Source organism: Dipodomys merriami, unplaced genomic scaffold (assembly GCF_024711535.1).
Source record: "Dipodomys merriami isolate MVZ:Mamm:240054 unplaced genomic scaffold, mDipMer1.0.p SCAF_4, whole genome shotgun sequence".
NCBI lineage: Eukaryota > Metazoa > Chordata > Mammalia > Rodentia > Heteromyidae > Dipodomys > Dipodomys merriami.
This window is the reverse complement of record NW_027205603.1, coordinates 61,659,904-61,731,774: the sequence shown is the minus strand read 5'-3', so window position 1 is coordinate 61,731,774 and position 71,871 is coordinate 61,659,904. Positions and strand designations below refer to the sequence as shown.

The following is a 71,871-nucleotide window of genomic DNA, read 5'->3' as shown; positions in this document are numbered from 1 at the left end:
AATTTTCCACACAATAGGAGGGCCTTTCCAAGATCAGGAGTGGTTTCCCTAGTAAGTGTCTTCAGGGACAAGATGGAACTTCGCAGGGAGGTGTGGCAATGAAACCACAACTGTAATGAGATGGCAATGCGGCCTCTGGCTAACTGGTATAATTAAGAAGTCCCTGTTGGGGTTGCTGGCTGGGGACTGTCAGCTTCTGTACTGTGAAGTCAGCCTCAATGGTGGGACAGGATGCTTGGCAAAAACTGTCCCTGGCTATTGTCAGGCACCTGTTCTTTTCATCTTTTGTGCAGTTATTTCATTTATCTCTACCACCCCCAGGAGGAGGTCCTCAAACAGCAAATCTACTAGTGCCTTGGACTAACCTGCCCCAGAACAATGAGAGCGGATGAGCATGCGTGAGGCAGAAGCACTCCATTTATAATATCTGATAGATCCACCAGGCTAAGATGGCATTGTTAGTCCTTTTGGCTGTGCTTTGAGCCTGAACCTGTTCATGAGCTGAATTCAAGTAGCGTGACCTTAGTGAGCCATGGATGGACACATGCACATCTTAAGCCCTGGCGTCCCCGTCCCCTCTTCATGGGAGGCAGCTATCTGACTTTCTCTCTCCTTCCTTGCCAGTGAGCACCAGCAATGAAGGTGCTGTGCTAGAGTGTCCTGAAGCCTCTCTGATGCGTGGGCTGGCAGGCTGGCAGGTAGAGATCTGCGTCTTTGGCAGGACCAGGTCCAAGGAAATTCTGTGACTACTGCCTTCTCCCCTGTGGTTCTTCTGCTCTTCCTAGAAACTTGAGCATGCTACCTGTCAACCATGGGAATGAAAATGTGGTGTGTGGGAGGGGGGGTGTGAGAGACAGAAAAAGAGAGACAGACAGACAGACACACAGACAGACAGACAGACAGAGACAGAAAGATTAGGGGGAGAGAGGGAGAGAGAGAGGAAATGTTGGGGCTACCTGGCATCCCACATACCTTAACTTAGGAGATAGGCTGGGCCTGTGTGGACATGGTTAGAAGGCTTTCAAGTCAGGTTGCCTGGGTTCAAGTCCCAGATCTGCTGCTAATCAGCAAGTCACTTAACCTCTCTGGACTCCTGCCCCCTCATCTATGAAAACTCGCATGTACGTTCTATTACACATTTCATAAGACAGCGCTGAAGAAGCAGGCTGGCATACAGAGTACTGCCCCTTATGAGTTCACAGAACTAAACATTCACCTTGACAGATCGCCAGTGCTGAAACAGACTTCTCCTCATGTATTTTCTTCATTTCGGTATGACCAGTGTAGTAGAAGAAAGCAAGAGGATGGGTTTTACCTGGAGACAAGCAGCTGGCCAGGAAGCATGCCCTGGAGGGCAGTATTAGGATAGCAGTCTGGTTCCTAACAAGTCAACATCAGACTTACCGGCTGGTCAGAGGAGGTGGAGACCTCTGCTCATTTCTGTTTCCCTAATAACCTGCCCTTTCAAGAGGTGGCACCTCTGAGTAGCTGAAGGGGTAAGAGGCAGGAAAAATAACATTTAGTCACATATTGACAACTACAGAGCAGAGCTTGGCCTCTGGGTGAATCTCACATGTCCATGTTATCCTCAGCCCCCATCAGCCTTTTCCTCCCTCACCTGACCACCAGCACCTAGTGATCAACAAAGCATTGCTTGTGTGTGAAGTTTTGAAGTTGGGGGTGGGGGAGTCCTAGATGCATCTGTTGGTAAAGAAAAACACATTATCTGACCCACATCTTTGCCTCTTGTTGTCAAGGGCAGATCGGTGGCTTCCAAAGTTTCTCCACCGCAGAAAGCTGAGCTTCCCAGTGTAGCCTTCCTTCTACGTCAGGTGAGACTGACCTCAGAGCTTTGTGTTTATCATTCGACTTTTGCCAAGCAAACTGGTTTAATGAAAAACATGGAATTGAGACCGAATTCACGGGGCCAAAACCTGAACAGTAACAAGAACAGAAACTTGGCTCTTGGGTCCTTTTTTTTTTTGTTGTTTCTGAAACTCATCTCTTGTCCTCTCCCTCCCATCTCCCTGGAGTGCTGAAACATCTGAATAAAGATTTCATTCAAAGGGAACTGATGGGCTCTCCCACAAGTGGGGCGGGAGATGCGTCAGAGAGTGTCAGCTGTGTGGCTGAAGGAGGGGAGGAGGTATTACTGGCACCGTTTTGGTTGGGAGATCAGCTTTCTCTTTTGGCTGGGAGTGTGTTGTTATTAGAGTTTGTTTTAAAACTGCAATCCTTAGAGTGCCTTTCTGAATAGCACCATCAGCATCTTTCTAAGCAGCAAAGATGTTTCTTTCCCTACCTCCAACCTGGCCTTAAAAAACCAGACCATGTCAGTTGGTTTGTTTCAATCTTCTACACAATCGAGTTGTCAGACTTTCTGAAGTCTTAGAAACTGTCCCATGGAAGATGAGAACTCTAAGAAAGAGACACGTTTTAAAGACAAAAGGTAAATGTTAGTAAAGCACAAAGTACAACTCTTTGTCAACCGTCATCCAGGCTAATGGGGATCTTACAACTGATTACTTAACATATAGAGAGAAAGCATAGAGGTTCCGGTAGTGCCATCAAATTCATGTCTAGCCAACACAACTTGGTTTCAATAATTTTGTGATGCTCTTCCTTGACAAGTGGTGATAGAACCAGGCCAAAGGTAGAAAGGTAAAAATCAACAGAGGATGATGAAGACAGAAAAAGTTGTAAGTTTTAGCACGTGGTGAGATGGTGATTTCTTCTCTCAGATATGAAGGAATAGGCATACAGATAGAAGATGAGGGTTGTGGGGCTGGGAAGGTGGCTCAGTGGTAGAGCACTTGCCTTGCATGCCTGAGGCCTTAGGTTCTATTCCTCAGCACCACATAAGCAAAAAAAAAAAAAAAGCCGGAAGTGACGTTGTGGCTCAAGTGGTAGAGCGCTAGCCTTGAGCTGAAGAGCTGAGGGACAGCGCCCAGACCCAGAGTTCAGGCCCTACAACTGGACCCAAAATAAATAAATAAATAAATAAATAAAATTTTAATAAAGAAGATGAGGGTTGTATATTGGGCCTGTGGAGCTTATGTGCCCAAATGACATCCTGCTATCATAAAGACCATAAAGACGAATAATGTCCTCTCATGTAATTTTGTATCTAGAACACTTACTATCCAATACATATCTGATAAGTGTATGGATAATGAATGAGTGGCTCCATGTGGAAATATCCACCATACAGGTGGGAAAGCCATCCTGGTGCTCCAGAGAAGGAAGACCAGGATGATAAGTTGGGCAGGTAACCAGAGAAATATCTTTAGAGCCCTGGTAGCAGATACTGGAGAGAATGTATGCTGAGTGAGAAGATGAAAGTTGTGAATAAACATGGAAGCTGCTCATGATTCTGAGTGTCAGCACCTGGGTATCTCCAAGTCTTCCAGAGCACGTGGATACCTCCTGGCTTGTCACTGGTCTGAGCAGAAGTCTGAGAATTAGCCAGAAATGAGAAGGCATTGTTACCTTTCACAAAGTACCTCTACTGAGAGGTCTGTGGAAAAGGCAAGTCTCAGAAAAATTGTGCCACTTATATTTAATAGCAGGTACAAGATAAGATATCCATCTATCTGGCTTTCCTTGCAAGGTTTGGTAATGTTCTAGTTCCCCAACAGTATTTTTTAAAATGTTCTCTCAAAACCAATGGAACGGTGCCCTAGTGTTCACATCAGCTTCTTTTCTTGGCATTAGCCTAGAAGTAAGGGCATTCAAAACCAAATGACAGGGCTGGGAATGTGGCTTAGCGGTAGAGTGCTTGCCTAGCATGCATGAAGCTGTGCGTTCGATTCCTCAATACCACATAAACAGAAAAAGCCATAAGTGGCTCTGTGACTCAAATGGTAGAGCACTAGCCTTGAGCACAGAGAGGCTCAGGGACAGTGCCCAAGCCCTGAGTTCAAGTCCCAGGATTGGCAACAAAACAAAACAAAGTAAAAAAAAAAAAAACACCAAATGACATCCCAATCCTGGGGAGCCATTGGTTTAAATTGACGATCTCATATTTTGTGGTGTCTTGGCATCTTGCAAAATTCCAAGGGCCTCACATGGCCTAACTGCAAGTTTTTCTCTCCTTTCAGCTCTATCTCATTCTAGTGGAGGAGATACCAGGTACAAAGAACCTGTGGCAAGAGTGACTTGGACTACACAAAGTATAAGAAAGAGGGCACATTCAGGGAGGGGAAGGGAGAAAACAAAATGTTTAAATAGGGATACAGGTTGACAATGAGATGTACAAGACACTATGTTGAAAACAAACTTTACAGCTTTGGCGGGGTGGGGGAGGAGGTAGTTGTAGAGGTGGAAGGGAAGGGATGGTAGGGGAAAACCAAAGGAGTCAACAATGCTCAATAGGAAATGTACTCATTACCTTGCTCATGTAACTGTAACCCTCTGTACAGTATTTTCACAATAAAAAATGTACAAGAAAAGAAAGGAAGGAAGGAAGGAAGGAAGGAAGGAAGGAAGGAAGGAAGGAAGACAGAAAGAAAGAAAGAAAGAAAGAAAGAAAGAAAGAAAGAAAGAAAGAAAGAAAGAAAGAAAGAAAGAAAGAAAGAAAGAAAGACCGCAATGAGTATGGAGATGACAGAACAGGTGAAATGAAGCCAGAAAGGTGAGGGAGAGAGATCATAAAGGACCCTATGAAGGATCAAATAGTGGCTGCCTCAAAATATATATCCAGGGGCTGGGAACGTGGCTCAGTGGTAGAGCGCTTGCCTCGTATGCATGAGGCCCTGGGTTTGATTCCTCAGCACCACATAAGCAGAAAAAAAGCCAGAACTGGTGCTGTGGCTCAAGTGGTAGGGCGCTAGCCTTGAGCTGAAGAGCTGAGGGACAGTGCCCAGAGTTCAGCCCTCACAACCATCACCACCACCACCACCACCACCAACAACAACAACAACAAATATATATATATATATATATATATGTATATATATATATATATATATATATATATCCATGCCCTAAGTCCTTTTGTTCCTTTATGTGAAATGTTCGTGGTGCAAATACTGTCTAGTTAAGGATCTTGAGAGGAGAGCCTGTTCTGCATTACCTGGGTGGGCTCTAAATGCAATCACATGTATTCTTGTAGGACAGACACCAGAGGACAAGATGATGGGCTGGTGTGCTCTGCTCTAAGGCACAATGCTTCTCTTTGGCCTCACGGTGGAGGAAGTAGTTGCTTGCTATTGTCCCCACTTAGGAAGGGATAAATCTTAGTGTTAGGGAGATGACACACTGACCAAAGTTATAGGCAGGTGAAGGGAAGACTTTAGATTTGAACCCAGTTCTGAAATCAATACCTACATTTGTTCTGTTGCCTCTCTCTCAAGAACTATATTTAAACAAATGGATGTTCAACTCATACAAAATCCTATCATCAATAAAGTAAATCAAAGTAAAAGGTAGACACATTTTTTCTAAGTCAGCTCTTCTACTCTCCTTGGTTTTTAAATTTATTTTTCCCTTCATTCCATGATATTTACAGAGAAGGTAGGATGGAAAGGACAGCCACTGAAATCAATTGTGCATATGAAGGCACGTATGCAAAGCACCTTGATTATCAGGCTAAGGCCATTGTGGTTTTCATATTAGTCACATCCAAAAGACATGTGGCTATAGGCCAAAGAGTAGCAGCAGATACCAGAAGCTGGAGGAAGTAGGAAACATACTTGCCTCTAGAAATTGCAAAAGGCTTATGGTCCTTTGGATACCTTGATTCCAGACTTTGTACCTCAGAACTATGAGAGAATAAATTTCTGTGCTTTTAAGCCCCCAACATTGTAGTAATTTGTTATTGGAACCCAAGGAAAGTACTACAGGCCTCAGGAATTTGACTTGTCTTCTGAATGACCTGAGGGACAGCTGAGAGCTTCAAGCTATAGATCAATATGATCTTACTTTCACTTTAAAAAATCACTTTGAACCAATTACTCTTTGAGTCTGCAATTCTAGCTACTCAGGAAGCTAGATTTGAGAATCTTGGTTTAAAGCCAGGCAAAAAAATTCTGAGAGATTTCATCTCCAAAACAATGAGCAAAAAGCCAGTCTGGAGGCATGGCTGGAAAAGCAACAGTAGTGAGCAATCAAGCTGAGCGGGAGTATAAAACTCTTGAATTTAAGCATACCAGTACCAACACACACACACACACACACACACACACACACACACACACACACACACACACACACACACACACACACACACACACACACACACACGGGTATTAGGCTGGGTTGAGGAGCACCAAGGACAGAAGCAGTGAACAAGTTTAGGAGATTATTTCAAGAGTTCAAGTGAAAACTTGGGTGGATGTGTAGCTTAGTGCTTGTCTGGCATGTATGAGGCCCTGAACTAGATTGCCAACACTGCACTCTCTCTCCCAAATAAGAGATGGTGGAGAGATGGTGATGGACAGTCACCATCATGGTGACTAGGACAAGTTTGCAGAAGAGAAGGTAGTGAGAAGAGGCTGGTTTCTGGACATCTTCTGAAGGTTAAAATCAAGAGGCTGTTTGCTAGCTCTGATGTGTGGAAGGGGAGAAGGAAGGAGTAGGGATGATAAAGACTTTTTTTGCCTGAGCCATTGGAACAGTAGAGCTGCCATTCCTCAGGTAGGGTAAAGGGCAGTAGAAACAACTGTGGGTAGGAAGCGGGGCATGGCCAGCTATGGGGTCATGCCCATTATGAGCTTCATTTGGGGCATGTTATATCTGAACAAGACATCCAAATAGATACAGATACAATGGTGCAAGGTCCATGTGAGAGACTTAAGCTGTAGATAGAAACTAGAGAGTCAACCACATGCAGGATTTATTTAGAGCTGAGGCAGGTTAGCTTTGAAACAAGTGGGCAAAAGGCCTTACTTTGTTTAATTTTGTTTTCATTGACATGCAGCATTGACGTGAACATGGTGGCCCTGGTTATTGAGTCAAAGGAGCACAAACATCTGCCTCATGGTACTTGTCTCCTTAAGTGTCCTTAATTGACTTTGAGCGCATGGATCTCCACCACCAAGATGATGACGTCCTCTGGCATTGGTACTGATTTCAGGCTTACAAGAATGCAAAAGATTTAAAAATCAGTGATTGTGCAAAAAAAAAAAAAAAAACAGTCCAAGCTTCCCTTCTCTTGCAAAATACTGCCAGTGTCCAAACAGACCTTCATGAACAGAGTTTGGGCAAGAACCCAGTGATGTGTTCTTCATACCCCAATGGATGCTTCCCAAACAACACAAATTCAAGGATAGACTAATATAGAGTCCATGAGATCCCATTTTAAAAGAAAATAAATTTAAACATGGCTATGGTTAAGTTGAAAGAGGTACAGAGCAAGCTCATGAATTTTGCTGCAAACAAATGTGACTAATATGAAAACCACAATGGCCTTAGCCTGATACTCAAGGTACTTTGCATATGTGCCTTCATATGCACAATTGGCTTCAATGGCATCTTAATCCTTTCTATCCTACCTTTTCTGTAAATATCATGGAGTGAAGGGAAAAATAAATTAAAAAACCAGGGAGAGTAGAAGAGATGACTTAGAAAAAATGTGTCTACCTTTTACTTTGATTTACCTTATTGATGATAGGCTTTTGTATGAGTTGAATGTCCATTTGTTTAAATATAGCTGGGCTTGAAAGAGAGGTAACAGGGTGCAAGAAGGAATGTAGATAATGATTTAAGAACTGGGTTCAAATCTAAAGTCTGCCCTTCACCTGCCTATAACTTTGAACAGTGTGTCATCTCCCTAACGTTAAGACTTGTTCCTTCCTAAGTAAGGACCATGGCAACTACTTTCTCCACGGTGAGACCAAAGAGAAGCATTGTACCTTAGACAGAGCAAAGCACTGCACCTGCACACTCAGTGGAAGTCAGTGGCTCTTTGCATGCACCTCTAATTTCCCTCAGAAGATAAGTGATAAGCTCCTCTTTGGTCCTATGTCCACCATAGGAGATGCTGGAGGTTGATGAATGAGTGAGATACAATCTGTGTTCTTGAAGACCCCACAATTCCTTGCACAATTCATCTATTCATGCATGCATTCATTCATTCATTCACTCTACAGGCATGCATTAAGTGCTTGCTGTAATGCGAAAACATATAGTAATCAGCTTTCTGTACCTGTGGGTTCTACACATGTGGCTTCAACCAACTGTGGATCAAAAATATTTATTTAACTGCAGCTACATCAAACACGTACAGATTCTTTTATGTCATTATTCCTTGAACAATACAGTAACACCTACTTACATGGCCCTTATTTAGCATAAAGGATTATGAGTGATCTAAGATGATGGAGAGCCTATGAGATGATGTGTTATATGCAGATACAATACCATTAGGACTCCTGTGTCCTCAGATTTGAGTATCCTATCTTGTAACCAGTGCACCTCTGATACTAGGGGATGACTCTACTTATTACTGTTCTTTTTCTTTTCTTAGTGGTCTAAAAGAGAACAGATTACGATCATCTAGTTGAGGAGTTTACCTTTCACTATAGGAGACAAAACCATCCTATGAATCAATAGATATTTCCAGCCAGATATGGAATGAGTACTATGAGAAGGTAGGGAGCTAGACGATGCAGGTGGGTTGTCTGGCATGGGTTAAATTTTCCATAAAAGCCTGCTATTTTTCTCAGAATATGTCTGATTAGGGATGGAATAGAACACTTGTCTAACTTGTGCAAGGAACCTGAGTTTGATCCCCAACACTGCCAATAAACACACACACACACACACACACACACACACACACACACACACACACACACACATCTTATTAAAGAGATAGAAATGACTAGTTAGCACTCCTGGAAGTTGGCCTAGTGTACCATGGAAGCCAGGGGAGAGGTTTTGAGCAGTAAAGTGATGTGGACTGCACCCACTTGGGTGACATCGAAGCGAATTTGGGAGAGGAGAAAGCACAGTAAATAATGGCAACAGTAAGCACAGCTTTTTCTTGCAAAGTGTTCAGAGATGAAGGTTAGAAAGAGCACAGGGGAGGTTTTAGGATAAGGATGTAGGCTGCCATCACGGCAGTGATATGCCTCACAGTGTAAACCAGTCCTTCCTGGTGAGGACAGAGGGTTGGCTATTTGATCTTAGAAAAGGGTTGGTAGAGAAAAGGAGTAAAGTTATTACCTTCCTTAGCTGGGCCCAAGATAGTGGCACAGACAAAACCATTGCTGAGATACTGCCTAGCATAGTCTTTGCCGAGACCCCTAGCCTTGGATACCATTGTACCCCTGGCTTTCCCATCATTCTATTTCTCTCATCACTGAGAGAAATCCATCACCCTCCACCATACTTCACTAAGCCTGGCATAGAAATACAAACACCGTAGTTACTTCTTGGTGCATACATTTGTTTATTTTTCCCCTAATCAAAAATTTGATTATAGCCAGACCTTGTGGCTCATAACTATAATCTTGATTATCTGAGAGGTGAAAATCTGGAGAATTGTAGTTTGAGGTCAGCCTGGACAAAAAAGATCATGAGGCCTTACCTCAATGAAAAAGCTGGGCCTTCTGACATGTAACGGTCATCTCAAGCTATTTGGAATGATTAAGTAGGAAGATCCCACTCCAATCTGGCTCATGTGAAAATGAATGTGATTCTACCTGAAAAATAACTGAAGCAAAAGGGACTAGGAGTGTGGCTCAGTGGTAGAGTATTTTCCAAGCAAGTGCCAAGCCCTGAATTCAAATTCTGGTATCTCAAAAATTGTATTTCTGGGTGTGGTGGTACAGACCTGTTGCCTTGGCACTTAGGAATTGAGGCAAGAAGATTGTGAGCCCGTGGTCAGTCTTGAATACACGATGAATCCAAGACTAGCCTGCATAACATGGTGAAACCCTGTCTCAAAAACATTAATCTTTCATTGAGGAGATGGTAGAAAGGTAATGCTACCCATCCCTTACCTTATGAAGACAGTGCCTGAATTCCGGAGCTGAAGAAATGATGGGATATGGAGGTTAATGTGGGAGATATGGGAAGACCTATCTGTGAAATCCACTGACAAGCTACTAAGCAAAGGTCATGCCATTGTTCCAACAGAACTTTCTAGAAGGGGAGAGGTAGCACCAGCAAGAAGATGAAGCAGCTAAACTCTTTGAGCAGGAGGTGAAAAATGTGTCCAAAGTATATAGACAAGGAGAATATTAGAGTCAGCAGAAGAGACCCAAAGAGCTATAACTGTTTAAATAAAATTGACATTTTATATTCACGAAGGGCCAGATTTTATTCCGGTATAGCTCTGCAGGAATTCTTTGGAAAGCTTCCTAACTCTAGAATTACTTGGTGAGAGTGAATTGGTTCCCTATGAAAATGATACCTGGTGATTTTATACAACTACTTTTTAACCAGTTAAATAGGACATCGAATTGCTTGTCTTCTGGTCCCACAACTGGCACAGACCTAGGCCAGGTAAAGAGGAACATTCAACAAATCCCATTTAGGCATGAGGTAGATAGCTTTTGTGGCAAAAACCACTAATAGCTTGTCTATTTGTCCAGCTATCTGGTGTATGTATTGAGTTCTACAGAAAATGTGTACTATGCAAAGTTGGCTCAGCCATATAAGCTTATAAGGTCCAGCACGTGCTCTCAGAATTATTCAACAAATGAGGAGAAGAATCCTAGCTGTGTTTATAATATCTACAGAATCAGATTGCTTCTACTGTCGCCTGTTACCTTGTTACCAGCAGCAAATACCAAAAAAGTTTACTCTGTTTCCTCCCACCATTCCCTCCCTCTGTCTCTATTGGAATTACATGCGTTCCTCTGGTATTTCAGTGTTCCTGCCATCTTGACCTTACATTAAGTTGACTACAAATTGTAGAAGTACTCCCTCTTCCCTATGTTTTAGTATCTCAAACTCACCATCTTTGACAAATCTCTCTCTGTCTCTCTGTCTCTGTCTCTCTTCCTTTTCCCTTTAGTAGTTGCAGACTCAGAAATGCAAAGATGAAGCTGGGTCCGGTGGCTCACACCTGTAATCCTAGCTACTCAGGAGGTGGAGATCTGAGGATCACAGGTCAAAGCCAGCCCAGGCAGGAAAGTCCATGAGACTTTTATCTCCAATAAACCACCAGAAAACTGGAAGTGGCACTGTGGCTCAAGTGGTAGACTGCTAACCTTGAGCTGAAGAGCTGAGGGACAGCACCCAGGCCCAGAGTTCAAGCACTACGACCGACAAAAAAAAAAAAAAAAAAAGATAAAAGAAAAGAAAGAAATACAAAGACGAATAAATTACAGTTTTTGTCCTCAAGAAAGTGGAAGGTGGAGGTAGAGGTATGGTAAACAGGAGATGGAAGCTCTGTCTAGGAGTCTAGCTGGTTTCCGGTGACCCATACCTGTAATCCTAGCTACTCAGGAGGCTGAGATCTAAGGATCCCAGTTCAAAGCCAGCTTAGGCAGGAAAGTCCATGAGACTCTTATCTCCAATTAGTTGCCAGCAAGCTGAGGAGTAAACCTGTGGGTCAAGTGGTAGAACACCATCCTCGAGTGAAAAAGCTAAGGGACAAGCACCCAGGGCCTTGAGTTCAAGTCCCAGTCCCAGAATCAATCAATCAATCAATCAATCAATCAATCCCAAGCAGGTGTCTATCAGCTGGGGGAGAAATCCAGGAAGGCTCCCCAAAGAGGTGGTGTCTAAATGAAGTCCAACATAGCTAGAGGTGGCTAGATGGAAGGGAATGCAGAGATCCCCAGGGCTCTGATAAAAGATAGGAGAAATTGGAAAGCAGTGCTGCGGAACACTGCTGGTGCTCCTGGGAGGACCTGAGTGACAAGGAGTGGCCGGGAGTTGGGAGCCAGCCACAGCTGGAGTCTCACCTTCTGTACTAGAACTTTGGGGAGTTCTGTGCCCAAAAGAGAGCTTGCTTCCTCAAGGTCATGGGTCCTAAACAATACATAGTCGTTGGAGGTATGAAAGAACAAACCTTCACGAAGCAGTCCCTTGTATTTTTGTTTATGGAATCCATCAATAACATAGGCAAGGGCTTGGGTTTTTCTGCAGATCGCTGTAGACTCACAACCCAATCGCTCGTTGATTTATTCATCTGTTATTACTGCTCTGCTTGGATAGTAGATGTTCAGCTAAAAGTCCATGTGCTGAAAGTTTGTTCCCCAGGATGTTAGTGGTGAGGTGCTGTGAGATTTTTTTTTAAATGGGAGTCTAGTGAGAGGTCATGGTCACTGGGGGTGTGTCCTTGAAATGGAGACACTTGTAGTACACTCTGGGGACTCATTGGCAGTTTTCATGAGAGAGTTCTTAGAAGGTGAGCAAGCCCTCCTCCACCCCCACCCTCTTGGTACTCTGCCATTTGGCTGTGTCTCTCATCAGAGCTAGGACTATATTGTCTCAGATCTCAGATCTAAGCCTTCTGAGTAGCTAGGATTACCGGTGTGGGCTGCCAGCACTCAGCTCTCAAAGAGTTGATTTTTTTTTTCTAGTCCTGGGGCTTGAACTCAGGGACTGGGCTCTGTCCCTGAACGTCTCTGTGCTCAATGCTAGCGTCAGAGAGCTGTTTTGAGGTTCACAAGAAACCACATGTATACTTGATGCATCACAAGATAAAACATTTCATTTCTGTAAATGTTCCATCATGTAACTTCTGATTAAGTCCTCGCCATTTCTTAATTATCAGCAATGAATCAGAAGAAATTTGAACCATGAAAGAACTTGCCACTCAGTGATACCATTTTTCCCATAATTACAACTATCACCTTGAATTTTGGATTCACGTAATGAGGAAAAAAATCTCAGCACCTAATAGTTAAATGCTTACCAACCATTAAAAGAATGAGAGTCATTAAATATAAAAGTTCAGCATGGGGTGTTGGTGGCTCACACCTGTAATCCTAGCTATTCAGAAGGCTGAGATCTGAGGACTGAATTTCAAAGCCAGCCCTGGCAGGCAAGTCTGTGAGACTCTCTTTTTTTGGGGGGATGGGGGGTCCGGTCGTGGGGCCTGAACTCTGGGCCTAGACACTGTCCCTCAGCTCTTCAGCTCAAGGCTAGCGCTCTACCACTTGAGCCACTGTGCCACTTCCTGCTTTTTTCTTTTTGCTTATGTGGTGCTGAGGAATCGAACCCAGGGCCTCAAGCATGCAAGGCAAGTGCTCTACCACTGAGCTACCTTCCCAGCCCCATGTCTGTGAGACTCTTATCTCCAATTAACCACCAGGAAATTGAAATGATCCTGTGGCTTAAAGTGGTAGAACACTCACCTTGAGCAAAGAGTTCAGGGACAATGCCCAGGCCCTGAGTTCAAGCCCCATGATCGACAAAAGAAAGAAAGAAGTTCATATAGTCTCTTGTGCTCCATTCTTCTTTTCTTCTCTAACACAACTCCCCAGGTTCTCTTCATAATATAGTCTAACAATACCATTTGTCTCCTGATGAGCCCCGATTTGTAGCTCCAACTCTAACCTCTTCTTTAAGCTCCACAATAAAGATGTCAGCTTCCTGTTCTTCTTTTCTACCAGTGTGCCAAGCCATCACCAGGGTACCGTGACCACCATGAAGCTTCATACTCCCACAGCCACCTCTCTAGCCAAGTGTGCCTGATTTCACCACATAGCACCCTTACTTACCCAATGATCAAACCCCAGAGTAGGAATCATCTTTAGTTTATTTTCCAACACCCTTAACCAGTCCATTAGAAAATGGTGGCAGCTCTCACTTTGCTGGGTCTCATCTGAAAAAGGTTGACTGTCCCTTGTCTGAAATGCTTAGGACCAGAGGGGTTTCAGATTTGGGATTTCAAAAACACATATGTGTTAGGGGAATGAGACGTAATACTAAGCATGAAGCTCATTTTACTTTGCATAGACACCTTCTGCACACAGCCTGAAGGCAATTTTAATGGACTTGTGTTTTAACTAAGACCTGTTATTTGAGGGCAGGTGTGGCATTTTCCACACATTGTATCATGTCAATCAATGCCCTCAAATTTTTAGATTTTGCGGCATTTGGGGATTGAGAGATTGGAGAGGTTCCACCTGCAATTGTGTTTATTTTTTAGGTTGCTTGTGATTTTTATTTAAATGAGGCAAGTGGGAGGTACTTGCTGAGAACATAGTAGTCCCAGTTTTTTCCAATTACTACTAAGAGTCCTGATGCTCACTCCACATGTCGCCACGCTGAGTAACACTGGAGGCTTTCCATAGGATAGACCTGCCTTATCTTGTCACGCTACGCTCCAATAATTACATTGATACAATGACAAGTTTACAGAGCGTGATCACATCTTTAATTTTAATAACATCCTTGAGATTAGGATTATTATTCCATATTTATGGTTTAGAAAACCAAGAGTTGCATGCAAGAGAGCTGCGTCCAAGCAGAGCTACAAAAGTGTAGTGAATAGGCAAATGATTGGAAGTCTTTCTCTCCACCAATTTTGTGATCTTGAAGTCTTGCCTATTGACTAGCACTGACTGTCCTGTGAACATTGTTTATACTTGACCTTCGGTGCCTTTGTCTGAGAATTAAATATAAATAGTTCTGCATTCTCTAAATGCATAAGCTTACAAGATCATCTTAATAGTCAGCTTTGCATTGAATAAAACATAAGCCTTGCTCTTTTCGATGTATATTGGACATCATGTGCTGTATAATGTATGTACATAGCATACACACACATATATGGTATATATATATATGTATATAAATAAATACATACATATGTAGCATAGGAATAAACAGTATCTGTGCTGTTGAAATGCCACATTCTGACACAGGCTGGTCATCACTACCCACTGGACAGTCAATCATGTGTCTCATGTTCAACCACTGACCCCAGTTTTTATTATCTCATTTGTGGACAACATGGCGACATGATGCTGGTGTTTAGCAAGAAGTCATTGGTTTAGGCAATATGACTTCCGCAATGGTTCCTCTCTGTTCCTGAGTGCCATGACTCATGATCATATTTCCTACTGTTCCTCAACAATTCAAGCACATTTCCATTCAGGGCCTGTATTACACTCCTATTTCCCTCTGTCTGAAAAGATCTTTGTGTCAGAGCCTGGCTCACCCTCTCATGGGTCTTAAATTCATGTCCTCAAATGCATGGCCGCTGCCCCCTGGATCTCTTGACTATTTCCCTGTTGTTTGTATATTGGTGTTAGCACTTGACATTGCATCATGTATATTTGGGGTCACTCTGTTGGCTTTCTATCTCCTTGTTAGATTATAAGCTTCCCGAGACAGGGCCTTATGTTCATTGCAATGCCTTTAATACCTCCAAACCATGGAACTGGTATTTCTTTTTTTTGGGGGGGGGAGGATCCGGTCGTGGGGCCTGAACTCTGGGCCTGGGCGCTGTCCCTCAGCTCTTCAGCTCAAGGCTAGCGCTTTACCACTTGAGCCACAGCGCCACTTCTGGCTTTTTTCTTTTTGCTTATGTGGTGCTGAGGAATCGAACCCAGGGCCTCAGGCATGCAAGGCAAGTGCTCTACCACTGAGCCACCTTCCCAGCCCTGTTCTGACCTGTTGTATGAGCACATGTCTGTAGTAGAATGTCCCTAGGCACACAGCTTCTGGGGGTATTTTCTTCCACTGGTGTGACAGGATTGACACCCACTATATGGTCATATATCCCCCCCCAGGATGCTCCTGGGTCTGCCCCAACCCTGCCAGCCTGGTGCTGTTGTCACGTGGGCCTCATGGTGGGCCCGCAGCTCTCACTCACTGTGATGACAATCTCTTCCTGGAAGGTCATGCAAAACATTTCCCCTGGAATATATTGCTCTAATCAGTTTCAGACCCTGCCTTAGATGTCCTCGAAGCTTCCCAGGAACTATCTGACCATGCATCCCTCAAGGAATTCTAGCCTGGGACACCAGAACACTTTGAAATTAAACTGCCTGATGAGTTTAGACATTGCTATGCGCATAGTTCTGGGGCAATTTAAAAGTATCATGTAGTTTCTAGTATGGGGTTGAGGGTTGTGTTTATCTATCATGTGAAATGGCAGGAAAGGAAACACATATTGATTTTTTTTGCAAAGGTATACTTTTTATGGTCTCTAAAGAAATGAAAGAAATCAGAGACTCCATTTGCTATTGCCATATGGAATACAGTGTGAGAAAAATTTACCAGCCAGGAAACCTGAAGTTTCCGGTCTTAAATCTTACCTAGGAATTGTGTTGTGCTTCTTACATAAAGAAAGCCCTTGAACATTTAAGTAGGAAACAGACTTGCTTGTCTATTGTAGTTCAATGGAATGAGAACTTTTTTTAAAAAATGAATTAGATTGTTTAAATTCCTCTCACCATAATAGCTCCACCCCTATCATCCATCTCTTTCTTTCTTTCTTTCTTTTTCTTTCTTTCTTTCTTTCTTCCTTCCTTCCTTTCTTCCTTTCTTTCTTTCTTCCTTCCTTCCTTCCTTCCTTTCTTTCTTTCTTTTTCTTTTCTTTTCTTTCTTTTTTATCAGTCATGGGGCTTGAACTGTGGGCCTGGGTGCTGTCCTTCAGCTCAAGACTAGCACTCTATCACTTGAACCACAGCACCACTTCTGGTTTTCTGGTAGTTTCTTGGAGATAAGAGTCTCACCGACTTTGCTGCCCAGGCTGACTTTGAACCATGATCCTCATATCTCAGCCTCCTTAGTAGCTAGGATTACAGATGTAGGCTACCAGCCCTTGGCTTCATCCATCTTTCTTTAGGGAAAGTGAGTGGCTCAGGAGAGAGCTGTTAATATGACCTAACTTCTGGTTAGTGAGCATGTTCTGTTCAGCATGGTAGATGAAGTGTGAGCTTTGCACTTGGGCAGGCATGGATGGAACTTTCTCTTCTGAAGATTATTGAGGAAAATGGTTCTGAAGAATTGTCAGGACAAAACACTTTGAGAAGGAACAGCTTAAATTTAAATTTTGGCTCTGTTACTTTATCTGTGATCTTGAAGATTGACTTGATTTCTCCGAACCATGGTTTCTTCAGTGAACGAATGCTTTCCTTCCTGAGTAATGACGCATAGAAAGCTCTTAGCCCAGTTTCTGGAAGACAATGAGGGTGGAATGAAAGCACATGTGACCATCATCATCACCATCATCAGTGATATTTAGCAGTTCTAAGGTTAGTTGAGATCACGTAGTGAATTAGTGATGGGACCTAGAAGAAGTAAGTGTAAGGTCCGCTCCTGGATGGCGAGCAGACTCCACCCTCCTCGCAGCAGTCTCCACCCAGTACCTGCGTTACCTAGGCAACTGGGACACCTGGAAGAGGTCACATCTGAATTTGATGTGGCCACACCTTTCCCCACCCATACCCTACATAAGGGCTAGCCCAGGCCCAGACTCTCCCCCTTTTTTCTCTCTCTGTTCGTTTCTAGCTCTTGCTGCTCTTTTCTTGCTCTCTTGCTCTCTCTCTTTCCCAGCCACGTGGAGTGCCAACCTTGCCTGGTCCCAGCAGGTCTACCCCTTACCTGAATACCACGTGAGTGCTACTGTTCTTACCCCGCTCTCTGCTCTTTTCTCTCTCTTTCCTCTCTTCCCAGCTCTCTCTCATTCCCAGGCCTTTCCCAGCCACGTGGAGTGCCAACCTTGCCTGGTCCCAGCAGGTCTACTGAATAAACCTACCCCTTATCTGAATACCACGTGCGTGCTGGTGCTGTTCTTACTCGGTTACCTCTTTTTAAAAACCTAACAGTAAGCAAGCAAGCAAACAGACAAAGCCTTGCCATCTTGTTCTACACAGATGGCTTTCCTGCTATGGTAAGATACGTGGTTTGGAGAGAAGACTGATCAAGAATTTAGCTGATAGGGGAGTTAGTATAAACTGAAGGATCAATTGAAGCATAGCTGTCCTTAGAGCTCTGGGTCTCACCTTTGGCTGCTTATATGAATCATCTAGCTGTGCATCAGCTTTTGGTTCATATAACAAAAATAAGAAAATCAACGTAGAAAGCAAAGGTTTATTTTTTTGACAATATTTACATACTGGCTAAATGTCATTAGAAGTTGTGTTTGGGGGTTCTTTTCTCCCCTTCCTCTCCTACTCCCTCCCTCCCTCCCTCCCTCCCTCCCTCCCTCCCTCTCTGTGGAGCACATGGGCAGCAAAGATGGCTCTGGGAGAGAGTAGAGTGGGCAGACCCCAATTGATCTTCTGATCAGTACCTAACCAGCCCGTGAAGGCTCAGGTGAATGATAGGGTGTGACCTTGACAGTGATTGGTTCCTCTTCCTCCCTTACCATACCACCCACCCTTTTTGTCTTTAAAAGGGGCTGCTCTCTGTTAATAAACGAGTTTTTCTGCCTGCTGGATTTGGCTCCCCGCTGTGTCTGATTGTCTCCTGGGCTGAGGGAGGCTAGGGAACGGGCTTGCAGCCGCAGGCCCAAAACCTCTCTCCCTCACTCATTTCCTCCCTTTCTCCCTCTCCCTCTCTCTGACCTCTTTTTGAGTCAAGATCTAGCTATGTTGTCCAGGCTAGTCTTGAACTCACAATAATTCTGCCTCAGATTCCCAAGAAGCATGTATTGCAAGTGTGTGTTAGCACATCTATCTGTCTTGTGAGGTTCTTTATGTACCTCAAAGCCTTTTACAATGAAGTAGGATGGGAGTAAATCAACAAACCCATGTAGCACACAGGAATGCCTCCAGCCACAAGGTGAAAGAACTCTTTCCTTCTTTCCTTTTCTTGTTGGAAGAAAAGGACCTGGTAGGGTCCCATCCTCAACTATCGATGAGCAGTTCCATGTAAATTGCTTCTTGGTCCCCTTCTTATTCCTTGGACTGTCAGAGACTGGAATTCACATCTAGAAACAATAGATCTATTTTCCAGCAAGTGATCTGCTGTGTTTGCATGGACTTGCTGTTGTGCAGATGCCCATTGCTTGAACAGTTCTGAGCCAGCTCAGGGGATGCATTGGATGCAAACTCAGCCACTTGCATCAGAAGCATTTTAGACTCCTATGCATGGGCTGCTTTGCTTCTGGTGGGAGGCAGGCTGTTTAATGGCTTTTCCAGCACACAGATGCTGTTCTCCTCCATCTACCTTCTTCCCACACCCACTCAGTATTTCTTTAACTTCCTAGTCTCAGTCTAGATATGACAGACAGCTTAATGGGGGACAATGTGCCTGTTTTTTCCCAGTGGGAGGAGGAGGGTGACCTTCTTTTAAACACATTCTGCATGGTTGGGACCAGCAGGACGGCGGTGTTGGATTCAACTTGATCCAGAGAGGAATGTGGCCCATAGGATACCCTCAGGTTGCTGCTTTCAGGACAGATTTACCCACACCTGCTCCTGGGTCGTTTCCTGCGATTAAGATGGTCGTGTTGTCATCTGAACACCAGAGGGCGCTGCCGTCCTGTGTCTGAGCTCTTGGAGGCCGCTCTGATTGGGCTAAGAGCAGGACGGGAGCGACAACGTGAAATTAAGCCCAAAGCTTTAATAGTGAGCTTCACCCTTTGTTGTAAATTAACAACTCTAACAGTAAGGCTCCTCAGAGTTGTTGCCAGTCTTGTTTAAATGCCATCCAAGGAACTGACCTTCCAGGCTTCGGGACAAAGCCGTTATTCTGGGCACAAGCCCAGGGTCTTCTAGGAGAGATGAGCAAGTCTTTAAAATAAGTTCATACAACTCTTTTCTGGGCTCTGTTGCCTAAGCCATCTCAGAACCAAGGGGTAGATTCTCATTCTCTGTATGCCACAGAGAACGCCACTAGGACAGAATGGTCCCCAGAGCTTCCTGTAGCCTGCCGTAAGGATCAATATGCATCATCTGGGTCGGGAAGGGGTCTCTCTCTTGGCTTCTATTCCTTCTTCTCTCGTGATCAGACATTTTGTTTATGAGGCGTGGAATGGAGAGAGAGAGGAGGGGAGGGGAGTGGAATTTTTTTTTCTAATGCAACACACACACACACACACACACACACACACACACACACACACACACACACACATATCCCTCATAGGACCCAGCCATCTGGTGGTAGCACTGCACCCACCCTCCAGCCTCTATGATTGGTCTAGAGCCAGTGAGAGATGGTTGTTGAACCAACCAGGAGCCTTTGTCAATTTTTTTTCTAAATGGAGTTGGGGAAGGCGATCATTCATGGCTCTCATGGCTAGTTAACAAGCTGTAGTAAAGAGTTGCCAGCAACCTTGCTTACAGGTTCTCAGAGAAAGCTGGTGTGCCATAGAACAGAACAGAGCCCATTCCTCCGAGTACTGTGAAAGTGAATCTTGATGACATGAAATCCCTACTTCCAATGGTCTGTGATTCAGCCCTGAAACTTTTGGCTTGAGCTACTTTTGATTGAGGTTGGCACTTGCGACCACAAGACTCTTGACTAGGAATTTAGCCTGGTTCAAAGAAAAATGAAGGTTTTAGTGTTATTTTCCATCTTCTATATTCAGTGAGCGGCATAATGCTAGACCTTGTTTTGCAAGGCCTTGCTGTGTGCGGTAAGTCTCCTGGATGCTAGTAGAGGGAGAAACATGGAGAAGATTCCATTTCTATAATAAAGAAGCACAATTTTGAGTTTTTTTTAGCAGAAGGGTGTTTCAGTATGGAACAAGGAAACAGTCTAGGGGGTGGGTGTAGAATTGGCCAGTGAGGTCAGGGAGGTGCTCCAGGACAGTTTAAGAACAAAGATATGAAGCCAGGTAGGGTGGCACATGCCTATAGTCACAGCTAGTGGGAAGCTGGAGATATGAATATTGTGATCTCAAGTCAACACAGACAAAAGTGTGAGTCCCTATATTAAAAAGAGACTAAAAGCAAAAGGACTGGGGGTATGGTTCAAATGGTGGGGTGCTGGGCCAAGCAGAAGGCCCCAAATTCAATCCCCAGGACTAGCACACACATACACAGAAAGAGCAAAGACCTCTTAATATTGTCTTTAGTCTATATGGACCTCTCTACCTTCCTTCTACCTGCAGTGCAGCCTGCTGTGTGGCAGACAGTGCATCAGGGGGAGACCAGGAAGGTGATCAGGCAAGACTGCAAGATGACATCATCATAAAAGGATAAAGGGGGTAAAAACAGAAGAAAGGGGATCCAGAGCCGGATGGGGTTGTAGGGAGAAACACAATCCTCTAAGAAGCACACGGGATAGGACAGGTGCTGGTTTTCCCACTTGGTGAGATGGAATGTCCAGGTACCTCAAGTTACATATTGAAGGGATATTTCAGTGGTAAGTTTCAGTGCGCTGAATGGTTGGCCTTTGAGTCACACTAATCTCCCTGGTACTTTGTTGAGATTTCCTGTACACATTTTTTTTTTCATTGATTTCTTTACCAGTGGTTCAAGTACCTGGTTCTCAAACTGATCTGCACTAAGGATTTTATTTTTCCAGTCTTGTGGCTTGAACTCAGGGCCTGGGTGCTATCCCTCAGATTCTTTTGCTCAAAGCTAGCACTCTTACCAGCTGAGCCACAGCTCCACTTCCATCTTTTTGGTAGTTTATTGGAAATAAGAGTGTCATGGACTTTCTTGCCCTGGCCAGCTTTGAACCTTGATCCTCAGATCTCAGCTAACTGAGTAGCTAGGATTACAGATGTGAGCCATCAGCACTGGGCTTAGATCAATACATTTTAAAAGTAATGAATGGTGGGTAACAGTGAGGAATAACCAGCCATTTATGTGTTTGAGTCTCTGTGAAAGGGAGTCTCAATGAAAAGAAGCACATCAAACAGTTGCTTTGAAGATCTCTTCCAGCTCTCCGGGAGGCAGGGATGGACAGCTTGAATTGCCTGACCTCGGTGATTGGTCTTCCTTCATCTCCAGCCGTGGAAGAAAGATAACTACTGTACTATAGTGATGATAATCATCAGAGACATTTGCTAAAGGTAAACCTCGCTGGTGGAGTACCAGGGCTTCTTTAACCATTTTGTCAGTCTGCATATTTTGTAGATGACTTTTAGGGAAACATCAGCTTCTTTAACGGGCTTCCTCGGGTGAACTCAACTTTGATGGAAGCTGGTGCTGCTAATATTTTTTTCAGCCATCCATTGCGTGGCCCAGGTGGAAGTTGGGTGTGGCTGTGGGCCTGCCAGGCAGGGGCAGGGTTACCAACAAGCAGCCTCCTCTGGTCACCGCGAGCTCTGTTTTCCTCCTTTCTCCTGCTTCTTTGGCCTGGGCCCACTCACCAGTCATGAGAATATATGGGCAGAGGAATGAATAGGATGAATCCCCATTTATTCCAGTGAAATCAATAATGCTGCTTTCCCCCAATTTTCTAGCTATGTTTCAAGCTAAACAGTATTTGAGAATTGTTCTAATAAAGGAGTATTTAAAAAAAATTAACCATATCTGTTAGTAAGAATTTCATAGGGTAACTCACAACACAAACACACACACACCCCGAAAAATGTTTTCTAAGAACATTTGTATAATGCACAAAGTATACTTTCTCTCCTCTCTTTCCTTCCCCTTCCTTCCTTTTCTCTCCTTTACCTTCCCTCCTCTCCTGTTCCCTACCCTCTCTTTCCTGCCTTTCTATCCTCCTCTTCCCTCTCCTTTCCTCCCTCTTCTGTCTCCTCCCCTCCTCTTCCCTTTCCTTCTATCTCCTCTTCTCTCCTCTTCTTCCCTTCCTTTCCCTTTCTTTTCCTAGCCATGACTCATTACACTAATGTCATTAACACCTGACACACTCTATAAAATACTGTAACAAGAGCACGTGGCATGGGGTCACAATGTTGAAATTGTCATGAATCCTGCAAACCTCGACAGAGTTAGGAGGGCACATGTCCTCTGATCAATTCTTTTTCTATTCTGTTTACTCATCTTGATGAAATCTTGGTAGCAGAAGGGCTGATGAGGGGTCAGAAGGTCTGGCTTTTTATCTCAATTCTTATTCCAGCTCAGCCATCACCTGGGACAATCTACACTGGACCCAAGTCTGAGCTTCCCTTCCCTCACCTGTAAAAACGAATACCATAAATAACTGCATAGTTTTCTAAGCCGGGCCATAGTCCATATTTCACACTCAACCATTCCTCGTGCAGGCACCAGGACCCTGTGAGTGACATGGTATCATCACTCCACTTGGAGCTGCAGGAATCAAAGTCTAGGAAGGGTCTGTAACTACCATGGCTGTGGAGCTGTGCTGGTAGAGCCAGGGTTTGGACCCAGGCAGCTTGGACTACCACCCCACACTGCCTATTTGTGGCCAATTAAATGAGACAATCTTTTGGGCCTTTCTCAGATCTGTCATTCTGTGATTCTACTTGTCATAGGAGTATCTCAAAAATGGAGTCTTCTTCAGTTTTCCTCTCTGGGTACTTTTGGGAGAGTTCTACATTACTGGGCCCAACAGAAATAGTATTTTCATAGGACAGACTCCTAAATCAATGTTCCTTCTTTCCTTAGGAAGAGGTGTGTACATGAGAGGGTCACTGGAGAACATGTGAACAGGGAAGCTGAAACAAGCCATCCCAGGAGGGACCCACTTCCCCTCAGCAACTGTGGGACAGACACCTCAGGAGCTGTGGGAGAGGCAGATGCCACCATGCACTGCTCTGTTGTGGTTAAGAGCAGCCAGCTAGCCTCGCAGAGGAGGGAGACGGTGAGACCCAGAAAGGCCCACAATACTGTGTGGCTGGAGAAAGAGGAGCGAAGGCCGAGGCTGGATTGTAGCAGGCCTTGGATGCCAGGAGAAGCCACACTGCTTATCAGAGGGCACGTAGTATTAAAATGGTCATTTCAGATATTATTGTTGTCCTCAAGTGATATTCATGGCAAGTCAGGAACTGAGTAATACTGCTAAAATAGGAGTTAGCTTCTCAGAGAAGGTCAAACTGGACCTATGGAAGCCATGGGAACCTTCAAAGCAGCAGCAAGGTAATTGTGTTGGCTCTGCCCAACCATAAAAAGGAACCTATCCAGGCAAGGAACCCATATTTATTTGATGTCACATTTAAGCCAACACCAGATAATAGAATCCTTATGGAAGAGAGGGGTTTTCCCTATCCTTTTTTTTTTCTTTTAGGACCACTATGGGAAAGTAAATCTATCAAGCAAGCGCTCCATTTAAATACAAGCAAAAAGTAGATAAATTTCTAGTGGTAAGACTATATTTTTTAATATGTAAAATGCAAGTCATTTGGTGCTTAAATTAGGAGCAATGTGAATGGAAGGGCTTACGAGTGTTCTCCTGTCCCAAATTCTAACTAGTTTCAAGGGGAAGAATAGGAAGAGAAATCGAATGAAGAAGAGAGATGGAGTGAGGAAGAGGAAATGAGAAGGCAAGGGAAAAGAAGAGCAGGGAGGAAAACAAAGAGGAACAAAGGAACCAGGATAGAAAACAGTGACAGCCTGTCTCTGAGGGGAGAGAGAGTAGATGCTGAAAGCGGCCATGAGGGGTGAGACTCAGGCAGCCGTGGTGGGGTTGGGGAAGAAGGGGAGAGTGGAGGGGGGATTGGGTGTGAATCGCTAGAAGTATACTGTCAACATCTCGCCCTTCTTCCTTAGCCAACTGTGGCTAATCTCTCCTTCTTACCCTTTTTTTAGTGGTGGTTGTTGGAGGTGGCCGTGGGGCTTGAACTCTGGGCCTGGGTGCTGTCCCTCAGCTCTTCAGCTCAAGGCAAGCGCTCTACCTCTTGAGCCACAGTGCCACTTCTGGGTTTTCTGGTGGTTAACTGGAGTCTCATGGATGTTCCTGCCCAGACTGGCTTTAGACCAGGATCCTCAGATCTCAGCCTCCTGAGTAGCTAGGATTACAGGTGTGAGCCACTGGCGCCCAGCTTCTTACTCCCTTTTTAAATTGTTGATGGGTGGGTTGGTTTCTGTTTGGGCAATCTTGATTGTTCTTTAATGTGAAATGATTAATGCTCTTTAATGAGCGGTATTAAGCAGTGGAATCAACTTGTCATTGGGTGCTCGGAATTTTCCCTTGCATATGAGTCCTTCAATGAAGTAGGCAATGTCATATATTCTGGTCTTTGATGAAATCGTCTTATCAAAGAGAGAAAAATAAAGAATGGTCAGCTGGACAGGCAAAGAAGAGTTGAGTTTTAAACTCCAAGAAATTAACAAAGCGTCTTTCTGCATAGACATATGTAAAATCATACACAAGCAGTGATTAACAGAGCCTGTGTAGTAGAGATGATAAATTGACAACAGAGCAACCTACTAAAAGTTTCGTCTTTCAGCATATTACTTTGTAAAAGGACATTTCCTGAATTGTTTAGCTAAATCATGTGTCCTTTTGGTTGTGGTGAAGTATACAACATGAAAGCGTTCCTCTCAGCCATGAAAGTGACCAGTTCACACACACTGTTTTGCTGCCACCACCACAGTCTACCCCCTAGAACTTCCTCTTCCTCCCAAATTACAGCTTTGTGATTGTTAAACACCAGTTCCCTCTCCCTCCCTCCACCCAGCCTCTGGAAAACACTATCTTATTTTCCATTCCAATACAGTGTGTGTATGTGTGTATGTGTGTGAGCACAAGTACGTGCATGTGCACACATGTACATGTTTGTACTGGAGCTTGAACGTAGGGATAAGTCACTTTCTCCTTGGTTTTTACTCAAGGCTGGCAATCTACCACTTGAGTCACATCTTCACTTCTGATTTTTTGTTGGCTAATTGGAAATAAGAGATCCATAGATTTGTCTGCCCAGATTGGCTTAGAACCCATATTGGTTCATTTCAAGATAAAATTGCAGCCATTTCTCAGATTTAAAGTGTTCCTTCAGGGACTGGGAAGGTGGCTCAGTGGTAAAGTGCTTGCTTTGCATGCATGAGGCCCTGGGTTCGATTCCTCAGCCCCACATAAGCAAAAAGAAAAAAACCGGAAGTGGCGCTGTGGCACAAGTGGTAGAGCACTTGAGCTTGAGCCTTGAGCTGAAGAGCTGAGGGACAGCGCCCAGGCCCAGAGTTCAGGCCCCATGACCAGACCCAAAAAATAAAAAATAAAAATAAAGGTTCCTTTAATTGTTTCTTAATGTATAGATGACACATTTGGGTTTATTTTAGTGATTTCTAGGAAAAGCTACATTCAAATAGCGTTTGAGAAGCACATGAAATTAAATTGTTACATCCATCACTTCTGTTTGACTAGAATATCTTTTTTTTTTTTTTGGCAATCCTGGGGCTTAAACTCAGGGCCTGAGCTTCTTTTGCTCAAAGCCAGCACTCTACCACTGGAGCCACCACATCACTTCTGGCTTTTTCTGTGTATGAGGTAATGAGGAATCCAACCCAGGGCTTCATGCATGCAAGGCAAGCACTCTACCACTGAGCCACATTCCCAGTCCTTGACTAGAGTATCTTGGAAGCAGTCTTTCTTTCTTTCTTTCTTTCTTTCTTTCTTTCTTTCTTTCTTTCTTTCTTTCTTTCTTTCTTTCTTTCCTTTCTTTCTTTCTTTCTTTCCTTTCTTTCTTTCTTTCTTTCTTTCTTTCTTTCTTTCTTTCTTTCTTTCTTTCTTTCTTTCTTTCTTTCTTTCTTTCTTTCTTTCTTTCTTTCTTTCTTTCTTTCTTTTTTGGGTCCGGTCATGGGGCCTGAACTCTGGGCCTGGGCGCTGTCCCTCAGCTCTTCAGCTCAAGGCTAGCGCTCTACCACTTGTGCCACAGTGCCACTTCCGGCTTTTTTCTTTTTGCTTATGTGGTGCTGAGGAATCGAACGCAGGGCCTCATGCTTGCAAGGCAAGCACTCTACCACTGAGCCACCTTCCCAGCCCCATGGAAGCAGTCTTTCAAAGCAGGACTTTTCCCTAAATACTAACATAAATATATACAATTACGTTTAGTTATTGAGAAAACATTTGACACTTCTGAGAGCTAATTGCTCTTTGTGGTATTTTTTTTTTGATGAGTAAAACCTAATGTTAACAAATAGTCAAGACAGCAATACACTGCCTAATCTGGGCTCACCCAACACTATTTAGAGTTCTGAAACAAAACAGATTATGCTAAAATGGCAATGACATTCTCATTACATGAAAATAAACTTTAAATGTGAGAACCTCTGTTTTTCCCACTGCCCTAGTAAATACTTTTAACAGAATCTCATGTAAAGTAGCCATATGCTTATAATTACCCAAACATTGTGGTTCCCCTGTGTGAAATTTTACATTTTTTATTGCTTCTATTTTAATGTTTACAAAGTTGGTAGTAATTTTTCAAACTAAATCTGGTCCTAAACAGGAAAGATAATTTCCTATATGGTTGCCATTTTCTATGCAAGATTTGGCAAAGATCACTCCAAAACTTTAATCATTCTGACTCTCAGCAGCATCTCCTTGACTCTTTCAGGAGACATTTTGCTCCTTTCAACTATCCCAATACCTATTAGCAAGCAGCAATGTGTTTTTAATCTAGAATATTTGCACAAGCATAAAACATGTCAAATTATTACAGAAGAGAAAACTTGCCACAAATTCACAGTGAAATTCACAGTAAAGCTCACTGTGTCAAACAAACTTCACCCGCTGGAGAAATTACTTACCAAAAAAGATTCTTAAGAGAATATGAAAGCTAATTCAATGAAAACAAAAAAGATGTAATCTCAGAACAAGAGCATACAGATTGAGGATGACTGAGCATGAGCACAATTATTTGATATTTGCAAAATGGAAATGATTAGCTGATTAACAATCACCACACATGCTCATATCTGTCAGAATTTACATGCGGTGTCACATGTAATGCATACCAAAAAAACCCCAAAGGGACATATTTTCACCTCCATCTTAGGTGACAAAAGTTTGAAGGTCTTTTAAAAAACTTTATCGCTTAACTGACACAAACATAAAAATGTACAGGTAGGGATGGGAAGGTAGCTCAGTGGTAGAGTGCTTGCCTTGGATGCATGAAGCCCCGGGTTTGATTCCTCAGCACCACATAAGCAGAAAAAGCTGGAAGTGGCGCTGGGGCTAAAGTGGTAGAGCGCTAGCCTTGAGCTGAAGAGCTGAGGGACAGCACCCAGGCCCAGAGTTCAGGCCCCATGACTGACAAGAAAAAAAATGCAGGTATTTATGGAGCCTCATATGAAAGTGAGACCATTTCAAGTTTAAATAGCCAAGAAGTGATAGAGCTGAGATACCAAGTTTCCCATTAATCATTCATGGAGATGTTTAGTCGGCCACAATGCTGTATGGCTGCTGTCTTCCTTTCCTTTCAGGTTCTAAGCAGGCCTGGCCCCATTTATTCTTTAGAGATCAGGTGAGGTTGGCCATGTTTGACTTGGTATAGCAGTAGACAATTAAACACACCTGGTTCACATGGGGAATGAAAATTATTTGCTCATTAGGAATGAGAATCATTAATTTGAAAATTAAATTGCATACTATTCATTTCCTTTAGAGCTTTCCTTTTGAAATCAAAGCATTTCTTAAAGTTCTTAGCAGGTAGTTTCCCCCTATTTTAGGGTGTAGGCCAATGTTTTTCAAGCCTCCGTGTCTATGAGAATCCCCCAGGCTTGTTAAAATACACAGTGCGGGCCCTGGCCCCAGAGTTTCTGATTCAGTGGATCTGGGATGAGGCCAAAAAATTTGTATTTCTCAGGGGCTTCCAGGTGATGCTGAATCTTCTGGTCCAGGGCCCACACGTTGAGAATGGCTGGTGTTGGCAAATCATTACACAATTAGACATCTGCTTGTCCATAGTAGATCCAAAGGAGAAGCAGTCCTGTGCAGGGTGATGTGATGTCCTGGGCAGTCTGCCTGATTCTAGCAACATCCAGAGCTGGAATACTAGTTGTTTGCCAATCTCAGGACTGTCATATCTGTAGCACACATGGAACCACCTAAATTTATGATTCCCTATTCACGTTGGATTCTGTTCAGTTGGTAGAGTGGGAAACTGAGGCCTAGAGGGGCTATGAATGCTCATCTTATACAACTGCCTTCATTTGACTTCTCTGTTAATCATTTTGTCAGAGAAAGAATCCAAGAATAACCTGTCAAAGAAAGAATCAAACAAAAGGAATGGAATAGTTATTCAATAGAAATTGGATAAAGCAGTGAGAACTAGCAAGATTTTTTTTGGGGGGGGGTCAGGTCATGGGGCCTGAACTCTGGGTCTGGGCACTGTCCCTCAGCTCTTCAGCTCAAGGCTAGTGCTCTACCACTTGAGCCACATCGCCACTTCTGGCTTTTTTCTTTTTGCATATGTGATGCTGAGGAATCAAACCCAGGGCCTCAGACATGCAAGGCAAGCGCTCTACCTCTGAGCCACCTTCCCAACCCATGCAAGATGTTTTATCTTAGGTGTTTTATCTTAGGTTTTGTCTTCTTTCCTTCTCTTCCTTTTCTCCTTCCTCCACTTCCCTAAGGCAAACATAGCCTCCCCCATCTCTCCTGCCACTCAGGACTCCATGTCTTTTCTTTTGACTAGATTTTGAAGAACTGCTCAATATGTTGACCTAATGGCTTCCATTTTCTTTGCTTTTTGAGAGGCCTTATTTAAAAACAAATCCAAAACAAGGAAGAAGCTGAGCACCCAGTGGCTCACACCTGTGATCTAAGCTTTACAGGAGGCTGAGGGCTGAGATATGAGCATTGTAGTTCAAAACCAACCTCAAGCAGGAAAGTCTGTAAGACTCTTATCTCTGATACACTAGTAAGAAATAAAGCCAGAAGTGGAGCTATGGCTTAACTGGTAGACTGCTAGTCTTGAACACAAAAGCTCAGCAACAGTGCCCAGGCCTTGACTTCAAGCCCCAGGATCAGGTGTGCCAGGCTGAAGCAAATATGGGCAGCTTTGGCTCCAGTGGTTGGTTTCTTTCTTATGCTCATTTCTGCATTCTGTAAGGACACAAAGAAATAAAATTTTATCATTAGTTTCCTTTTTATCAAAATCTGCTAGTCTTAAATCTTATTATTTCTGGGTCATGTCTATCAAATCTGATCAGATGTGTCAGTTTGTCATTTGATTCAGACATATAATAGTAGTAGCAAATTATGAGTTGACATAATACTAAATATTTATAACTGGGCCCTAATAATAACAGTACCTTTAAAGAAGTGATTCGTTTGTGCAAAATTTCAGGCACTTCTTGATGGCTTTTTTTTTTTTTTTTGTCGGTCATGGGGCTTGAACTCTGGGCTTAGGAGCTGTCCCTGTGCTCTTCAGCTCAAGGCTAGTGCTTAAGCCACAGCGCCACTTCCAGTTTTCTGGTTTATTGGAGATACGAGTCTCACAGACTTACCTTCCTGGGCTGGCTTTGAACTGCAATCTTCAGATCTCAGCCTCCTGAGTAGCTAGGGTTACAGGCGTGAGCCACCAGCGCCCAGCTCTTGATGTCTTCTTAGCAAATATTTCCAGAGCCCCTTTAATAAATGGCACCCTCATAGGTGGGGGGGGCTCATGCTCAAAGTCCAACGTCCTGACACTTTTGTAAAACTTGCCTTTCTAGTAACACTTTAGTGAAAAACCAAATACTACAAAACATCAATGACTGTAAACTTTTTTGTATCCACTTGTTTATCCATGGGTAATTCCCACTAGCACCACAAGGTGGCAGGAGATACCATACTGCACGGAGTATCTGCATTTCCATCAATTAGGGAAAAGAATGTTGCTACAAGTCAATGCTAGGGGCGTCCACCACAGGAGACCCCCTCAGTTCACCTGTGACATATTCACCCTTCTTAAAATGAAGAAACTGCTTAAGAAATAAGTAAAGCATTTAAATCTGGACTGGAAACTCCAAAGCAATATTTCAAAAACTCATATGGTGTGAAGATGTAAAGCAGATTTTGACTTGTAAAAATTTGCTCTTTGTATCTTTATTTGTGAGAGAGGGGGGGAGGAAGGGAAGGTGAGAGGGAGAAAGGGAGGGAGGGAGGGAGTGCAGAGGCATTAGTGTGACCTTGTTAGCATTAGGGTGGGTTCTTATTGGGAAAGCATGCAAAGGAAGAAATGATTGAGCATTCTACATTACTGTGGACCATTTTCGTGATATTGAAGTCTGACTTTTGCTTAAATGTAGGGGAAGCATTGGATTTGGAATCCAACAGTCTTGGCTCCTGGTTGTATTCCTGACTTGCAACACATCTCTGTTCATCTGTCAGCATGTGTCTTTATCTGTAAGATGATCCCCACTGCCCTGTCTGGCAGAGGGAACTTCTCTTGCATAGATCTGAAGCTGGTAGCAATGAAGACAATTAATATCTGTCCCAGAGTAATCCTGAAGAACAACAGACCACATCGTTTGTGCTCCTGTTCCAGCGTCCTGTGCTATTCCACACACCTCTATCAGTCAATGGAGAGGTTCTAAACCACAGTGAACAGGCTCATTACTTTGTTTCCTGTTTACTGATAATTTGTAGCAGATAATAAGTGCCCTGGGCAAAATGAAGATAGAGCATAGAGGGCTGCCTTTGCAGACAGGAAACATACTTATTGGATGGAGGGTCCAAAGCCATGACTCATGATTAAATACACTCTCTACTGAGGAAAATTAAAATAGAGATAAGACAAACCGCAAGTGCTGGTTTTCCCCAAAGGCCGGGATGAAGACAGACCACAAGAGGAAGCTTTCTCTCCATGACACCAGGAAGGCGGATGTGCAGCCCAAGATGCTGAGGAGGCCTAACCAGACCATGTGCTTGCCTTGGGTGGCAGGCTGGCAGATGGGAAGAGGAGAAATGAGCCTGGGGATTTGCAGAGGGGGCCTGTGGCAACCAGTGGCAGGGTGCTGAAGACTTCCAGAGAAGGGCAGATGAACCCCAAGAGAGATGATAAAGGCTTGGTATGAATGTTGAAGTGACAAAGGAAAATCCAACATGTTATCTACCCACCCCCTGGCTGGCAGTAACATGATAAGTGGATCCATAAAGGAACTCAAGTGCTCATGGCTCTACCTGTCATCCTAGCTCCTCAAAGGCTGAGATTTGAGGAACCTGGTTTGAAGCCAGCTTGGGCAGGAAAGTCTTTGAGACACTTATTTCCAATCAACCACCAAAAAGCTAGAGGTGGATTGTAGCTGAAGTGGTAGAGTGTCAGCTTTGAGTGAAAAAGATAAGGGATAGCATCCTGACCCTGATCTGGAGCACCAGTGCTGACACAAACAAACAAACAAACAAACAAATAAGAAGGAATGGAGGAGGAGAACCCATAAGGCAAAAACATCTGGGATGTAGTGACAAGAAATCCACAGAATAACCTTATTTCAGTTGCAATTTCCTTTTAGGATGTTAACTTGGTAAAGGATAATAAACCAAGCTAAAGCCCAGAGAGAGGAGAGGAGAAATAATGAAAAAGACACCTTCAATTCTGAGGCAAAACATGGCAATCCTGAGACTCCAATGAGAGCAGATACAGAATGAGCGTCGAGTCAGATGGATCCTTGGCGGTCCAGAGGAAGCAGTTAAGCTTCTTAGTGCAGTGCTTGGGAGCACAGGCTCTAGAAAGCATGTGACCTGGGGCTTCAGTTTCCTGCCTATAAAATAGAGACGATGCAACACTTCTCTCAGGATTGTTGGGAAGATTAAATGAAACTATGTTTGTGGGCCAGGTCTGGTACACAGGCTGTCTGTGAGTGGTGGCCATTACCTGGGAGATGCCACCACGTCCTGCTCAGGAGGCGTGGTCTAGATCTTAAGGACCAGTGAAGGTAGCAGAGATGCCAGACTCTTCCTCCTCCTTCAGGCACACAGGTCTACCTGCAAGGACCGGAAAATAGATGAACATCAAGTAGGAAAGAGAATGTGAGAGAAAGGGGAGGGGAGCGAATGCACAGGAAAAGGCAGTCTAGAGTGGAAGGAAGTCATCCGACATCAAATCAAACAAACCACAGGGACAAGAAATAAAGCAAGACATGAACTGGCGATGTTAGGCTCTCTAACCGGAGAGGTGAGAACCCAAATTGATGTTCGATCCCAAACAGACTGAGTGGCCTTGGCAAAGTCACTTACTCCCTTGAGGTTTTCTTTTTCTTTTTAAATTATGACTGAAAACAGTCACACCCAGCCTTATCGTACTAGGATCCTTAAAGAAGGACCCATTTTGGCTGGGGCTTGTGCACCCGCTCGGCCCCCCCTCCCGCCCGCCCCAGACACTGGAAAACTTCTGCCTGTGGCAATCCAGGGCCCCGAGCACTGCGGGAGAGAGAAGCTGCCTTCCTTGGAGCTGCCTGAAGGCCAAGGACCGAGCTCAAGACAGTGGGCGGGCGGAAGACAGGCCCTGGGAATCTGGGGACAGATAAAGGAAACTCGTGACGGGGCGAGGCTGGGCTGAAGAGAAACAGATTGGGGTAGAGCTGCGAAAGGGAGGGGTCCCCTGGAAGGGGAGGGAGGGGAGTCCTGGGTGAGAGGGTGGGAAGCGTGGAGAGATGGGAGGGCAGCGTGAGAAGAAAAGCAGGCGGCGGGAAGAGGGATTGGAATGCCGAAGGAACTCGAGGAAGAAGGGAGTCCGGGGAAATGGGGACGGAGTGGAGGCCGGGGGCAGGCCGCCGGAGGCGCGAAGGGCCCGGAGTGAGCGGAGGAGACCCGCGGGCAGCTTCCGAAGAGGTTCGGGGGGCGGCGCGCGCCCAGGCCCGGGCCGCAGCGAGGGGCGGGGGGTGGAGGGGGCTGCGGCCGCGGTCCGCGCCGCTCCTAACTCCGGAGTAGACCCGTGGCCTTTGCCTGACCTCAAAGGTTGGGAACCGACGCCCGTGTTTGTGGGGAGCGGTCCCCCCACCGGGAGCCTGGGACTGAGCGAAGCTGGGCCCTGAGCCGGGTCCACCGCCCGGCTCTCCCGGGCTCCGGTTGGGGCCCTCGATCGAGCCCGCCATCGGCTTGACAGTTGGGACGGAGGAGAGAAGGTACCGACGCCGGGGACCGGTGCGCAGCCGGGGGCGGAGACATCGCCGGGCGAGGGGCGCAGGGGGGGGGGGGAGAGCGCCGCGATCCCGAGCGTCGGCGGCGCACGGACCGCGCCTCGGAGGGTGCGGGGCGGGGGGGGGGTGGCACCCGGGCGCGGCCCCGGCTCCCGGGTCGCGGGGCAGCCTCGCCCTCCCTCTTTCCCTTCCTCCCTCCCCTGGCTTAGCGGCTCGGGGCCCCGCGCGGGGCTCAGCGCCCCGCAACTCCGCGCGCGCCCCGCGGGGGCGCTGCGCCCGGCGGCCACGCTGACACACCACAGCCCCTCTCTCCCCCACTCCTTACACACCTCCTGCCCGGACCCCCCCACCCCACCCCCGGCGTCTCCTCCTCCTCCTCTCACCCCCCCTCCCCGGCTGCACTGCCCTCCCTCCCCTCCCCGCGAGGGGCGGGAGGGGGCGTGGCGGGCCCGGGGTTGGTGTGGCTGGGACCCGGCTCTTCGCACTCGGAGTCGCCCGTGGAGCCGGGTCCCGGCCGCTGTCCAGCCGCTCCGAGTCCGTCGCGTTCTGCGCCTCGCTCGCCGCCTCTCTGGGGAGACGGGGGAGTGGGTGGAGAAGAGACGCAGCCACTCTCTCGCCATGGAGACGCCTAGGGTCCTGCTCTCGGCCGTCTTCCTCATCAGTTTTCTGTGGGATTTGCCTGGCTGCCAGCAGGCGTCCATCTCCTCGTCGGCGTCGGCGTCGGCGTCCGCCGAGCTGGACTCCAGCAAGGGCGTGCGGAGCAGCAAGGAAGGGAAGGTGCCCCGGGCGCCGCGCGGGAGCAACGCGGGCGAGACGCCCCGCGAGCGCCCGGAGCCGCCGCCGCCGCCGCCGCACCACCACGAGTCCCGGCCAGGGCACAGGGGTCCGCGCGTGGTGCCCCACGAATACATGCTGTCCATCTACAGGACTTACTCCATTGCCGAGAAGCTGGGCATCAACGCCAGCTTTTTCCAGTCTTCCAAGTCAGCCAATACGATCACCAGCTTTGTAGACAGAGGACTGGGTAAGTGGCAGAGACCGCGCCGGGCTCCTCTCTCGCCGGAGCTTCGGCAGCCGGGGCGCTGCTCGGGCTCGGCAGGAGGCTGCATCTGCGGATCCCCTGCCCGCTCCCTTCCCTTCTCTTCTCTTCTCTTTTCTGCAACATTTTTTCTCGAGCCCGAGGAAGTTACTGAATGTGGCTGCAGCTTTTGTTCCACTCCGACAGTGCAGTCCCTCCCTCCCCCTTCCCCTTCCTTCCTTCCTTCCTTCCTTCCTTCCTTCCTTCCTTCCTTCCTTCCTTCCTTCCTTCCTTCCTTCCTTCCTTCCTTCCTTCCTCTCTTTGCAGACAGTGGCTTGGTGGCCGCTCTCCTGGTAGCTAGTGCAAGAAGTCCCAAGGATTCAAAAGCGTCAGGCAGACGACTGGGGATGGAGAAGGCTTAGGACGAGGACTCACGGATCCTGCGCCTCGGGTTTCGAGGTGGTGCGGTTCGGGAGATCCAGGGCCCGAGCTGTAGGGGGTAAACCCGGCTGGCCCCGGGCCTTGAGCAGCGAGCGCTGGGAAGCCAGGAGCTCTGGGCTGCCCTGGAAAATCTACCACAAACCCTCGTGCCGTCCAGAGAGCAAGTGCGGCGGCGGCGTCAGGCGGTGCCTTGATCCAGAACCCTGAGCCGGTTCCCTGCGCGCCCCTGAGCTGATTGCGGGGCTCACCGGCCAGGAAGATGCCCAGTGTCCTCTGGCTCTCCCCTACCCCGTCCAGCGTCCAGCCACGGCGGGCTCCGAGGTGGCAACCTGAAAATGCTGCTGTAAGGCGGTGGCAGCGACCCGCCGGTCGGGCAGGGCCCGAGCCAGCTAGGTCTGGAGGTGTCTTGGTGTTTGATGCATTTGAGTGCGGCCATCCACGGTTCCCTCAAGGGAACTCTTCTTTCTCTAAACATCTAGGGGCTCATCCCTGGTGCTCGCGGCCTGCGCCGGTGGTGCACGTGGGGGTTTCGTGCAAAATCCACTTCTCTTTTCTTGCCACCATGGCTGGTTCCCAGCGTGGACAGGGTCCTGTTGGTTTTCTTTCTTTCTTTCTTTCTTTTTTTTTTTAAAGCCTCACTCTTCTTGTGTCTCAGAAATTGGAGGAAAGTGCCAGTGACTTTCAAAGAGGAAGGGAAGTAATGCAGGGAAGAAAAAGTAAAGAAGGGGGCAAGGAAAGGTAATAATAAGAAGAAGATGAGAGGTTTAGGCGCCATCCACCCCCATCCATCCCCACTTCCAGGTGAGTGAAGGTAGGGTTGCTCTGATAACCCCGAAGCTCTGGGGTTTGGGCAAAAGAGTCTGCTCAGTGTCGGTTGCCTAAGTTGCTCACCTATGAGTGAAGTTTTCCGAGCAGGGTGATGGCTCCCAGCCCGGGATTCTGGGTCTCCAGCCCCGCCGAGCTTGGCCATGCTGGCGGCCCAAGGTCTTGCCCACAGCCCTGTGTTCTGCTGCAGCTCGAGGTCATCTGGGTTATGAGCTGCTGAAAGGAGGCGACCGCAAATTAACATCAGGTATTTTATGACGATTTAAAAAGTACTAAAGTCACCTTTGCAAGACATGGGGCTTTTTCTGAGTACTGCAACCCGGTCCTCTGCCTGGGCCCTGCTGGCACACAGCTCGCCAATTCCGTCCACCATCCACCCTGCCACAAACCCTCCCCTCAAGGCCTGCGCTAAGCTACTGCTTAGTCCTTGCGTAAGGACAGGCTAAGGAAGCTCAGAGAAAAGTGTTCAAGAGGCCCTTCGGCCAGGGAAGAAATCCTAGGGGCCTAGGTGGGCGGGCAGTTGGGCAGTTGGACGCTCGTTTTGTTGTTGTTGTTTTTCTTTTTTCAAAAAGTGGCTAGAAACTCTGGTCCTCGCCCAGGCAGGCACCCCTAACGGGTCCACTGCACCTGGTGAGTTTGGCACGGAACCAAGCAACCCTGCAGGTTCTTCAGAGGTGTTTATGGTAGCCTTGGGAATTCAGGCATGGGCGAAGGCTGACTCTGGGGACCCCAGGTTCCGTGTGGACATCTCATCCTTGCTAGCCCTGCACCCCCTCCCACCCCCACCCCTAAGCACCCCACTGTGAGTCCCTGGGTGTGGGAGGGATTGGCCGCTAGCACACGGAAGGGGATGCTGGTGAGGAAGAGACTGTGCTCCCAAGCCAAGATCTCCAGGCCAGTGGAACCAAGATTCAACCATCCTGCTTCAACCTCAGAATGCGATGGAGGGCTGGGGGCTGGGGGCTGCTATGGAGGGGAGGGCAGCTGGAAGAGACACGGCTTGACCAACCAGACTGCAGTTTCAAAGGCTCGGTCTCCTCCAGGTTTCTCTCCCCCCCCCCCCCCGTCCTCTCCCCCTCCCATCGCCAAGTTCCCAGAACACGGAAGGTAGCGCGCTGACCAGGAAGGCGTCGCGGCTGGTGGCGCGCGCTCACGAGAGCGCGGGGATAAAGGAGTGCAGAGGCGCGCGCGCGCGGGAGGGGCGCGGGGCGGAGCGGGTAAGATGCTGGCTGCAGCCCCGGCTTGATAAAGGGAAAGCCTCACTTTCCCTCTCACTGATTTTGATTTGATGTGTCACCGGCGGTGACCTCGAGCTGGACCTTCCGGGGCTTGCTTAGCATCGGGCCCCTGATTGGAGTGTTTCAACTCAGCGATCTAATTGAGGGTTCATGTCATAACACATCAAACGGTGTCTAGTCTCCCGTGATGGAAGGGACCCGCTAGCCGCGCATCCCCAGCTCCTGGAGAGGACTTCCGCCCCTCCTCACAAGGGGATTCTTAACCGCGCCAAACCGCTTGACATCCCCTCCCCCCAGCCCGGGGATGGCCTGGCCAGCAGGAAAGAGAAGGAGCCAGCCTGGAGCTGAGCCAGCCAGGCTCACTTGGAGCCGTGTCCCCGTCAGGTTTAAGTCGCCAGGGAGTGTGGTACGTTAGAGCCACCTTGAACAGCAAGGGTCCCTCAAGGGGAAGAGCAAAGAAAAGAGAAGGTTCAGTAATGCATAGCATTTGTGAAAATCCTTCCTCACCTGCAACCTGCCAAAGGCCATGCCCATGCCCGAGGGAGCTGAAGATCTCTCAGGCTCCATAACGACAGCATGCTCTGTAAAATCAGGCCACTTCTCCCATCCCTCCACGAGGACACTTTATTGCCAGTCTAAAAGGGGAGAAAATGTCTTTCCTTTCGGTTTGATCTTTGCCAACCAAGGATAATAATAATAAACCAAGACTTACAGCACTTTTACCGTGAGTCATGTGCTGTGCTAAAAAATCTATTACATCTGTTTTAATGCTCATAAATATTCCCAAGGAAAAGTGAGATAACCACCCATTTTACAGGTGAATTAAGGAAGACAGATTAAGTAAGTTTCTAGGTGTCACGTGGCTAGGGAGAGATGAAATTCATAATACTGTAGACCCTGCTTGCTAAGCCAGAACGGTAAGGGGTAAGAAGATTTCTAAGGACAGCGGTACAAAGCACAAGTAACAACAACAACAAAAACAACGAAAAGATGAGAGTTTCTTCAAGGCTCCATATTTCTTTATAGTGTGCTAGGACCTAGATAGGAGTTCTAATGGAACTTTGGATTTAAGGTTCAGAATGTGTGCTGTGCCTGGCTTCTTCCCATACTTATTTTAGCAGAGGTGTGAAACATCGTCTCCTAAGTCTTCATATTGTGTTTTAAAATGATTTTGTGTTCATATATGTGTTGTGTGTTGGTGGAGTCACAGGATCAGAATGGACTGAGTTGTATGTAGTGAAGTTAACAGTTAGCTCATGAAATCACTCGTTACAAGGTCAATGGTGCAGGCCCTGGGGCACCCAAACCTTGGGGCCTGGGAAAGGCAGGCCATTAGAATGTCTCTGAATTCTACAGGGAGAGAGTGAAGGAGGGAGGGAGGGAGGGAAAGAGACTCAGAAGTGCAGTTTATGTAGTGTACCACCTTAAAAAAAACACCCCAAAAAATCTCTCCAGGATGAGGGAAATTGAGTCTAAGGCTGTAGAGTTAGGTTCCCAAATGTCTTTGAAATAAGAAGGCGCTTTAATTTGGTGGTTATAATAGTGCGTCCAAGGAACTGGTAAAGAACCAAAAAGACAAAACTAGATGGGAACATCCTTGAGGAACCTGACACCTTAGAAGTGGCTCCGGGGCAGTCGGCTGCCTTTAGTGGGTTTATCCCTTCACCTCCTGGGGCGTGATTACCAGGGGCCGCGGCAGGCCACTAGCTGGGGCTAGGCGGGGTGTGGGGAGAAACATTCCAAGAACTGCATAGTTCCCAGCGATTGAAGTTTTTCTGGTACATCATGTATATGCAAAATAGCGGGTTTCTGGGTGAACCTGGGTCCCGGAGTGGTGTAATCACGGCGGCAGCAGAGCTTTTTGCCCAGACCCTGTTGTTGGCAAACGGAAAATGAAATATAAGCAGGGAAGTATTTTAATGGGGACGGAGGGAATTCGCAACTGTTAATTATTTGGTGACCTTGTATTCGATTTGTTTGAGTCCCTTATAAAAACACTAATTCAGACCAGACGGCCAAGTGAGGAAGCCGGGCAGAAGGTTCCAATCTAAGCTTTATTTCCCCGGGAAAAAAAAAAAAGGAGGGGGGGGGAACAGCTTTGGAGAGGGCTTGCTAAGCGTTCAGGGATGTGCTGTGAGGCTTCGCCAAGCAGGAGCGCGGGTGTGGTTTGTGTGCTTGTTTTAGATTCCCGATCCTCCCACAAGCCGGGTGAATGGGTAGGTTCTGGGGTAAGGGAAGGAAGTCTTGTTTGCTCTACTCTTCTGATCGAAATGATTCCGATACATTAAAGCCAAAACTTTACGTGAGGGTTTGTTAAAGACCAGTTAGTGCCATCTGCATCTCTAAGGCCTTCAGAGCTGCCTGGAGGGGAGAAAATATCCATCAGTAGGTTCAAAACACCACTGCAGCGGGAATTCAGGTGGTGCCAGGATTCTTGGCGAGTGTCGGTGACCAGGGAGGCTAACTTGAGAAGCCGTCTAGGGTTTTTCTTCAGGCGGGAGGCTCTCTGGGCCCTCTCTGGGCAAGGTAGCTTTGCTGGTGGGGGAGGAGGAGCAAAACCAAGCTCAAATATCTATGTCGTTTTTACACATTCAGGGGCATGGGAGTGACTCTAAACTCAGACCAGGAGACGTCTCCTGAGTCCTGCACCCCAAACAGATTCGGTAGGTGAGAACCCCCCCCCCATTCGGAACAGAGAAGGTTCGAGTCCCCAGGACCGGGTGGGAACTCCTTTGCTGCACTGAAGGAGGCCTTGGTAGAACCTGTTTTTTCCCACCTGTATTTTCAGGGTATTGATGCACCTCCTTGAGAGCAAAGATATCTTCCTAGGGCGTTTGGAAGATGTGATGGAGAGGTGTGTGCTGGGGGAGAGAGTATGTTAGAAATTGGGCAGAAAGGAGAATTTTGTCTTCAGTCAGAATTCAGAGTGCATCGAAAGACGCAAAGCAAATCAACAGTACCCTCTAAGCGCTGTCCCAGAACACGGACGGCATTCGTTCGATAGCCCCTCTGGGGTTAAATAACCCGGGTCCAGCGATGCCTTGGAGAGGCCGCGAGACAGAATCGGACCAAGCCCTTGAGGAGTGGAATGAGCACCCCCGAACTTGACAGTCCCTTACCCTCACTCCAAGCCCTGGCTCTTTCTTTCTTTCTTTTTTAAATCATCTCAAAATGGGTTAAATAGTTCTATCTCCAGTTTACTGGAATCAAACAGGTCCTCGTTGGTCGAATGGTTCCAAGGCTGCCCTTCTCTGCCTTGCAGGACGGTTTCTAGGGGAACCACGGTTGGGTGCTGAGGGTTAGTGGTGAGCGATTGCGGCGGGCGGCGTGGGGACCGCGTTCCCGGAGAAGCGCGCGCAGAGCAGCCAGTGGCCGGCGCGCCGGGAGCGGGGCGTGGCTTGGGGACTTGATAGGAGAGGGGCGGGCCTCAGTCCGGTGTTGAGACTGTTTGACTTTGGGAAGAGCTGCTTAGAGAAGTAACTCGCAAGTGGGAGCCTTGGCTTTGGTGGAGAAGTTGGGGGAATAGGGAGAGAGACAAGGGGAACCCGTGCGCCTGCTGTGTAAATCTGACATCCAGACAAATTGGCACTGCCCCCTACCCAACTCTCCAGCCTCCTACCCCACTTCTCCGCACACAACAGCTTCGAGGTTCTGTGGGGTGGATAATTGGTAAACGCCAGACAGTGTCCCGCAGGTAACACCACGAATCTGATTTTGCCGCGTTGTTTCGGGAATCAGACCGAGATCAACATCGAGGAGGAGAGGATTTGAGGCTATTTTTTTCTCCAATCTGGACTGGCCCAGCGCTGTAAAGAACACACTAGGGAGGGTTCTATTGCTCAGGACCGGTGTTGGGGGGGTGAGGGGGAGGGAGATTGAGTGCCCAAGAATCTGCCTATTACTAGATGCAAATTTGAACCCCTGCCTGCACTTGGAATTTCAGCACTAGCCGAGGAGCAGAAACCGCATAAAACTGGACACCTTTTACTTTACTTTTGATTGGAAAGCCTTAATCCGAGCGACCTGATCTCATTCTCGCCACTGAGGTGGGTGGGTGTATGATTGAAATTCCTCCCCACCCCCATATTCTCTGCCTAAAGGACTCCTGCAGGTCCCAATAGCCTATTTGTGGGCACTACGGGAACCATCACCACCACGGAATGAATTTGGTCTGGGCCCAGTACACATGGCCCCAGGGTAAGTAAGAACTGCAACCTGCAGGGATCTTTGGCCCAGGTGGCTTGTGCACAGAAGAGTGGGATGGGAAGTATGGTGTGGATGTTTTTTGTTTAGTTTTGATCTGTAGTGTGGTCAAATTAAGATCTGAGCTGCTGTGGTTGAGACTGCATTGGAAAGAGATGTCCCAACAAATGCCTTTGATCTTCTTGGCTGTTCTCCTCAAGCCATGGAGACAAAAGCAGTGCTGTTTCTGTTTTCAGTCCAGTAGGACATGGGTTTCCTTTCCTAGCTTCGTTTCTTTGCTCTGGAGATTCAAGTTGCTTGCTTCCGGGTGAGCCACAGCTTGCTGAGTGTGATTTCTCTGTGGAATTTGGACCAACTACCAGGTCTGCTTTTCCCTGGGGATCTGATAGGTCCACTCACCATAAGAAGGAGAGTACAGATTCAGAAGTCAGGGGGAAGCTGGAAAAGCCTAGACTTCATGGATTCCTCCTCCTTGTGTACTTCTGGATTTTGAAAGAAGAGAAGTTGAGGAATCAAGCTGTTGGGGAAGGTACTGGAGAAGCCAAGAAACCCATGTGCCCCCCCAGACCCCCAGGAAAGGTGGGCCAATGAGGGTAAGAGGCCTCCTCTCAGAAGGTCTCTCCTAATTGACAGGTGCCCCAGCTTCTCCAAAATGTAGCCAAAGAGCTCTCTGACCATCTCTGTGCCTTTCCCCCATGTTGAGTGGCTTTTAGTGGAGCATACCCTTTTACTCCAGGGCTGCCTCTATGGGCAGATTGTGCCAAAGACCGGAGAAAGAAAGTTTCAGCTTATCTCACTCCGTGTTACACTCAGTAAGGGAGTCTTGCCGACCAGTACCTGTCTAGCACTGTTTTGTTCCCCATGTTCCAGGACTGGCAAAAAGGATTCAATCCTGGATGAGACTGGGTGCAAGTTTTGGCCATGTGACACTATGTCAGAAATAGCATTGCCCTAATAGGAACAAGACTGCAACCTGGAGGAGCCCCACTCTTATTGGACCTTAGATAAGCAGGAAGTGAAAACACTTACTTGTTTCTGTACCCTATGTCCAAGCAGTGCCTTTTCTTCACTCAGTTCTCCACATCTTGTGGACAGAACTGGGTCATATCTCCTCAAGGAGGTCAAGGGGAGAATACATATACCTCCCCTACCAGGATGAAGGTAGTTACAGCAATAATGGTTGCATTTGTTGAGGGTTTCCAAGAACTATGGTATTGCTCTGGTGCCTGGACTCTTAGCATGGTAGTGAAAGTAACTGTGGCCTTTCCACTTTACAGATGAGGCTGGGAGAATTTATGTGATGTAGTCTATTCACTCAAAGTGACTCAAACACTATGCCACAGATAAAATGGAAATTCATATGTTGCAGAGAAGCATGGAAATGTATATCTTTTAGACTGTAACTTCCTATGTTCAATTCCACACTGCCAATAGTAATGAACCCTCGTATAACATCTTCAGAAGTTCCCTAAACCTTGTTTTATTTGCCCCCTCAGTGGTCCTGTAATCCAACATTATTAACTCCATTTTTGTAGAGGAGATACTTAAATTTCCCTGTAAGTTCTCTTTCCAAAGTACAATTCTAAGCCTCCTTTCAGTTCTACTGAAAAGTGTTTAGGGAATGAATGAGTTGTGGAGTCCAGGGATCAAAGCTTTCCCTCCCTCCAGGCACTGGCACTGTATAAGTGTTAGAACCTTCTTATTCTATTTGCACCAAGCACAAATATCTAGGCCTGGGACACCTATACCTAGTGGTATAGATGTGGGTCCCACTCTGCCGTTTCTCCCACTTATCATCTTGGACAAGTGACTCTTAAACTTGCGTTTTCCTTTATAGCGATACCTTTTTCAGAGATGGATTTTATTAGAGTATACTTTTATTTTAAATTGACATTTAATAATTGCACACACTTGTAATATATGGATAATGATCACATGATCAGTGTTTTTGAGGATTACCTTTGTTCTTTCAAATTTAATTTTCCCATGATAAAGCAGCATACAGGAAGAGTTAGAGCACACCAGTGTGGCTCTTATAAGCCTTAGGTGGGCACACAAGATCACTCCCGAGGATTGTGAGGGTCGCTTGCCTTAGTGAGGATGCTTAGTGAAGATCCATGGCTCACCACTCCACTGTGCCTCGCTCAGGAATATCATGCCAACCCTCCAAGAAACGTCCTGGAGACCACCATTTCCCAAGAGCAAGGTAAACATTTGAGGCACAGATTACCCTAAGAGGCTTTCACAGCTGGAAGAGTGGGACTGGCAACTTGGTCTTACTCACCTAGCGCACCTGGCTGTTTCCAACTTGATGGACTCCTCAGGGCAATGCTGAAGCTGAGATATCTAGGAGAGAAAAAGTCCAGCCTCCACCATGAATTCTAACTTTTCAGTAAAGAAAAGGAGAAGAGTGGTGATGGGAGAGTGGCGGGAGGCATACCTGATCCCCTTTGTGTTGCATCAAGAACAAACTTGCACCTCAGTGTTTCCCATTCAGTACCTCTGGAGGGGTATAGCTAGAAGGGAGACTCAAATTTATAATCAGGATCTTAGATACTTGTCCCTTACTCCTCAAAAGGTATCGGCTAGTTAAGATGCCTCTTGAAACACGTTTCCTCATCATTAATGTGTGTGACAGCAAGATCTACCCAGGACCCTAGAAAAGCTATCAAGGATCTGAGCACAAAAGCCAACCTGGTAGGCACTTGACCCAGTTGCTGCTGGCTCTAAAATAGGGGGAGGGGGGCTTTGAAGCAAAGATGTGGGCGTTTTCTTTGCAAAGATGGGTGATGGTCCTCTTTCTCCACCCTCTATTCCCCATCTAAGGATTACAGTAGGAAATGGTGTGGTCTTCTGGGGTGCGGTCTTTCCAATCACTGGGTCTGTGCCTCGCCGGGGGACATGGCTGGGGGGTGTTGTCCAGCAGTGAAGTGCGTTACCAGGGTTTGGTCAGCCGTCTGGCCAGCAGCCATCCAGGCTCACTGAGAACACAGGCTAGGCGTCTGGAATCTGTGGCTGATTGCAAGAGTTGGAGCAGCAGGTGCACCCTCCCAGCTGGCTAATGATAGAAGACCCAACCTTGACCCTCAAGAGAGATTTCAGGCTGCACACACACTCCCGTGGTGTGTTAGAAAAGAACAGGGCTGGACTCTTCTGGGTCCCAACCAAAGGAAGTTTCAGGCTTTTGGAGACCCTTCGGGGACCGAGCAGCCCCATTCCTCTTCAGGGGCCGACTAGACCAGCTGTATCCGACAGCGGGTCAATACTGCTGATACTGCTGCAGTGCGCCCCTCTTCGCCTCCAGCCCTCCTTTTCCTGGCACCGGCTCTTTGGTGCTTTGGGTATCTTTCTCTTTCTGCTCTGACGGTCCCGTTTCTAGTTCTCTCCAGCCACACACTGTGACCATGGACAGGTGCCATTATCTTTCCAGCACAGTTTCTGCACTGGCTTACCTTGTATGTCCATCATTAGTTCCTTTGCCACCTCCTTATTTCTTTCTTTGCTTACCTCCCTCTCCCCTTCATTTTTGGGTCTTTAAGATTTGATGTTCACTCTAACTGAAATGTGGTGTCCCTTGACCAACATCTTTTTCCTATGTTGCTTTATTAATTTCGCACCAGTGGAATGACACAGTATGGTGTGCTTTTATTGCAGGGACTGAGGCAGGAGGATAGGAGGCTTGAGACCAGCGAGGTTAAAGAGGGAGACCTGGTACAAACAAAGAAACAAACCCACCAGAAATGTAGGTGTGAGGTGCTCTTAGACTTTACCAACTTGCTGATTTGGGGAGAATTTTCTTTAGATATGCTAGCCATTTGTTCCCTCTTTCTTCCCTTTCAATCCATCTCTTCCTTTCTCTACCCACCTCATAAGGAAAGAGGATTGACCAAGTCTAGGCATTGTAAGGTGAAAGATTTATATGCCTAAGGCTCACCCAACAACTGGGGTGTGAGCTAAACAAATTAAAAGCAAAATGAAAGGCTGGTGTATTCTTGATCATTTTCAATTTCAAGGATCTGAACCAAACCACAGGATTCATTTTCAGGCTGTGAGAAAGTGTCACAGATTTGGAAATGCAAAGCGCATGGTCAAAGGCTGGGAGTCAGCCACTCAATGACACAACTCATTTTGTACAGGGCTTCAAGGGAGAGAAGGCTTTGTGTTAGGGGTGATGAAGGGCCAGCTTCCTGCTCACAGGTGGCCCCTGGCAGCTGGGCCAGGCTTCCTGATGTTCAGTCAGTGCAGGGTCATAGTGGTAATGGTGGTGTCTACCCTCCCCGAGCTGATACCTATTCTGTGTTGCACTGCCCCAGAGCAGGTTCAGACAGGTAGGGAATGTGGTCCGGAGGGGAGCTGTATAGAGCAGCTACCTTCTTGGACCCCCTGTTGAGAAGTTCTGGAGATACAGTGAGGGAGTACCTTGATGCAAGATTAAAGAAAAATGTGGAGGTGGCAGTAAGGGCTGGGAAGAAGCCCATCTTGCCTTAGGCTGGGTGCTTTGAAGGGCAGTCCCTGTTCAGTCCCTGCTCCAAAGACCCCACCGAGGTGAATCTAAAACAGTGGTTCTTAAAGTGTGAATCCCAGGGTCAGCAGAAGCAGCATCACCCGGGAGCTTCCCAGAACTGCACTCCAGAGCTCTGGGGCCTGAGAGAACGTACATCTCTAGGAAGTTCCTGTGTGACCATTGCAGCTTTAGTGACTTTGGCAGCTACTCTTTTAGATCAATCTTCAGATACCTGGGCCACATAATTCTTGCCCAAACAACCCTAAGCCCAGATCCAGTGCATGGACAGATTATTTTTTTAAATCAGTTCCGTTTTTCCAAGAGAGGATGAGACCACTCCATTGATGTGTGTGCACCTGTAGGTCTGGGATACAGGGCTCTGTGGGCAAGGGTATCTTAGTGTGCAGGTGAGGACTCTGCAAGTATGGATGGAAACATGGTGCAGAGAGCAGGTGGACACCCAAATCTCTCTTTGTGGTCTTTCCTGGGCCTTGGAAAGGTAAGTGTGGCCTGGAGTTGCTAGAAAGACAGTCAAAATTCCAAGGATGCAGCATTGGTATGATTCTTGGCAGATGCTGTTTTCAGGTTTGACTCTGATGTGCTTACTAGCCATTTATTAGACTACACTTCAGAAGAAAAAAGAAGAATGAAAAATCAAAGCAGGTGGACTCCTCTATTTTGCATGGGAGGTAAATAAATCATTACTCTTTATACCTTCCTACTTTTCTCCAAAACAGAAATGAAAGTGATTTCTCAAGGGATCCCAGGATTTATTCCTAACAAAATGGACACTAGCCATTCTCTGGGAGTGTCCCGTGTTAAGGAAATAGGACTTAGTGGTTAAATGCTCCAAGCTTTGGAACTAAATAGACAAGTATGGATTTCAGTCCCATCATGTATTAACTGTCTGACTTCAGGTAATGAATTTCTCTGGTTTTTCCATCTGTAAAATGGGAACAGAACATGTATCTATCTCCTGCACACAAAACCTTGCAGAACCATGTCACATACTCCCAACTTTTAGCTAGTACATCAAGTGTCTGCAGTTTGTCCTACTCATAGTAGATTCAGGGAGAGAGGCAGAAAAGTGAAGTCTAAGGCCATAGGTGCAGAGATCTGGGCAGTGGTTAAGTGTAGTCAGATGAAGGTTTCTTTTAAGAAGAAAGCACACTGAATTCCCCCCCCCCCCCAGCCCCAATTTTAATGTGACCTGGTTAGTTTGAAGGTCTTGGCTTCCATAAATCAACTGCCTCCAGCAGCTTTTCCCTTTTCACCTCTCTAACCCTTTCCCCAGCTTTATCTCAGGTCGGGGCATGTGTGTTTGAGAGAGGCAGCTAGCCCCATGGGTCAGCCCGGAGTGCTGATTGGGTGTGGCTGAGGTTCCAAAGCTAGTTACCCCTGACCAACATCTGGACAGGCAGTGAGGGTCTGACCAGGACCCAGTGACACTTTTACTATTGAAATCGAACCAAACTTTACTAGCTTCTGGGGAAAGCTAGGAGCTTTGGGGATTTTTGTATTTGCTGGGTTGTAAATATTTTATGGGAAGGCAGCCCAGGAAAATCTGGTTAGCTTTCCGCCTTGCACATCGAAGTGGGCTTGGCTTCAAGTACAAATGTGTCCAAAAAAAAGTTGTTTGCTTTGATACCAAAGAATTTGCCCTTTGTTGTTGTTGTTGTTGTTGTTATTATGCCTGCCACTCTCTAAGTGTCCCAACTTTCTTTTTCTCACTTGAAATTAAGATCCATTGCAAAATAAAGGAACTTCAAATTGGGTGGTGGGGGATGGGAGAGGATGCTACTGTGTATGTGTGTGTGTGTGTGTGTGTGTGTGTCTGTGTGTCTGCCTGTGTGTCTGCTTGAATGGCTATGGTGTATCTTCCCGGAGTATCTATTTCTCCTTGATGGCAGATCTTCTTAATGGTAGATGTCTGGTGTGCATATTTGTTCATCCATATTGTTCATTCCATATACTTTTGGAAAGCCTCATGGCTTTTTTAAAAAAATAAATTTGTTTTGAAGAAAGGAGGAAAAAAATGAGAGCGAAAAGAAAGATGTCATATAGCAGCACTTGGTAACTCGCATTTGTGCCTTGAAAGACAGCAACTGACCTTTGAGTAGTAGATCTACCGTAAGACTGTACCTTCAAATCATTTTGGAGCTTCAAAACAAAAGGGAAGCTCATAACATACAGTCAGAACTGCCCTTCCTACCCTGCCTGTCCTTAAAGATTGGTTCAACGAGCCACTGGCAGTGTTGTTTCGTTAATAGACAGCGATTAGGTTTATAGGCTTTGCTGCATAGCTTTCGCACTTGCGGACCAGCCCTGGCTGTGGATTTGTGTGGAGAGCAGGGGACAAATCATTGTCCTAGTTCTTAGGGCCTCGTGGAGGGTGATGGAGTGAGTGTTGGTGGGAAAGACAGAACACTAAAGACACTCGAAACGGAGTGTGGTAGATAATCCTAAATGCCAGGGAGATGATAAACCAGCGTCCTCTGATAATGCTCCCGGGGAAGCCGCTGTAGACGCGAGGATGGTCTGGGACGGCCTCCTGGAGGAGGCGACACGTGGGACGTGAATGGTGAGAGGGAGCCGAGCCTGAGGTCTAGCGGAAGCGCAGCCTGGACTGGAGACCACAAAAGGCGCGTTTGTGGTTACTCAGCCTCTTGGGGGGGGGGGGGAAGAGGGGAATCCGGGGGTGGGGGTGGCTGGAGAGTAGGGAAGGCTGCTGCCAAAGCTGCCGGGAGTTGCTTAGACAAGCAGGCCGGGGCTGACCTGGAGGAGGGAGCTGGGCCTGGTGTGGTCTCCCCTCCGCCCCTCCGCCCCTCCCCACGCAGGGCACCCCCTCAGGCAAAGGAGGCCTGGGGGTGGTCGGGTCGCGATCCGGCCGAGCTGGACTCGCTCCGGGGGCCAGCCCGCCTCCCCTCCCTCCTCGCGCCCTCTTCCTGGGGTGAGGGGTGGTAGTGGCTGATCTCCCCTTAAGTGAAACTGACTGTAATTATTTTTTATCTCGCAGACGATCTCTCGCACACTCCTCTCCGGAGACAGAAGTATTTGTTTGATGTGTCCACGCTCTCAGACAAAGAAGAGCTGGTGGGCGCGGAGCTCCGGCTGTATCGCCAGGCGCCCGCAGCGCCCCGGGGGCCCCCGGCCGGGCCGCTCCACGTGCAGCTCTTCCCCTGCCTGTCGCCCCTACTGCTGGACGCGAGGACCCTGGACCCGCAGGGGGCGCCCCCGGCCGGCTGGGAAGTCTTCGACGTGTGGCAAGGCCTGCGCCACCAGCCCGGGAAGCAGCTGTGTTTAGAGTTGCGGGCGGCGTGGGGCGAGCCGGACGCTGGCGAGGGCGAGGAGGGGCGCATGGGGGAACCCCAGCAGCCGCCACCCCCGGACCTGCGGAGTCTGGGCTTCGGCCGGAGGGTGCGATCCCCGCAGGAACGCGCCCTGCTCGTGGTGTTCACCCGATCCCAGCGCAAGAACTTGTTCGCCGAGATGCGCGAACAGCAGCTGGGCTCCGCGGAGGCGGCCGGCCCGGGGGTGGGCATCGAGGGGTCGTGGCCGCCACCGTCGGGCGCGCCGCCGGATGCCGCCGCCGCCACCGCGCCTTGGTTCCCTCCGCCCGGCCGGCGACGGAGGCGCACGGCCTTCGCCAGCCGCCACGGCAAACGGCACGGCAAGAAGTCGAGGCTGCGCTGCAGCAAGAAGCCCCTGCACGTGAACTTCAAGGAGCTGGGCTGGGACGACTGGATTATCGCGCCCCTCGAGTACGAGGCCTATCACTGCGAGGGCGTGTGCGACTTCCCGCTGCGCTCCCACCTGGAGCCCACCAACCACGCCATCATCCAGACGCTCATGAACTCCATGGATCCCGGCTCCACCCCGCCCAGCTGCTGCGTGCCCACCAAATTGACTCCCATCAGCATCCTGTACATCGACGCGGGCAACAACGTCGTCTACAAGCAGTATGAGGACATGGTGGTGGAATCGTGCGGGTGCAGGTAGCGGTGGTGCCTTGTCCGCCCCGTTTTGGCCTTGGACCGGCAGGGAGGCCTGACTGCAGAGAGGCTGGCCTCCGAGGAGGAGGAGGAGGAGGCCGAGGGTGAGGACGCAGCCTGGACCTGAGAACGGGGGGCGAGGGGAAGGGGAAGAGCGAGCAGGGGGCACAGACCTCCCAGAACCTTCCACCTGACAGCCTAGAGGGAGATACACACGGATTTTTCACACCTTGCCTGGGTTCATCCTGGAAAAACAAGCCAAGGAGGATTTCTTTCTTCTGCCCTTTTCTTTAGTCTTTGTGGCTTCTGTTCATTTCCTTGTGTGCTTCGAGGGTGTTGATGCGAAGGTGGGGGGGAGGGAAGACCCGTACTTGTTTCTCAATTGATCGATGGATTGAAAGAAAATATGATTTAAAAGGGGGGAAACAATGTGGGCAAAACAATCAATGGTCTCTGCTCATATCTTTTGGTTTGGTTGTTTCTACTTAGAAGGTAGGAGCCACGGCACAGCTCAGGTCTTGTGACCTACCAAATAGACAGTGTTAGGGGAATTGGGAGAAGGAAAGGAAAGTCAGGAAGGACTTAGAAGAGCTCTTTTTTGGAGAGATGGGCTGCACCACCTTCCCACCTTCGACACTGGTGTGCTCCTATGCATTTACCAGCTCTGCCCTGTCCTCTCCCACCCTGGGTTTGGGGAACCTCTGTTTCACCGCTGTGGGGGCGCTGGATGCCTTTACTGTGGCCGGTGTGCATGTGTGTTGGGGGGGGGGGTGGTGCGGGCTGCAGGAGCTGGTATGGATGGAATGACAAGAATTAGTCCATATGGAATCCCCTGAAGGATGCTGAGAAACCACAAGGCCTGCCCCTGACAAGGCAGAGTCAGAGGAGCTCACCCATGCTGGAGGTAGCCCACCCAAAAGCTTTTGGTGATGTCTATTCTAATTGATTGCTTTAAACAGAATTGGCCAAAATGCCAGCATCTCCTTCTAAGGTGAAGCTGATTTCCTAATTAAAAAAAATAAGGGTAGGGAACTCTATAATTAAGCTAAGGGGTACAGAGGAAGGGGAAAGGGCCTAGAATTAGAAGGACTGCATTAGGAGGGGAGATGTAGGCCCCACGGGGAGAATGGGGGATAAAGGGCCAGGCCCTAAGTAGGGAAGAAGAGGATGAAAGGGGACATGAGCTCTTGTCTCTGAAGTTTCTTTAACATCTATGTTCCCTCCCCCTCTCTCTGACATTCCTGAAAGATTACCAGCCAGCAATAGCCCAGGGCTCCCCCAAAAGAATTGTTTTAGATTGTAATTACCAGTTAGGTGATGTTTTAAAAACTTAGTAATGAGAAACTGTGAAGAGCCAAGTGCTACATTGAGCTTGGGGTGGGAGTTGGGGAACAGGCCGTGAGGGAGGAGGCAGGGATGGAATTTATCTTCAGGAAGTCAGAGGAGAGAGCTCATAGCCAAAGTGAAGTATTTATTCCCAGATCTTCTAAACTAGGAACTTTGCCTTAGCCTGCAGGAGTGTTATTCGCAAGCATTGCTCTGAAGAAGGCCCTTGAAGAGTGAGTGGGTTTCCTCAACTTTGACCATGAAATGGTTTGAACAAGGGCACTTGTACTATCCATTACAGAAAATTTTGATTTATCCTTATGGCTTTGCTCTCTCCCCATCTAAACCTATTGCTTGTTTGATCCAGAGAATTACAAACTGTTCAAGAAAGGGTGGGAATGAGAATAAATGCTAATATAAAAATTCTAAGTGAAAAGGAATAAAAGAGACTTTGACCAGGAGAAATAATTTAAAATGCACATTTGCTTTGGATGCACTGTTGTTCTGATGAGGCTGTATATATTTGTTTATTTAAGGTGACTGAACGTGCAAAGAGGAAGCGGACAGCATGCAATTCATCTTAATGTACAAAACGTTATATGCACTCAAATGTTATAATTTCTAATATTTTAAAAGTTTATATTCGAGTTGTACAAAATTAAGCATTAATCAGATGTTTCATTCTTACATAATGTTAACATTTTCTTAAATATTATTACAAAACCTTAAGTCTGTCTAATGGAGAGTTTTTTTTAAAAAAAAACTGTCTACCTCACTATAGTACAAGTATTTCCAACACTAAAGTTCCCAGAGATCAAGTAATATTCAAACGTTTTAACAGTATACTTTTTCTGAATGATATGCAATTTGAACAATACACCGTATTAAATTCATTTCCCCTTCAGTCCTGTTTATATGGATCTGTTTAGAGAAATCATTTACTTGAGGAATTATTGTCCATCGTATTTTGTTCCAGTAAGAGTCTGAATGTTTGAAAAGACACTGAATGTTTCAAAATCCATCGCTGAGAACATTGTGTTTTTCCATTATAAATCTGTAATAACACTTTTAAAATGAATATTTTTTTTAAATTTAATTTTATTTTATTTGTGAACATACTGTACAGAGGAGTTACAATTACATGGGCAGGATAATACGTACATTTCTTACCAAGCATTGCAGCCTCCTCCTTAAAATGAATATTTTTATTCACCAAATTAAAGGGAATTCTGGTCAATTGTTAGAAAAGCTTTCATAAGCCTGTGCCTGATCGTGGTATCTCAAGAATCCAAATAGGAATGGGAGGTACCCTAGTTCCTTTTTTGGACCCAAGGCCTCCTGTGAGCTTAAACACTGATCTACCATTGATTTCCATCCTCAGTCCCTTGTAGTTTCTTGATTACTGATTACTGTTTACATTTATAGAAAACTACAAACAGAAAGATAGGAAGTGTTTCTCGATGTTTGCTGTAAAGCGGAGAATCCTTTTCTCAGTTCAAGTCTGAGTATCACTGTATGTGAGGAACAATGTTATTATACATATGTTATCTTATTTAAATGATTCAGAAACTCATTGGGATGGTTGTTATTATCAGCTCTGGGCTCTGTCTCCTTAGCCTTTTCACTCTTCCACTGAGCAATAGCTCTACTTCAGCTTTTTGGTTGTTAACTGAAGATAAGCAGCACGTGGCCTTTTTGCTGGTTTTGAAGTCAATCCTCAGATCTCAGTTTCTTGAGTAGCTAGGATTACAAGCAAGATCAGCCAGCACCTGCTGAATTTCCAAGTTGTATCGCCAAAGCAAAATGAAACTTTTGCCTCAAAGTGACTTTTTTAAAAAGTAGTATGACTTCTGTTTTGTTGTTGGTGGTGTTTGTTTGTTTGTTTTTTGGTACTAGTCTTAGGGCTTGAACTCAGCCTGAGTGCTGTCTCAGATCTTCCCCCCACACACACCCTTTTATTCTATCAAGGCTAGTGCTCTACAACTTGAACCATAGCTCCATTTCCAGCTTTTTTGGTGATTAATTGGAGATAAGAGTCTCATAGATTTTCCTGCCTGGGCTGGCTTTTAACTGTGATCCTCAGATTTCAGACTCATGAATAGCTAGGATTACAGGTGAGAGCCACAGGTTTTTAGGTACAGATAGTAACCAGGAAAAGTCAAAAAAGACACTCTTCCTTTTTCCTCTGTGGAGGCTGCTTTGGACATAATTGAGAAAGCTTTGCACTATTCTTTCTGCATTCTACATCCCTAATTCTCCCAGCCTCCTATCTGCCTTGAGGACTCCCAGACCCACACCTGATCCCTCTTCTGCATAAATATTTTTATCTCCAAAGTTATTTTCCTCTCTTCTCTCCATCAGGAAGTTTATTCTTTAGCTCAGGAGTTAGAAGAAGAAACACAATCTGTGATAGAATTATCTGAAGATGTAAATACTTTCTAGCCCTTAACCTGGAAGTTATTTGTATTTTAAGAAGATAGTCCTGGTTAACCTAAATATTCTGCCTCTCATGAGAGAGGCAGAAAATAGGTATTGCAGGAGGAAGTTCTACACTAAAGGTGTACACCATCTTGGGAGTTTCATTTGAACTAGGCACTAGTGATATGAGGATGAAGATAGACAATGGTCAATTTTATGTGAGTGTTTTGGTGTCTCTTGTTCAAGGAGGAGACTCATTATAGCCACATTGTTTTTTTTTTGGGTCAGGTCGTGGGGCCTGAACTCTGGGCCTGGGTGCTGTCCCTCAGCTCTTCAGCTCAAGGCTAGCTCTTTAGCCACAGCACCACTTCTGGCTTTTTTCTTTTTGCTTATGTGGTGCTGAGGAATCGAATCCAGGGCCTCATGCATGCAAGGCAAGTGCTCTACCACTGAGCCACCTTCCCAGCCCCAACACATTGTTTTAAAATTAATAGTCTTCCCCCCTAAAAAAAAAACATCTAAGAGCTTAGCTCCCCTCCTCCTCTCACAAAGTTCTTTAATTTAATGCATGCAGGTCCCATTGAGATAAGTTTTTGTACTCATTTTGATATTCCTTTATTTCCAGCACCAAAATTGTGCCTGATATATAGCAAATAATGAATACATTCAGTTAATAGATCCATCTATTCTATATATAAATCCAGTAATTGTAGCAATGACTTTCAAGGAAACCTTCGAGTACTGTCTCTTCAACTCAAGTTGAATGGCTGAACTTCGCTTAAGAAGCAATTGCGTTTACATACTTGTTAATAAATTTCATTTAAATATTACATGTTGCTCTTTATCAGTTCAATACATCCAATTTTATTTTAAAGACCATTGAATTTCTGGAGGAGAAAAAAAAAACCTTCTGATATACTTAAACCACCCATGTGTGTCTAATAAATTAAGTTGTTAAAGATAGTGATTCTTATGTTCTGTTAAGCATTCCGGTACTATCTGTACCTTTAAACTGAACCTCTGGAACCTAAACTGATAACTCATTTGATTTCATATCAGAGATGATCATGCTAAATGCCTTAATAAACTACATTTTCTTTAACAAACATTTTAAATATGAAATACATATACAGATTGTTCCAATGATTAAAAAAATCTGTTTTGAACTTAATATAAAAGTGTTGATGATTTAGGTCTCACTCGGTTAATCTCTGAACCTCTTTGGAAAATTCTTTTGATTTAATAAAACACTAACCAATTGGTATGTTGCAGGCCTCTAATTCCAGTGCTTGAGACAAGAGGATTGAGAGTGCAGTGCTAGCCTGAGCTACATAGTAAGACTTTCAAAACAACCAACCAACCAACCAATAACCACCATCAATAAACCTCACTAATCTTCTAATGGTACTTCTTTTGGTGTCACAAGCAAAATAGGGTGGCCAATCTCAGCAGCAATGGCTGTGAATCTGCCAGTGGATTTGGTCAAAAACAGAGATGGACTTTCCTTGGAAGACTGTCCAATATATCAAGTCTTTAAAAAAAACTATTGTAACAAAAGAAACCCCAAATTCCTATCTTTTATAGGTTCACTTCACCTGGGTTCTAGCCAGGGCATTTAACTAACTTTCCTCCTGATTTGAGTAAATTGAGTTTCTCTTTCCCATTAAGATGATAGATGATTTTCCCCATTGATTAATGCATTGAACTCTCTTAGGAGGTTGCTTTGTTTTTGAAATCACTTTCCTGTATGGAATTAGCCCTTACCTAATTCTTCCATGCTTTAAAAGTTTTATCACTGACAATTCAGAATTCTATATTTTTTCTATATTCTTCCTGGCTGGGGGAGGGGGGAGACTACAACTCCTGTAGATACTAAAGTGATATCCAATGGGAACTGCACATCCCCTACTTCCTGTCTAGTCCTACAGTTGCAATGTTAAACTTGTATTAATGAAAATATTCCTATACTTGAGGCATTCATGGAAATACTACTATATTTTTGTTATGTAATAGTTATAAGAACTCTATTGTCTTTTCCCTGCTGGATAACAAAACTGAGGTTCTTTGAGAGGTTTAGACACTTGCTTGAGAGGAGTTGGGATTTAAGGAGATTGAAGCTAGGGGCTTTCTCATTCCACAGCTATTTTGTGAGCTTACTATTGTGTGACAGGTATTCTTAGAAGCTCTGGGAAATGTAAGAGTCAAGATAAAGAAGGTTCAAAACAGAAGCTGAACTAGACTCCTAGGCTTCTGGGACTTTGCCCCTCCAATGACATTAGTCTCATTTTGTTAAGATTTCTTTGGAAAGTTCTAGAGAAATGATGAGTCCAGGCTGTTGGAGAGAAAGGCACTTGGGCTGTCAGAGGTCTGACTTCTTTCCTGTAGAATCCTCAAGTTATCTTCACGAGGAATGTGGACCTGGCCAGGTGGTGATAGTCCTATAACTTTCAGAGGTTCAGGCTCCATTTGGGGACTTCCTTTGTCCCCAGTGTTAAACCTACAATATATAAGCTGAGAAAACAACAGAGAGAACTAGCTTTTGAGATATAGCCCTATTTTTGTCCTTACTAGTAATTAATATTTGTTCAACACCAATAGTATTCAAATCCAGGCAGACGTCAGGTTTTCAAGACCTCTGTTAGCCAGTTGTCTTCATGGTTTAATCACCTCAGAAAGAACTTTTAAGTTTGCTGACTTTAAAATTTCTGCCCAGAACAAATGAACATTACTCCATGAGAATGTTTTGTTTTAAGGTGAAAGAAAATTGTATGTACTCATTCCAAGTTTTAATCTTTTATTAGAATTTGATGCTGAAGTTTGTTGGGAAGGAGTTGGAAGAATCTCTGCCATCTCAGTGAATAAATAATTTTTTTCTAAATAAACAGATAATATGAATTGGAAAATGACTTCTTAGCTAGCATGTTGTTTTCTGTGGTTTCCTGGCTGTATCGAAAGTGTCTTAGGTAGAGGGGGGCTGAAGGGGGGCAGCCTCATGGCTAGAGAGGCTCCTGAATGTTTGAATTAGGATATATATCTAGCAATGGATGTAGCAATAGCTTCTACACATTTGGTTCATTTTTTTTTTGCTCCACACCTAAATGGTTCTGCCTTGTTCTTTATGTAACACTTTGATCTTTTTCCACGGGGGCAGGGTGTGGGGAAATGGCAAACTTGTATGAATGGTAAACGTGCATGGTAAGCTGTGGAATTCCTTTCATGGACTAAGCTTTGCATGCCCAGAAACCACCACATATGTTATTTTGCTTCCCAGAGGTAGGCTACAGATCAAAGCAATTTTTCCAAAAAGCATGTTCAACAAGATACTCAGAAGTCAGTTCAGGCTGTGTGGGTATGACACTGGTGGAGAGGGAAGGAGAGGGAGGTCTTTCTGTGACAATACACTAAGCTAAATGTCTTCTTTTTAGGATCATGAGATCTACATAGTGGCATATATAGAAATATATATGTCTATGTATATGTGTGTATATATACACACATACATACATACCTTATATAGCTTTTATTTGGGCTTAAGGAAAAACCTAGTATATAGAAAGGACTCATTAATTATCAATCATTATCATCCACTATTATGCTATTTTGGGGTAGTTTTTGGCAGTACTGTAGTTTCAACTCAGGGGCAATCGGCATTCTACCACCTGAGTCACACTCCGAGCCCTACACTAATTTTTGACTAGTAATGAAAGTGGCAGTTGAAATGTAAGAGGTATTGTTTACTCATTAAATGGCTGTGAAAACTCTGTGTGTGTGTGTGTGTGTATGTGTGTGTGTGTGTGTGTGTGTGTGTGTGTGTGTGTGTGTGTGTGTATACCTCTATCATTAAGCAGATACTTTGCTTAAGCACTAAGAATTAGACTCAAATGAAAGCACCTTTACAAGAAAGGAAGAGTTGCTAAACTCACTGTATGGTATAGTGGACAATATATAGATTCCAGTAACATACTAAAGAAAAAAATATGAGGATATCTTTGACACAAAGGTGGCATTTCCCTGAGTTTCTAGGGAGCCATTCACCCTCATCAATAATCTCTCATATTGGTGAGATGGATTGTCAAGTTTAGTGTGCAGTGTGTGATCACCAAATCATTTTTGTAATCTAAAATTGACTACATATTTGAAGAATCCAAGTTTTGGACACATACCTTATTAACTATAGTAAATCATCTATATTTTATTTTTATTTATTTATTTTTTCATCTATATTTTATATTTTAGTAAGCCATCTTAAAGATTCTGGAGGGGCTCAGTGATCAACCTGACTATGTTACCCTTGGCAGAATGAACTCTTGGAACAGGTACTCAGATGAGTCAATGCAGAACATTTACTCTAAGTGGCTTCAACCACACCACTGATTTCTCTCTTTTAACAAAACAACAGCAAAAGCTGGAGTTTGGCACTTCAGTGTGGCAATGATGCTTTATTAGTCATCTTCAAATAGTCCAAAGTAGCTGGAAATCTCACCTAACAGTTTCATTTATAGCTCATTGGCTTAAATCTGATCATTGGGCCCTATCATTGGTTCTGAAGGAATGTCACATAGACCTTGGTAGTGTGTTAGACCATAGGCCTGTATGCAGATTGCCAGACTCCACGGTTTCTAAGAAGAATGTAGACATAGATTATTCCCAGCAGTATAGAACAGGTCAATGAGAATAGAGAAGGAAGAGTCAGAAATATTAAGTGAGGTTATTTTTATTTTAAACAAACCTGAATAATTACCTATTTTTCTGTTACAAAGATGATCTAGCTTTGATAATGATTGCTCCTATATAATGTGCTTTTAAGATACTCCTTTCTTGAACCATCTGGGAAAGTATAAAGACATAAAAGGAGAAGTTTATGTTTTGGTAGATGAGGGCATGGTGTTTATTTATGTCCCTTAAGAGCAGTGCCAGCTGGTTTCCTAGCCACAGCGTGGCAGTGGAAGGGTTAAGGAGTGACTGCTTACCCAGAGCTAGAAGATGAAAACCAGTAGGCTGGGATATTATTTTTATTGTGTTGACACAGATGCATTTTCTTACGGATTTATAAGAAACTTTTAATTTTTCAAAATACTCTGCTTCTTGCTTTACAAATTCCATTTTACTTATGTATGTGTTATCTACCCTCCAGCTCACCGGGGGAGAACAACAGAACAACTCTCTTCACTTTGAGGTTTTATATTCACGTGGAACACTTTTACTGAGTCAATAAATTACTGCTTACCAGTGAGTGTTTCCCAATGGGGCTGATCTTCAGAAAAATTGGAGCAAAGCACTAGCCATTGGGGAAGAGGGAACAAATGAATTCAACCTCCTAAGGCTCCAGAGAAGCAGGTAATACACAGTAATGTCACCATGAACAGCAATGAGTGATTACTCACACCATTACACATTGCCTCTCAGCTGAGCCTTGATTCCGCTAGTGTACTTGTGTACCCAGTTCACAGATGCGAAAACTGAGGCTCAGAGAGGTTACACAAAAGTCCTGCAGATAAGGTCAGAATAAAGCAAATCTGGACGCATGCCAAGCCAATTTGATTGCCAAAGCCCAGGGCTGTCTTAACCACCATGTAACATGGCCTCACAAACATCCTCAGAATCTGCCTCCCTGTCTTATCACCAACAGAGCTTTGGATTTGCCGGTAGAGAAAAAAAATGCTTGAAATCTAACTAGGCTCCTCTAGTATCTGTTTTGACAGCCGAAATTAATTGCTCACTTTCTGAGCACTTTTTGGCAAGTCTTCCGCATGACCCCAACCCGCCGGCTCCTTCCCCTTCTTTGGGCTTGGCAGGGTTTCTTGGTGTCAGCTGACAGCCAGCAGCCAAGTCGGGTCCAGCATCACTGATACCGCGCTGGCCAGAGCTGCTGGCTTTCGGGAGAAAGAAAGTGGCTGGGAAAAAGGGTGGGCATTTTCAGACTCTCTGATGAGAATGAAAGACTCACAAGGCTGATTAAACCAAATGTGATAAGTGGGTTGAAGGCGAGCCTATCTCTCATCTTCGCATTGTCCTGTAAAGTAAGAAGAGATGTCTTTCTCACACTCCTCCACTCCAGTGGGGAGAGAGGACTTCATCTGCCGCTGTCTGGGCCTTGGCCAGAAGAGGGAGCCGCTCCTGTGGAAAGGTGGAATCTGGGTACCTGTATCTAAAACTGCTCAAACTCTTTGGATTCACACTAAAAAAATATTGCTTCAGAAGAGAAAATACTAGTTCCTCCCCCCCTTTTTTGGCAGCTTTGAATTCACTGAAACGGTAGAAAACATTCCCAAACATGTATTAATGACTGAAAAGTCACCAACATCCTTGATTTTGTTATTGTCAAGACACAAAGTACAGTTCCCTAAGCTCAGCCTGCCCTTCTGAGAAGATCATTAAGCATATTCTCTATGAAGCCTTCTTAATTCCTGCTGAAGTTTGGATGAGTGTCCTATACCAGTTTACCTGTAAAGGCTGGTTCCCAGGATAGAAGTTATTTAGAAGGAGTGTGGACCTTTAAGAGGTGGGGTTTATTGGGAAAAACCTTAGGCCATTGGTTACAACATATCCTCAAAATGCATTATGGGACTTTCAGTCTCTTTCTGGTCCTGGCTTCAGATATAAGCACTTGGCACTGCCACACCCACTCATCACCATGTGTTACCATCACCAAACCAATAAGATCACCCAACTTGAGATTTGAGCCTCTAAAACTGTAGCCAAATAAACCTGTTCTTAAGCAAAAACAAAGGTACCTGTGTTAATACAGGTGCTAGCAAACAGATGGTATGAATTCTATCTTCAAAGAATAAAGTTAAAATGTAAAAGAGATTATGTGAATAAACACTATAATTTCCTCCCCTCATGCTTCATTTTCTCAGCTCTTCTTGTAAATAACGTAGAATGAAAACAAATTGAGAGGTTAATATTTGGTTTTGGTTGGGAATTTTTTTCCCCTCCCTGACTTCAAAGCTGTGGCAGGATTTTTGGTGAAGATGAAGTTTGAGGTGGGACTTAAAAGTAAATTTGAGCTATGCAAAAAGGTAATAGTTATAGATGATGGATAGATAAAAGTAGAAAGGGAGGGAAGGAAAGAAGGAAAAGAGAGGAGAGAAAGGTTGAAATCTCTATTTTATAGCTGAGGGGGACAAAGAATTTGCACCAGAGACTTGGAACAGATTCCAGGAGGAAGAATTTGAGGGTAAAAAGCAGTGGGGAGTTATGAAGTACTAGGGTTGAAATGAAGCATCCACGAGGAGATGGTTTTTGAAACGTAATGGTGATGTCTTTATTTATTTATTTATTTTTGTCGGTCGTGGGGCTTGAACTCTGGGCCTGGGCATTGTCCCTCAGCTCTTCAACTCTGGGCCAGCACTCTACCACTTGAGCTACAGCGCCACTTCCATGGTGATGTCTTTAATACCGAATCATACTGGAGAATTCCAACAATAAGGACACAGGATAGGTAGAGCACATTCCTGGATTGGCCAGCAAAGTCCCAGTTTATACCTGCTGTTCATGTGAAACTATTGGTAGTTGCCTTGTTCACTGTCCAACTGCCCTAGTTCAATTGGCAAATTATATACTCACCATCACATTTGTCTATATGTGACTGATGGTCAGGAAATAAACCACACACTTAGCAATGCATAGGGTACAGAAAAAATACATTTGAGAGAGGTGGTTATGAGACAAATAAAACAAAAAAGCAGGATGATGAGACTAGGGAAAAGTGGCCTAGGTGAGTGTGCCCTGTTTCAAGGCAGAAGGCAAACAGTGAGAGACCATGGGAAGCTGTACTGCAAGATGCCAAGGGTGTTAGACCCTTATTGCACCAATGTAGAATTAACATCCAATGCTTATCAGGTGAATGAAACTGCACAGGCAAAGGAAGCAGAAACTAACGTAAATGAAGGGCAAACAATAAAGCCTGGGGACAATTTTCCATGAAAAACGTAGAGGAAGAAGGGAAGGGGACTTGTACAATCTGTTCTTAATGGATCAAAGAGCACAGACAGGATAGGGGGGAAGTAATGGTTTTGCAAATGGAAGAAATATAGGTTAGATGGTTAAGATCTTACTTATGAAGGGTGCCAGGTATTCTACAAGGGATGGGAGACAAACGTGTTTATGAATGGTGGCTGGTGGTCTGGCTCTTTAAGACAATCACTAACCCATAGTATACATTCTGATGGTTCATAATTGGCTTCAAGGTGAGGAGAGAAGTCCTGTTGGGAAGGCTCTAAACTAGGATCAAAGCCGAGGTCTTGGAGATCAACCTGAGCGACACAGTAAAACCATGTCCACCCCACCCCCCACAATAAAATGAAAATAAATAAATAAAGGAAAGAAAAGAAAATCAAATTATTATGTCAGAGATGGTTGATGGAGGGTGAAAGAAAACACAAGAATTTCCCAGTCACAGAAGTGGCAGGCAGTAGGGCAAGAACATCAGGTAGAAAAGTGTGAGTGTGAGTACATGTGTGGGGTGGGAATATCCCTAGGTCCATGGTAAGGTGAAGGTACAGGCCCACGGGTATTGTATGCAAAGCGAAAGCTGGGGAATTATCTCCCACGGTTTACCACGGCCAGTCATTCAAAAAGTAGAGTGAATTCTCTCAGAGCATTGGTCTGGAAGACTTTACAGCATGTGAAAGTTGGACGGAATGAGTGATATGGAGGATCAACAGAAGGAATCCCCACAGGGCAGAGGCAGAAGAACAGAGAGAGGGGCTGGAGCTGAGGGACACTTGCTTGATCTGCTTGAGGGCAATTTGGAGGTGGAAGGTGAGGGAGAGGAAAGACTCAAATATTTTGACTATGAGGAAATCTTTGGGAGGCAGTGAAAGGAGACAGCCCCAGAAACAGAACTTCAGAGATGTAAGAAATGAGTTTGGTGAAAGAAAACAGAGACAAGTTGGGAGTGCTTAAGCCTGCAGGGGAGGGTTGAGATGGAGCGAGAGTCTGATGGTGAGGAGGGGACAGGGGACCGGAAGAGGGAAGGTGGGGGTGGGCGGACTGCCAAAGCTAAATGAAAGTGGTTTTGTCTCGTTTCCTAAGATGGATGGGGAAGCCTGGGTATATTTGGTTTTGATGGGGTTATAGAAACAGAAGGAAAAAGCTGATGAAAAATGAGGGAGTTTCTGTGGTCACTAGAGAAAGCAAACAGTTCCAGCAGATGTTACCGTTCTGATCCTAGGCATACTACCAGCAGGTTCCCTGATTATTGAAGGTGGTGATGGCAAGTAAAAATGTAGGTAAAAATTGAAGGAAAGAAGGAAAACGATAAAGCCAAGGATCAGGAACAGCCAGACATAATGATGGCATGAACGTGTATTTGATATTGGAATGAAGGTGTCTGTAGAAGTATCAGAGACGAGAAGAGAAGGGCAGTGTGTGGAATCAGGTGGGTGCTAGATATCACAAGCAAAGACTAGAAAAGCAGAACACAAGTTGAGAATGATCATGAGGGTTAGTTATTTTGCCACCTGATATTTGTTTACACTTCTTAAGAAAAGAATACCCTGGTTTTTGCTGTGGAGAAGCTAACTTTATTCAAGATATAGCCTAAGTGCTTTTGAGTTTAGCTGATTGAACTGAACTCCGGTGTTGTACTGAGGGAGATGATCCAATCCTGGTTGGATCAATAATATTGTATTTCTAATCTGAGTATAGTGATTTCACCTAGCTCAAGTCAGAGCTAGGGCAGATCAATTCTGAGATTTTTTTTAAAAATTGAGCTATTAAGCAAAGAGGACTCTTTCTTTTATGTTGCACTTTAACTCAGGAGATACATAATGGAGCTGCTACAGATACTTTACAAACTAGAGGGAAGAGTTTATTAGAGAATACAGATGATAGAATGTACAATTAATACACAAAAAATAGAGGAACTGAATCTTTATGGTGTCAGCTGAGCACCAGGCTTGAAGCCAGTTCTAGCCTTGGATTTTCAGTAGTAGAAACATTAGATTGATAGCTTCTCTTTTGTTCAAGGCATTTGGGGCCGGCTTTTTATAGTTACTCTAGAGTTACAATTGATTAAAAAAAAAAGATTCAGGTTGAAACTGCTGGATGCCAGGGCTCATCCTTGTAATCCTAGCTTCCCAGGAGGCTGAGATCTGAGGATCATGGTTCAAAGCCAGCCAAGGCAGGAAAGTCCATGAGACTCTTATCTCCAATAAACCACTCAGAAAACCAGAAGTGGCACAGTGACTCAAGTGGTAGAACACTAGCCTTGAGTTGAAGAGCTGAAGGAGAGGGCCCAGACCCAGAATTCAAGCCCCATGACTGACAAAAAAAAAAAAAAAAAAAAGATGCAGGTTGAGAGGGCACAGAAAAGCAAATGAGGAGGGAGGTATTTTTATGTAGGAACAGAAGAGAAGAAGAATCCAGGAAATTTTGGGAGTCCATAAAGATAAGGTTAATAGGAATCAAAAGGTAATGATTACCTGAACAGACATTTAACATCTGTGAAAGGATACTCCTATAACTTTTGAGTGTAAATGCCCCATAAAAGTCTCCTATGTTAAAGGCTCAGTTGCCAGCCTGTGGCATTATTGAGAGGTAGTGGAATCTTTAAGAAGGAGCCTATAGGAAGGTTTTAAGGTCTTGGGATATGCCTTTGAAGAGGAATGGGAATCAGAGCTCTTGTTCTTTGCTTACTGGTTGCCATGAGAAGAGGAGTTTGTTCCACCATATCCTCTCCACCACGATGTACTAACTTTCCACAAGCCCAAAGACACTGGTACCTCTGAAACCGTGAGCTTCAACCAACCCCCTCCCCCAGAAGTTGAGTTAACTTGGGGTAACAGAATGCTGACTAACACAGGTACTGTAGTGTATTTGGATTATAGAATATTTTATCAATAGATACCAGTATAAGAGTTAAAGCCATTTGGGGGTTCATTTCTTCTTTACTTCTCATGTATACAAAGAGAACAGCTTGCAGTAATAGTATTCATACTCTGATAGACTCATACTCTGGTAGATGCCTACTCATTTATTAATTCATGGCCTCATTCATCTACTCACGGAAAGTTCATTAAAAAAACAAAAACAAACTGAAAGACTCAGTATGCTCAAGATCAGAAGGTGGAGAATAAGCCATCTTCCTCCTAGGTGACAGTCAGATGTGATTCATGCTAGATGGTTTGTAGACCGGGGATAAATCCATGAATTTGAGCTCAGAGAGAGCCCCAGAGAGGTAGCTACATGGCCAGAATCAGTTAACAAGAATTGTGCAGCTCTGGATGCCTGACAGGACTGCTGTTTGGCATTGGTGGTCTAGGTGAGCTTTGTTCTCTCTGGGAGTCCAGGTCACACCCTGCAAAAGAGGAACCAGATGAATGTGTTTTTCTCTGTTTCCCTGTTCTATTTCTCTTAATGTAAGTGGACACTTGCTTATTAACTGTGTTACCCTCTGGTTATTGTGGCATGCTGTTCATTTAGGCAGCCAGAAACGGATTTTGAAAGTTTGCTTGCCTTTTATATACCGATTACCCTAAGTACACTTTTCTCTCTTAGCATACTACCTGTCTTGCGTGCCTGGGCTGACCAGGTACATAGGCTAGCCTGCTCACCTTGCAGCATAGTGTATCTAAACAAATACAACACATTTTAGATACAATTTTGGTCTTTGAAATAAATAGCAACTTTTCTCCTTCTGTAAACCTGTCCAGATGATCAAAAGCCAGATAAGGTCTTGAAACAAATTCCCTTTTTACCACTTGCAATGGAAAAAAAAACTTGCTTCCTAGCAAACCCTCCGTTTTCATTAATGGAAGCACAGTTCTTATCTTGATATATGTGGAGCTGGAGCTTCTTCAGTTCTGACAAGAACAAGAAAAGTGAGCCACAGGAAATAATGGAGTGCTGAAAAATTGCTATCCTGATACCACTAAAATTTTTCTTCTTTCAAGCCAAATCCATCCATGTATCATGTTTGAAAAAAGAAGAGTGAGAGCAATATCTGTTCAATTGACAACATGTAAAGTTCTTTTCTTCTAAGTAATCAATGATTATTGAATCACTGGGCAGACTTGGACACTCTTGTAGGCATAGTGACTGTTATGATATAATAACAATAACAATTTTATTATAATAATAACATAATAGCATATAATAATAACGATAACATTATTGTTGTTATTATTATTTGCCTTTCAGAAGCTTCTAAACTAAAATAGGCACAAACAATTGGAAAGAAAAATAATTGAAGAGCCCAAATTTCCCAGTCTCACAAACTCTGGACTCAGATGTAGCAGCTTCTCTGGCTTTGTGGCATTTTCAAAGTATGTGTCATTCTCTTGTACTTTGCACACATACTTCAGGTGAGAAAATAAAACGTGACTGTACTCCTGAGGGAAATTCTTGTTGTCCTGTGTGGTGAATTGGGGTCCAAGTTCTCATTGGTGCTTGGTAATGAGCTTTGCCTCAAGCTCACCAGCAAGTGCAACAGAATAGTGAGCTGTAGCTAGACTAGGTCTCCAGGTTTTTCAGGGAAGTTATAGGTAAAACGATTTGTTCCTCATGCCATCCTAGAGTCATTATAAACCATGGACGATGAGCTGTGCTTCTTCAGGTGGCTTTGGCTAGATCTGCAAGCCAGAAATATCTCTGGAGCAGGCTTGGGCACAGAAAAAAATGCAGAGTTGAGGTCATCCATCTGATTTGGTATCTGAGGTTGTGTTGATAACCTGCATGACCTCATTATAGTAAGGTTATCATAAGATATCTAAAGTTCTTATAGACTTCACAGTTTCCTCTTGGTTCACTGGGTGAGACTGATATAGGCACATTTCTCACCTGCAAAATCTGTCATTAGAACCCTGAATACCTCCTAGTAACCTTTAGTGTGATGCCCTATCATAAGTCTTTGACAGCTTAGACAGATATCTATCTTCTCTGTCCACTGCTTGGTGGAGACTATCAGAAATGAGGTACTCCAATTTGCTCCTGAAACATCAGGATAACCACATTGACAGACAGTGGCCAAAGCCACCTCCCTCTTCTTGCTTAGCCAGGCTCCATTTCCCTGGTTAAATCAATACTAACTTTTTTTTTTTTTTTTTTTTTTTTTGTCGGTCGTGGGGCTTGAACTCTGGGCCTGGGCGCTGTCCCTCAGCTCTTCAGCTCAAGGCGAGCGCTCTACCACTTGAGCTACAGCGCCACTTCCGGTTTTCTGGTGGTTTATTGGAGATAGGAGTCTCATGGTCTTTCTTGCCCGGGCTGGCTTTGAACCGCGATCCTCAGATCTCAGCCTCCTGAGTAGCTAGGATTACAGGCGTGAGCCACCAGCGCCCGGCTTCAATACTAACTTTTATGAGAAGATATCAAGTCTGGTCCCCATTTTTTTTTACCTTACTTTCTTATGCCAAGTTTTATCCTATTCTTAAGTCCAGGAAAATGGTAGTACTCAATCCTGACTGCACCAAACTTCACCAAGAAAACCCTTTATGCTAAAGCAAAATGGTGTCATGTGACCTGTGCCATGCTACTCTCACCATCATTTTCTAAGGACAGAAGACTATGAAGGATGCGGATAATCCAGTACGAAAGCTCCAGGTTTCTCTCTTCGAGAGAAACTCCTAGCTCAGAACAGTATCTATTCTGAAAGTGTGCACTGCTAGCACATAGGGGAGAGGATGGAAAAAAGAAATTACACATCTATAGCTGGGCACCAGTGGCTCATGTCTATAATACTAGCTACTCAGGAGGCTGAGATCTCAAGATCACAGTTCAAAGCCAGTCCAGGCAGGAAAGTCCGTGAGACTTATCTACAATTAACCACCACAAAGCCAGAAGTAGCACTGTGGCTCAAAGTGGTAGAACAGTAGCAGTGAGCTGAAGAGCTAAGGGACAATGCCCAGGCCCAGAGTTCAAGCCCCATGACCAACAACAATAACAAAAAAGAAATTATACATCTAAACATTTGTTGTTGTTGTTGTTATTATTATTATTAACAGAAATGCCTGGAAACTGAGAGATCCAGAACATCTTAGTCTTTGAAAGTCAATAGAGGATCAGGACGCCACAAAGAAGAGGAAGAATTTCATGAAGAAACTAAGAAGGTGGCCTAGGACTTCCATCCAATTTTTAAGTTCACCCTGCTTTCAATATGACTCCAAGTTTCCAGCTCCAGAAATACCTTTAAAAAAAGTGTTTATGTTTTTCTGAGGACAGAAAGAAAGGAGGATCTGTCTTATTGTTCTCCTGGAGAAAGGAATTTCTGGTAGACATCGAGTCTACCCACAAAATGCTTCCAACTCAAATGCTTACTTATTAGAGCCCAGATGATTAGGCCAGGAGAAAAAGAGGACCTGGAGGAGGGACTCTAAGTGACTAGACACTGGTGGGTCAATACCGACTATGTCTTTTGTGAACCATCTGTGGGTGCCCTCTGGTTCTCCTGTGTCCCCCTCCCCGTCTCTTCCACCTTGCCTTCAGGCTGAGATGTCAACAGTCCTGCTCAGTTGTCTTCTGAGGGCTGCTCTGAGCTCTCATTTCCTTAGGAGAAGATGGTTCCATTCTGTGGAAATGTCTCCTCCATACTTTACTTTTCTTAAGCAGACAGAAAAGAGGGAGGGAAAGAAGTACCTTGGTCTAGTGGCCTCTACACAGGCTCTCTTTCCTTTTCCCCCCTTGCCAATTACAGCCCTTCAAATATGGAGAGGAATGTATTGACAGCTATAAAGATAAGAAAAATTCCCCTATTATTCCTTTGTCAATATCTTGTTTTACTTCTTACTTTACCTCTTCTGCTACCCAGCTTTCTGGTTTTGTGTGGAATTCTTTGCTTTTCAAAAAAATCATGTTCTATGACCCTAAAATAAAGGGAACTGGGTTAAAGCAGTCAGGTTCCATTCTTTGGCTTTCAGTTCATAAATTCCCATGATGCACCATGTGTTTGAGGGACACTGGCATGATCCTGCTTGCTGCTGTAGGTGGGAGCTGAGACAGGTGGAAGCTGGTGAGTATGGGACCTTTGTAGGGCAGGGAGAGAGACCGTAGGGACCTGCTAGAAGAGGCCTCTTGGGACTGTAAGGATGAGAAGTGGGTTGGGGGAATCCTTTTCTGTGATCTTGTAACTTTCCAAGAAAGGCCCTTCTGGGAGAATTGAAAATTTCCAATTCAGAAAACTCTTTTCACACCATAAGCAATAGTCTCACAGCATGCACATTCATGTAGTTTTCAGTGTGTGTGTGTGTGGGGGGGGGAGGGTGCTGTCTTAAGAGATTTATCCTATTTTTCCTTTTCCCCCTTCCTTTTCAAGGACACTTGTTGGCAAGGAGGCATTTTTGGTTTCCAACATGGGGGCAGGTAAGAGAATGTTACCTTCTTTTGGGTAGAAATCAGGGATGCTGCTAAATATCCTTCAACACACAGACAGCCTCCAACAACTAAGGCCCCTAATGTTAACAATGCTGAGGTTGCAAAACCCTGCTCGGAAGGAAGAGACCTCTGACCCTCCCCGAGTTGTGCAATAATAGTCACAAGTCATATGTTGAGCACTGCTCCTAGGGTTTGCATTCACTGTCTCGTTCCTTTTTCAGGAAGGATTCCAGCTCCTAGAAGAACCCCATTTTTCAGATTAGATGACTAAGACTTGGAGAGATTAAATGGTTTGTTGCAAGTTCTAGTGCTAGCAAGTGGTATGATCAGGGTCAAGACCTTAGTAGTCCTAAGGCAAGGGCTCATCTGCTTAACCTTCTTTAAACCCTGCCTCTGGACAACAAAGGCAGCTGAAGTTCATTGTTCTACGTGGAGATGCATAGTTGTCTTTGTTGCTTGGGTGAACATAGAAACCTAGACATGACAGGAGAAGAGGCCATCTCTACAATTTGCCTTTGTCATGAGAATCCTACAAGTGCCTGATTTCTTATTTCCAAATGGCTGGCCAGAGTGGGTGGATACCAGTGAACGTGAATGAGACCAGACAGGACCTGCATTAATGACAGGGCCCACTTTCGGTATGCCACTGCCTTTTAAACCACACACACACAGTATGCTGGCTTCCTCCTGTCATGGAAAGTCAGTCCAAGGCACCAGCCAGCTACAGAGTCCTTTGAAATATCATGTTAGAAACTTGTTGGCAAAACCGCACAATGGAAACCATAAGCAGATTCTAAATTACCATTATCATTAATCGGGGTTGACGTTTCACTGCCCCCTCCTAAGTACTGTTCAATCATTGTCCCTTCTCATTCCTTTCTCTGAGATTCCCACAGGCCTCCTTAGAGTGAAGGGCACCTGAGCCTGCCCCGGTGTGTGGTCCCTCACCAAACAATGGAGGCAAAGTGATCCCTGACAGAACAGCCTGGGACCTTAGACATAAAGCAGATATGAGAGCAGTACATGAGAGAGCCTTAGGTTGCTGAGCAGAAAGAGGACTGGACAGCAGAGAGGCCAGGCACTAAGGGCCCAGTGGGAGCCAGGAGAGCCAATAATCCGGGGTGGGGAAAGTAGGGCAAGGGAAAGCCGGGTTTGTGCTCTTACATATCCAGAGTTGTCACTTTAACGGATTCCAAAGAGAAAGGCAGACATATTCTCCAACTAGCCTGGGAAACAGACACATATGAACAAAAACATTTCTCAAAAAAACCCACCAAAAACAAACTAGCTGTAATTTATTCCAGCGTCCTCCTTTTCCCTCTTCTTCTTCCTCCTCTTCCTCTATCATCATCATCATCATCATCATCATCATCATCATCATCATCATCATCATCATCATCATCACCAGCATCATCATTCATTTCTTTCCCATAGCTATTACACTTCAGCATTCACTCATTAATTGCACACTGCGCATAGGGTTTAGGAACTGTAAGCCTTCTGTTCATGCACTCACTTTTCTTCAGCCTGTATCTATTGAGATCTTATTAAGTGTCAGGCCCTGTCAGAGCAGGGCAGTGAGATACAGCAGTAGACAAAATGGTCCTGCCCTTGTGGGCTTGCATTCATAAGGTGGACACAGAGAACAAAACAGCAAAAGCACAATAGGCAAATGACTTCTGTATGTCAAAGGACCCATGTTGCCTCTTCACTCTGTGGAACAGGAGAACAGTTTTACTAATTATTATCCAATCAGCGGTTAATATGAAGAATATATAAAGTACTCCAACAACTAAGCAACACCTATCTTTCTCTAAAAATGGGAAAATAGATGGTCTTTTTCTAAAGAATATACACAATTGGCAATGAGTACAAGAGAAATTACTTACTAGGACTAGCCATTAAGGAAACACAAATGGGTACCACAATGAGATACCTGCCATCCCATGCCCATTAAAATGGATAACATAAAAAAACCCAAACAGGCAATAGCAAGTTTTGACAAGGATGTACAGAGATGGGAATCCTTGAGCACTACTGGTAGGAATGTAAAATGGTGTCACTCCTGTTGCAACAAGTATAATGATTCCTCCAAAAAGTAAAAATGGAATGCTTAATTCCATTTAGCCATTCTACATCTGTGTATATATTCAAAATAATTGAAAGCAGAGTTTTAAAGATATATTTACTACACTCATGTCCATAACAGGCTAAGAATAAGAGTCAATGAGAATGAATCATTCACGAGAGTCAAAAAGTACAAATGCTGGGTATGAATATACTTCCATAAGAAAGAAGGATGGTGAGTTAGAGGCCAGCCTATGCTACACAGCAAGATGTTGTATTAAAAAGTCAAACCAAAACAAACAAGCAAAATTTATGTGTAAGCTGGCAGAAGAAGAGATAAGAAGATAAGAAAACTGTGCTATATATGATGGAATATTATTAAGCCTTAGAAAGGAAGGAAATTCTAACATATGCTCAACATGTTAGCCTTGACATTATACTTGTATATTGAGGACATTATATTCATATATTTTTAAAAAGCTAGTCATACACACACACACACACACACACACACACACACACACACACACACACTTAAATCGGTTATCCTGAGTAGTTATCTTAATAGAGACAGAATATAAAATGGTGGTTGACAGGGTCAGAGGGACTGGAGAATTGTTTAATGGGGTTAGAGTTTCAGTCTTTTCAGATGAAAAGAATTCTGGAGATTGCTGTGTAACACTGAGTGTACACTTAACACTAGTGTACTTAAAGATCATTACAGTAGTAAATTTTATTGGTACATATTATTTATCCTAATTAAGCATAAAAATGAGTA

At 45.2% G+C, this 71,871-nt stretch overlaps 1 protein-coding gene across 1 annotated transcript; it reads left to right on the top strand.

Annotated features, from left to right (window-relative positions):
• The first annotated feature begins 34,367 nt into the window (after window positions 1-34,367).
• Gdf6 (growth differentiation factor 6) lies at window positions 34,368-51,853 on the top strand. The gene is made up of 3 exons (XM_069991810.1): window positions 34,368-34,773; window positions 48,995-50,074; window positions 51,833-51,853. Exons 1-2 carry the CDS (start codon window positions 34,368-34,370, stop codon window positions 49,975-49,977), a joined length of 1,389 nt encoding a protein of 462 aa, XP_069847911.1. The 3' UTR covers window positions 49,978-50,074; window positions 51,833-51,853.
• Window positions 51,854-71,871: the final 20,018 nt, after the last annotated feature.

Bases quoted from the DNA above. Each gene is read 5' to 3' on its own strand.
- Gdf6 (XM_069991810.1), top strand. From the start codon at position 34,368: ATGGAGACGCCTAGGGTCCTGCTCTCGGCCGTCTTCCTCATCAGTTTT. The intron at 34,774-48,994 runs GTAAGTGGCAGA...TTTATCTCGCAG, and splicing joins CTTTGTAGACAGAGGACTGG to ACGATCTCTCGCACACTCCT.